We start from the raw sequence: 72089 nt of genomic DNA on the forward strand, positions 1-72089 counted from the left end.
TCTCTATTTCCTTATCACACACCACCTTTTACTATCTTCACAATCCTCATGGGATAAGGTTTTCCATGTATTTACCTTTGTTTTCTATCTTGCAATGCCCATAAGCATTCCTCTCACCCTTCCGGGATAAGGCCTTGCCATCTTTTCTTTATCGACACACCTTCATCCTTATCCCGCAACACATTTGTCAATGTTCTCCCTTCTCGTGGGATAAGGCCTTTTTAAAATTTTTTTTGAGTATCCTCTTATCCTGCATTTCTCATAACTCCTTGTTATCTCCTGCTTAAAGGTGCATTCCTTGTATCTTTTTCTTCATGTGCGATAAGCCTCTTAATATTTTCCTCTTATCCTTCGATCCATCTCTTATCCCCATGGGAATGGATGAGATAAGAGATCCTATTGATCTCACCTTGTAATCCTTATCTTGTGACCATCAATGAGTAGAAAAAATCCCTCGTAGGATAAGGTTTGTTTCATTTACCTTGTTACCTATTATCCCACACCACCTTTGCATCAACCCATGAACATTGTAGGATAACTTTACCTTATAACTCTGAGTTGTTTCTTGTCCCGTCTGCCCATCAAGGTATTTTAAAACCATCATGAGATAAGACTTTGCTCTCTTCTTCCTTATCTTTACTTATCCCACATGGTCACATTACATAGTGAGAACTACTACCATATTTGTCAACATTCCTTATCCCACGTGAGCCTTTTGATATTATGAAATGACTGCAGGGTAAGGATCCTTTTGTTACCTCTGTCTCCTTCTTATCCCATGGGGCTTAATCACGGCCTCAAAATCATCGTGGGACAAGTATTTTATCTTTAAGCTTTGTCAATCCCTTACTCTGCACAGTCGAGACCTCTCACTAAAAAATCCCTTGGGATAACATTTCTTTGTGTTTCCTTTGGTACGCTTATCTCACATAACTATGAAACCAAAGCAGGCACTTAGGTGGATTATTTTTAGTATGTGGAGAGTAACAAAGGGTAAAGTGATCATGCACGGGGGCTTTCCTAGGGAATTTTTAAACTAGAAAACTATGGAGATGTCCCAATACTTAGGCATATAATAAAAAATTAAAGTGACAATCTCAAGAGGTAACTCCTAGCATGGGGCCGATGAACGAACGATAAATGACCTTTCTGATGAAAACTAAAAACCAGGTCACTGATAGATATAAGTCAACTACAGAATGTATTATTTCCTAAGGGAACAAAGGGAAAACCTTAACAACTCTAAAACACTTTATAAAAACCCTAAACAGTAAGCTACAACACATAAGCAGGGTACAAATAAAGATCAATTTTAAAATATTCTAACAGTGGCTCTAGCTAGGGGATGTTTGATCACCTGGGTCAAAATGAGAATCCAAATCTCTGGGAGATGAGATGAATCAAAAAACACAAGAATATTTACAAAACCCTAATCGAACCTATATACAAATCCTAAACCTATTGTGCATGGAAAAAATCAAGAAAACAAATGCTTAAGGAACTGTCCATGCATTCATAGTTCCTACATTTCACCGTTCATATCAGTGAGGAAGTATGAATCCTCACCATTATTCTCTACAACAACAAATATCTCCAACAACAAGGATTCAAATTTTTCATTCTTGCATTTATCTTGGGCTCTAGTATTGCAAAGCAGTACTAGATCATTAATCTCAAATTTTCTTTCTGATGCCTTTTTGTCAAATAGGTACTTACTTTTTTGTTAGACCCTTAGGTTCTTCCATTCTTGATTCCAGTGGATCTAATATTTCCTAGTTATTTTCATGTATAAACTTGCACAAAGGAAACAAATTTTTTATGGGAATTCTTTCTTTAGATCCATACACTAGCTCAAAAAGACATGTTCCTATAGTCTTCTTCACAGTGATCCTATCTACCCATAGTTCCATTTTCAAGTTAGAATCCCAATATCCCTTGTTTTTCCCAAGTGTTCTCTTGATGATCTTCATGATATTCTTGTTCTTGGACTCAACTTCCCCATTTCCTTGTGGATGGTATGGAGATGCCTATGAGATGCTTATCCCATATGATTTACAAAATTCTATGAACTCCTCAGATTTGAAGCACATGACATTGTCCATGATGAGTCTTACTAGTACTCCAAATTTGGTCACAACATTGTTTAGCAAGAAGTCAATAACCACTTTACTGGTTGCTTGTCTTGTGGGGATAGATTCCAACAACTTAGTACAATAGTTTGTAGCAACCAATATCCATTTCTATCCACCACTGGACTTCTCAATGATTTCTCCAATAAAATAAATACCCCATTGATGAAAAGGGGTTTCTACTTGCATAGGTGTGAGAGGTAGTGCTCTAGCATATTTTAGCTTACACAAGAACTTCTGGCAAGGCTCACACCTTCTTACAAAGGTCTATGCATCCTTAAATAAAGATGGCCAAAAATAGCCCGCCCTTAGTACCTTGTGAGTTGTGGTATTTGTTGTAAATTTTCCTCCACATATCCTATCATGCATTTCTCTTAACACAAGTTGAGCCTATTATTCATCTAGACAAAATAATGAAAAACCATATTTGTCTCTGTAATATAGGTCTCCGACAGTAAACACATACTTTTGTGATCTTAGTTTTAAGGTTCTTTTTTGGCTTTCTGTGAAACCTTCTAGATATATGGAGTCTGTAAGAAAAGGAATAATATCAGTATACCACAGGGTTCTTTGTAGGCTGGAAATGATACCTTTTGAATCAGATAGAAGATTTATTTGGGAAGGCTCTAAGTTCTCCTCAGCCATAAGCTTTGCTAACCCCATTCCTAAGACCAACTTAGTGATTTGAATGTCAACATGAAATTCTTGGATCTTGTTAATCCATCTGTACTTTCTTCTTGTTGTCTCTAATTAGACAAAGATGTCCTTTACTGCAACATTATGCACATAAGCTATGATTTGGGCACCTACTAGGTAAGGCCTAAAAATTTTTACAACCTTGACTAAAGCATATGATTTCTTTTCCACAATGCCATAATTGAGTCTAGTTGCCTAAAGGGATTTTGTATGGAAAGCAATAGATTTCATATACCCTTCATTCTGCTTTTGTAACATAACAACAACCATAGTGTCAAATGAAGAAAATAAAAAAACATGGAAAGGTTTGCTAAAATATAGTTCCTTTAAAATAGGAGCTTGCTTAATGGCTCTCTTGATGGCTACAAAGGCTTCTAGAGCTTCATTTTTCCAATTAATCATAACCCCTTTCTTTAGAGTCCTTAAATTTTTTTTTGCAATCTCAGCAAAATTAGATATAAACTTAAGGACAAAGTTTATCTGGCCTAAGAAAGATTGAATGGGTTTCATAGTTTTGGAAATAGGTATTCTATCAATAAAAATCACTCTCTAAGGATCTATCCTTACCCCATCTTTGGAGACAATATGTCCTAGTAGTTTGCCTTCAGCTATAGCAAAGTGGTATTTTTTAGGATGAAGAGAAATCCCATATTTTAGTGCCCTGACAAATACCTTTTCTAAGTGAAAACAATGCTCTTCTGCCCTATTAGAGAATGTTGTCAAATCATCTTGATAGACAACCATAATGGTTTCTATAATGTCTAAAAAATTTGCATCCATAGCTCTCTGAAATGTTTCTCCAACATTAGTCAATCTGAAAGGAATTCTGACATAGAAATAAGTTCCCCATGAAGTAGTGAAGGTAGTCTTGTATTGTTCTGATTCTTTGACCTTCAATTGGTTGTAACCAAAGAATCCATCCATCATGGATAAAAACTCACAACATGTGACCTTTTGTAGCATTTCTTCCATGTTAGGCAAGGGGTAGTTATCCTTCAATGATGACACATTTGAATTCTAGAAATCCACACATAGTCTAATGTCACCATTCTTTTTCCTGAGATGAACAAGGTTAGAAAACCATTAAGAATGTCTGATGGGTTTGATAATACCACCATCTTTGAGCTTCATCAATTCCTCTTACATTTTGGGTCTAAGAATTGAGTTAATTGGCCTTTTCTTTTGTCTAAAGGGCCTAGAAGCTAGGTCCAAAAGAATTTCATGTTGGAACAGGTCTTGTCTATAGGCTTTCAAGTCATCATATAACCATGCAAAAAAAAAATTATATTTTTGGAGAAAAGTGATCAACATAAACATGATTGTCAAACTAATTCTTTTACCAATGTATACATTTCTATGAGATGAATAAGTTCTTAAGTTAATTTCTCCAAGATTCTCTTTATTTACAAGGGATTGCTTAATTGTTTGGCTATCTTGACTGTCAAACACTCTTTCTAGATCTACCAATCCTTTTGGGATCTTATTTGTCTTTAGCTAAACTATCTCATTCCCAAAAACAATGTCTTTTCCATCTAAAGTTTCTAAAAAAGCATTAAAGTCAATTTTTTGACTCTCATACTCATCTATGCAATGCAAGAACTTCAGTAGGTCATCATCATTACTAAAATCTTTTCAATTGCATATATTATCAGGAATGGTTGGCTTGGTATTTACTTCCACCTTCAAAACTCCAACTAAGGTGATATCATCACTCTTCAAAAAACACTTGCTTAAAAGTATGCTATAATGTTCTTCTATCTTTCTATCCATTTTATATTGAAGAGATAAAAAAATTCCAATGAATCCTAGACAACTGATCTGTACTGCTTCAATCTATCATTCTTGGAAGAGTAAATTGATCTAACCTGAAATATGATCAATTATGAATCTCCTTATACTGACAGTTTCTTTATCCCATGCTTAGTTGCAAGATTTAAACCTAGTAGCAATGTCTCATACTCTACGACATTGTTAGTGCACTCAAAAAGTAGTTGGAAAGAATACTTAAAAGTCTTCACACAAGGTGCAATAAAAACCACTCCAACAACCAACCCCTCCTTGTTGTGAGCTCCATCAAAGCACATGTGCCATAGATCCTCTACTATTCTGAATTTCAGCTATGACAGGGTCTGCAAGAGATGACCAAATATGTTCAATTTTGAAGCTCCCCATATCGAATTCACAGAACATCACCATCTTATTTAGGCCAGCTTTCTCAATAGTAGTATCAAACCTAGGTTCCCTATCTAACTTGACAAATTTCCTATTAATAAGGATTGTAGCATAGGATAAATCTATTTTAACATTTATTCCAACCATTGTTATCCATTGTCTTGACAAAAGCATACCATAATTTGGGGGGATATCTACAACTGTCACATCCACTTTGTAAGAATCTTTTGGGAAGTTTTCTATCTTGACTTCTAATTTTTTAAGGATGCCTATCATAGGGATGAATCTATTATCCATGGCATAATACTTCTCATAATTGCAGTCAACATTCAGACCGAGTTCCCTCATGACCACCACATGCAGGATATTAATGGAAGCCCCATAATCAATCATACAATTTCTTACATGCCTACCATTTATTATTAAAGTCATATAAAAGGGATCTAGTTTTGAACGGACTTTAGTGATAGTACTTCCTAGAATGACCTTAGGAGCTTGCATTGTCTCAGAGTGTTCCCGTTGTGTATAATTAATATCATCTTCTAAAACAACATTATTTTGTAAAACATCTTGGGGCACACTAGGAACTCCATTTATTAAAGCTAAAGCATTATTTTTATGCTCAGGGATATTCATCATTTCTAACAAAGGAACAAATTTTTTTATTTGAGGCAATGTTTGCATCATATCAAAAAAAGGTGTTGTAAAAGGGTATGTGCAAGCTAATGAGTCACAAATTTGCGGAAGTCTGCGCATTGGAAAACGTGCTCCACAAAACGGGCCCCCGTTTTTAAAAAACGGGGGCCCGTTATAAAAAACGGCTTCCCGAGCTGAAAGGTCACGGGGTGCCAAAGCCAAATAAAACGGGCCCCCGTTTATTCACAAAACGGGCCCCCGTTTGTAAACAAAACGGGGGCCCGTTTTTAAAAAACGGGGGCCCATTTTGAAAAGCTATTTTTACCCTTTTTTTTGGATAATTTTTCATTTTTATTGTTACACAAGAGGAGATCGAAAACAGACCCCCGTGCTGTGGTTTCCACTTCAAGCCTCCACCACTATCCTAGGTACACATTCTGTCATCTATTTTTACATTTCATAATTTTCTTGTATATTTTTCTTTTTTTTTTGTGTATTATTTAGTTTTTTTTTTATTATTTTAGTTTTTTTTAATAGTAGCATATAAATAAATTATTTTTTATATTTGTAAATTCTTGATTTTGATGTAAAATATTTTTGAACAGTTAACCCTAAACCGTAATCAACAAATTTAGAAACCAAAACCAAACCTAGATAATTAACAAAACGAAATCGACACAAACAAAAAACCGAAAATGAAATGGGAACAAAAATGAAAACGTTCGAAAATGAAATCGACACAAACAAAAAACCGAAAATGAAATGGAAACAAAAACAAAAACGTTCGAAAATGAAATTGACACAAACAAAAAACCAAAAATGAAATGGAAACAAAAACAAAAATGTTCGAAAATGAAATTGAAATAAAACCGAACATATGTACCTAAATTGTTCTTAATCCTCATTAGGCAATACAAAAGTTACCACTAAATTAGTATAACCTTAAAAGTAATTAACATTAAGTTTTTCAAATTTTAGATATGAAAGTTTAGGCTTAGGTTTATGCCATGTCATGGCATAAAGGTCCTATTATGTCATGTGATGGTATAAAAGGATCAATTATGGACACAATTTTAGAGCAAAACTAGATAAGTTACTAAAATTGGAGTTTGGTTTACATAGGTTCATAAAGGAAGCTAATATGCCAAATATATAATTCATTAATACAAAATAAAAAATATTCTTGATTTATAATGTTGATTGATAATGAGTTTTCTAAATGGGGTGCTAATTATATATACATCCGAAAGATTTGAAAAATATAATTCCCAAGAAGTATTTTGAATATACAATTGAGGATATATATAATCTCATGGTTAAAGATGCTTAATTTCGATGAAAGTTATTTTTTGTATTACTATGTAAGAAATCCATAAATGGGATGAAAGTAAGACATGGCCATCTAGCATAGATCATCTTATATGTTGAAGGAGTATTTTGAGTTATATTAGAATTATTTGATGTGATTAAGTCCTAATTTTAGGATATGTAGAGTTCTTTTACTTTTAAGGTTGAAATAAAACATGGTGATTATGTTTTATTATCACTTTTATGCTTAACCTAGGTAAAAATTTTAATGGAATTATTTTCATATTTAGATATATAGATCACAACTTATTATTATTTGTATGTTTCTTGTTTCTTTGAAAGAAATGTATATTGATTTATTTATAAGTAATAATTTATCTAATTATGCATTTATGAAATATATAGAAATTGAGATTTTTTTATTGAGGCTAATTAATTTTAAAACTCAATGGTTATATCCATATTATAATAATTTATTTAGAAAATATGTGACAACATGCTTAGTGTTAGACCATTTTGTCTTATATTGGCCTAGACATTCACTAGCGTTTAAAATATAATCTTTTTCTTGGTTTATTGGTTAAAAATTACATTTTATTAGTTAATTATATTAAAATTATTTTAGAGGAACCCTTTGAAACCTTCAATATAAAATTTGGAGTTAAAAATAAGATGATCTTGGCATTTTTTTTACTTCTCACCTACTTAGTTAAACTATCATGCTAGAAAAGGGTGAATATCATAAACCATGCGGAAAATAACATTTTGGACCATTGGGTAATTTTGGTAAGGTGTGAAATATTTTAAAAGGGGAAAGTGCCAATAGTAAATAGTAGATGCATTTTTAAGAAAAAAATTCTAAAGCAAGGTTGACTATTAGAATGTACCTTGATGTATTATTTTCCTATTTTATTAGATTATAATTTTATCTTCTTTGTTACTTATTTTTCCATTTGTTTCATAATTCATGTCTCAAGAGTAAATAAATAATTTTTTGTAGGACTAGATTGAGAAATTGATTATCTCCATTGTTCATTCTTCTATTATACATTCCTTGAGGTTTGAATATTGTTTCCACGTCATTTTGGATGTATAAGTTTTTTTTGGGCTATGTATATAGTGATAATGTCTGAGTTCTTTTGTATTAGAAAATGATGATAACCTATTCTCATTCATTCCTTATTTTCTTACAAGGATTATGTAACCTTTCAAATTGTTAAGTTAAAATCTATCATCTTATATGGTCATCATGGTGACTCATTACATGAACATGTTGATCCTTGTAATTGTCCTCTTTTTCTTAATGCATTGATGTTGTATGTATTATGTGAAAAATTATAATTACAACGACTACACCATTATTATAGATGAATATCTTAATTTAAATTATGAAAACTAAGATATTTAAATTTAATCTAGATCACAACTTGATTTGAACATTACATCATGTCCTTATTTTTGGACATGAACCAACTAACCTATGGGAATGCAACTTCCCAATCAATAACTAATTTACTAATTAATAAATATTAACTAACCTATAATTCAACATCTAAATATTAATTTATTTTATATTTTATTATAATCTAAAACTATCTAATGATGTAATATATCCAATGTTCTCCCCTTCTTACATATATTTTAACAAGAGATGGAATATTTCAAGACTTGAATGCAACCCTTATGTAAACTTTAATGATGTACATCTACTGATCCTCCTCACTAACCAAGAAACACTAGACTAACTCCATTAATGAATATTTCGAATTTAAAACCTATCAAATGTCTATAAAACATGAGAGAACCTAAAGGGTCTATATCCTCCTTGCCTAATGAGAGAGCAACATTTCTTTGAAAGTCCCAATGAGCCTCAAATGATCCTAATGAATGTAGGGCAGTCTTAATGAACCTAAGAAAGTCCTAATGAGCCTAAGAAAGCAATAATGAACTTGGGACAATCCTAATGAACCTAGGATAGTCCTAATGAACCTATGATAGTGTAAACAAGCCTAGTATAGTGTAAGAAAAAAACACTACAAAAAAGACCTCAAATGCATTAAATGAATTTCCCAATAACGCACTTGTGTTTATCTTTTTTTGGTCATTTGGCTACCTTTTTTTACAACATCTTGGTGTATACGCCCCTAAGAAGACCTTTTCCTCAAAACTTTCTTGGATCATGAACTCCTCATGTGCACCAAACATTTAAGTTGCCACTTGGAAGCTTCTAATGCACACAATCCTTTCAATCAATCTACTCCATTGATCTCTCAAAACAATCTTAGTATTTAATCCTCTATCCTTCATTTCTTATTCAACTTTGTAAGAGAATTTGTGTATGGATTGATATCTTAAATTTTATAGAAAGATTATATATGAAAACAAATGATTGCGGAGTTTTATAATAAATGATTTATAGGAAATAATATTTTTTGAAGACCTTTTGTAAATTATAATCTTGTGTAGATTTGATTATGGGAGAAATTTAATGGTGAAATATGCTTAACTCTTCAAAAGTTTTGATGTTTTGTCTTTACATGACAACCACTTAGAATATAATATGTTTTAAGTATGTCATTTATAGTCATGGGAGATTAGTTTTTTTTTAAGATTGTTTGAAGACTAATCAATGTAATATGAATTGATGACAATTATCTCAAAACTATGTAATTGAATTCTAATAAATTATCATGCGTACACTAAAACACTAGAAATATGGACCATCCAAACACACACGTGCATTTTTCAAAATAACTTTAAGTTAAAGTTAACAAAATATTATGTTGTCTTAGTAATATTGTTTCCATGCTATATATTCTTACACTAGAAGGAGGATCATCTTATTTCTCACTTCTTTATTGATCTTATGTATGAAATATTTTATATTGATTTTAATAGTTGATGCATTTTACAAGAAATGAATTTATTAAATTGAATATATAATAGATTTATGATGTTTCATTGAAAGTTTTTATTAAGTTTTGTGCGCAAATTTTATATTTCAAGATTCAATAGTATGTACATGTATATTTTTTTAAGTTCAATATTATATTATATATTTCATGTGTATCTCATTCAACAACATAGAAATGTTACTATTTATAAATGTTTTTTTTTAATTTAGTAAAATAGATTCTTCTTTGACATAGAGTTGTATATAATTCATGTATATCTTTATATATGCAGGAGTTCTTTGCTATCATGGATGTTTTTGACATAGATGAACTATTAGGTGAAAATCCCCCACCACAACCCCCTCCTCCTCCTCCTCCACCACCACCACCACCACCACAACCCCCTAGATTGGATGAAATTCATTTAAGAGAACGAATTAATGAAAACCTACAAGTGATTGAACAAAACATTGCTGCTATCCAAAATGAGCAAGTCATGCCACCCCATCTTGTAGAGTTTGCAAAATCAATGCAAACTGTTGTCGAGTCAGTTAGATCTGTTGATTCTCAATTAGATCAATTTCATAGATGACGACAAGAGTTGCGTGATTTTTATGCCGATGGTTTAACTTATAGACAAATCACAGATTTGAAAATAACCAAAGCTCATTTATGTCCATATTTTACCAACCCAAAAACAAGAGAACCAATGCAACCTAACCAGAAAAGAATTTCAATTAGGTGGTGTGTGTATCCAGAAATGGCTAGATACTTTTGGGATAGATGGTGGATGGTTTTTGATTATCCACCACATCGTAATTATGAGGTCCCTTTTTATTTTTTGAAGAAATTATACTGTGAGTTTGTAATGAACCAAAAACCAAATTATTTTGATATTAAGTCATTCCAGGGTGTTGGTCGTGGAATGCCACAGCATAGATTAGGGGCACGGAGTAATAATCCCCTACCGGATCCACCCATAGTTCCACTTGTTGCTCCATCGATTCCTGCAGATGTCCAAAATACATCATTCATTTCGACATTAGATGTTTTGACTTCCCTCACAGGTAACCTGAGTGAGCAAGCTGCTCACATGGCATTTTCTCCTCGATGGATGCCACATATGTGTTCGAGTTGTCATGAGACGTGTGTAGGTCCTACTACTGCTGCAAGATCTACTTCAGTTCCAGATGAGCATGATGCAGCAGATGATAGTATGATGACATCTTATATGGATTTTCTTTGCTCAGATGTTCATCTTGACCAGGTATAGATATATATACATGTACATGTCAATCTTTTTATGTACTTCATTAAATATAGGTATAAACTAAGTGCATCTCTTTTTTTGTACAATCTAATACTTCATTAAATAAATTTTGTTTATGTAGATAAGGACTACGCCTAATATTAGAGTCAATATTGCATCTACTGGAAGACAACTCGGCACACCTTATGGGGTATAGTATAAATTTCTATCTAGACATTGTACTAGATCTTTTTAAGTTAATATGCTATCGTCGTATATTATATAAATTTTCATGTTGATACATTGAATGCTTCTTTCTCCAGGATTCAGGTCATGAGGGACCCTCTACATCACATTGAGAAGAGGGTCTGATTATTGTGACACCATCTATGGTATGTATCTTATAATTCTTAACTTAAATATGAACTCTTACAATATTGTAACTTTACTTGAAATTATTTAGTACACATATATATGTTCACTAAATATGATTTCATTAAATGCATGTATGCAGGTGGACACTACCATTAGGATAGGTTATCCTCATAATTTTGATCAGAGCCAATTTGAACACACATCGACATCCTTTGAGGTATTAATATGTAATACTTAATTTGATCTTATTTTGACTCTTAATTTAAGATTTATTTGGACACTTTGAATTTGACCTTGTACAGGAGTTAGCTAGCATTGCATTTGGTGTTGATACTGCACAAGATACTGCTAGAGGAGATACTGCTAGAGGGTTTGATGAGCATATGGTAAGTTTGTAACTTAATTTATGAATTCTACTATATTTTGATAAATGATTCTTTTAATAGTTAATTTCAAGTAATATTTTAATATTATTTTTTTATTGTATAGCATGAGACAGGTGGATCTGGACCACATCCCAGGGACAAGAGAGATACTGCTACAGGATCTGATGAGCATATGGTAAGTTTGTAACTTAATTTACGAATTCTACTATATTTGATAAATGATTCTTGTAATAGTTAATTTCAAGTAATATTTTAATATTATTTTTTTATTGTACAGCATGAGACAGGTGGATCTGGACCACGTCCTGGGGATAAGAGAGATACTGCTAAAGGATCTGATGAGCATATGGTAAGTTTGTAACTTAATTTACGAATTCTACTATATTTGATAAATGATTCTTTTAATAGTTAATTTCAAGTAATATTTTAATATTATTTTTTTATTGTACAGCATGAGACAGGTGGATCTGGACCACGTCCTGGGGACAAGAGACCACGAGATGTTATTGATGATAGCACTTAGATTTTACTATTTATTTGGCTTTGATATGTACTTTTTTATGGACTTTACACATTTGTTTACACGTGCACATACTTTATATATATGGATAGTTGCATAATAGGATTAGATCATATATATTTTGTGCATACTTTATATATTTTGTGCACATTAGATATTATGTGGAGTGAACATCATGTTACCATCTAGACATATATATGGATTAGATATTATATGGATTATGTGGACTTGAAATTTTACTGTTTATTTGGCTCTGATATGTACTATTTTACGGGCTTTACATATTTGTTTACATGTGCACACACAGACTTTATATATATGGATAGTTTCATAATAGGATTAGATCATATATATTATGTGCATACTTTATGTGTATTGTGCGCATTAGATATTATGTGTACTTGAAATTATGTGCACATTAGATCATATATATTGACTTGAAATTATGTGGACTTGAAATTTTGCGTATACTTTATATATTATGTGGACTTGAAATTTTATTTATGGAAGTTGTGCTTAAACAACTTTATAGGCATTATGTGGACTTGTAATTTTATTTTTGGAATTTTATTTAAATAGTTCTTGTGATTAGATAAACTACATGTGCATACATCATGAACTAAGTATCGAAACATATCTTATAATTATAACATATTCTAAATCAAAAAGTATCATTTAACAAATATAATGAATAGAACTTGATTAAAACATAATTATCTCATTCATAAATTTGACCAGTAGTCTCTCATTTATGTATATTGTACCCAAAATGTAATCAAGAAGACATATCTAAAATAAAATAAACAGTCTATTTAAATTATAATAATAAGGATTTATATCTCTCAAAATACAACATAAAGTATGCACAAACAATAGTAGTCATTGAGGGCAAGTCTACTCTGAGAGACCTAGAAAAAAAAATACATATGATTAGTTTTTATAATCAGGATGCATTGAATTTAAAATACAACATAAAGTATGCACAAACAATATAGTAGTCATTGAGGCCAAGTCTACTCTGAGAGACCTAGAAAAAGTAAATACATATGATTAGTTTTTATAATCAGAATACATTGAATTTAAAATAGAAATGGATTTGCCTTAAGGGTACAAAAATTTAACTTACTTGTAATTATTCAAAATGAAACATAAAGTATGCACAAATAAATTTGTTTTCATTGATGCCTTCTACTTGTGGTAGACCTGAAACAAAATTTTAGTAGATTAGATTTTGTAATTATGATTCATGATTTAAAATACTATATATAATATGCATCGCGACTTTTAAAAGGGAGGTGGATTAAGGGTTCAAATTATAACTTACTTGATATTCATTCTATTATACCATCTGCATCCTCTCTCTTTTGCAAAGCATCTATAATTCTCTCGTGCTCTTCCATAGAGAGAGTCCATAATTGTTTATTAGCAGGCCTGCCACGATATCTATCCAATTTTATATTAGTTGCCACTACCAAATGTGAGTAATGTATAATCTTTTTCTCTAATTCATAATCTTCAAATGCAGGCAATCCATTCTTTCTTGTTAGATATTTGCGTAGCCAAGTGCCAACAACAACCACAGATCCTGTTGGATAGTCATAACCATCATCATCTACTCGAGGAGTAGTTAGCTTATGTTTTGGCTCTACACATCGAGCCAACCAATACTCTGTCCCCTCTTCATTGTCCTCTGGTGCAACAACAGCATAGACATGTCCTGTGCACAAAACAATTTTATTTTAATATTTAATGAGAAATAAAAAAAAAAATATACACTGTAAGATTTCATAAATTTATGTACTATTTAATAAATCAAAACAAATTTCAAAAATAATTTTACCTTGTTGTATAAGATCTGAAATGTGATCATAGTCATTTGATGCAAACATTTGATCCATATCTTCATCAATTCTTTCATGTGGATCATTTGCATCTATGGGTGTCAATGATCTTTGTTGCCATTCTTCAACCCATTCTTTATTCTCACAAAATTCCCAATCTCTGGAAACACAAAACTGACAAAAGCAAGCAAGTTGCCTTGTGAATATAGTCCATGTGTTTGAACTAGAACTCTTAAACGAATGCCATTTAGCTGATCCAATGATGGTATTACAATCATGCCGAATAGGAATACTATCTTCCTCTATCAACCAGAAGAAACGTCGAATTGCAGAGTTTTCAGTTGATCCTTTTGACAACTTTGAATTGCACCAATCTACAACTGCACGAGCATCTCTGAATTTCATTGCATCCTCGAATTTCAATTGTTCTCTAGCAAGAGCTCTTTTTATACAGGCACCGACTCCATCGTGTTCCCCCTTACCATGTCCCGCTTCAAAAAAACTCCATAAATGTTGGACATTGGTTATCTTGTGAACTTTGCATAGCCAATAAAACATTCTTGCATTTTTGAATTGTCCAGTGCAGTTATCTGACCATATCATATGTTGTTTCATGTCAATTTCTCTTTCCTTAAGATTATCATAAAATACCTCGAAACAATGTTGGACAAACTCTGAAGAGTGTAATCGATTATCACTAACATAGAAATGATACTCCCTCAAAAATTTTCTATTATCTTCTGTACTGTCATGGTCATGTCTATATATAATGTGCACAAATATGGCCACTTGCACTGAGTTGTAGTATTGTGATTGAGTTTCCTCTTGTGGTTTTAGAGTATAATTTTTTGCAAAATCCACAACTGATACTATTGTTCCAATTGGAAATGTGTTCTTGCATATGCGAAACTGTCCATCAAGCCATTGGGCATGTTGGGAATGTTTCACATATTTTGGAACAATATGAGTTTTAAACTCACTAATAAATGCATTCACACTATTCTGTTCTGTAATCAATTCTAAACGTTTCCCCATCTTTCCATCCTTTAGAGGGTATTCTATATTTTTAAATCTCCTAACATCAACCATTTTTTGTCCAAACTCAGATGAAACATGTTCATGCAAACATTCACCTATCGAAGAATAGTTCCCACATAAATTGCAAAGACCATAAATGCATGAACTAGAAAGAAATAATTGTTCATTAGGTGGTTTACAAAATAAACTTCCAATAAAATCTTTTATAGTTTCAGGTGGAACATAAACACCACAATCCTGCACAAGATCATTACCATGCAACATACAACGAATATATCGAAAAACATCATAATAGTAACGAAACTAGACATGAGTTTTACAACAACAAGATATTCTTTGTTTATTGATTTTAACATACCAGGGTTTGCATTTTTCAAATGATCTTTGACTAATTCGTAAATTCATTAACATAGATTCATCACTAAATTTTTTAAAGAATTCAGTTTGAGTCATGTCAAGAAGATGTTTTGGATGAGGATCACGAATTTTTGATCCCACCCTTAACTTTAAAACATCTCTAACATTTGATGAAACTCTAGTGTTATCATGCCAAAATTTTGTAATTAATTGTTTAGTTTCATCATTTAATTTCATGTCCGACCTTTGAAGTCTACCACTAAAACTCCAACAATGGTTTAGTGGATCAATTTCAATTATGTCTCTTCTTTTGGCCGCTCTTGACAAGGTTCTACGATGTAAGTTCAAATAGCCACTTATATCACTTAACATTCTTTTATTAACAATCATTTTGTCAACTATAGCAGTCGTTATAACTCTACGTGCTGCATTCTTATCTTTAGATCAACTTGTTTTTCCTATAGAATCGATGGCACTGGCAATAGTAGATACAACTTGCTTATATGATTCATCTTTTCTTTTTGGTGTTGCATAAATACCTATTTTTTTCATGACTTTACGCATTTTTAACATTTTTATTAATTGTAGCATTAATTGACATTGGAATCCTAACTTTTTATTATAGAAAAATTGTTTATATAATCTGTTTGCATGTGTTCTGATTTGTCTCCAAGAAACTAACCCATTAAGATTATCTAGCACATTGCTATCAATAGTAAACAAATTACATTCATTTTCTTTTAGAGATGGTGGTGTAATATTTTCAATTTTTATTTCTTTTCGTATTGGTGTATGAAATTTATATCCAGCTTCATTTAAATCAGCAATTTGATTGGCATCATAGTCATCAGGATTTAAAAACATACCAGGATTCGCATCCACATCAACATTTGCATCAACAGTCATACCCGTGTGTGGTTCTATATTTCTTGCATCCATCATGATGTCTTCAATGGTCTCATCTACAATGGGCACTGAACTAGATGCTTCAAAAGTGTTATTCAGTTGCCGTTGTTGTGATCTTCGATCTCTTTGGCGTTTTGCCTCCTCTCTTTGTGCTTGAATTTCGTCCACTGTCATTGTCCTCTTTTTTTTCTTTTGACGTTGCTTAGAACCCATTTTTACAAACTTGTCTTCAAAAAATCGCGTAAAAAATATTAAAAAGTACTGCCAAATGATGTAAAAAATCTTTGTCAGTACGGATTTCAATGATAGTGTAGTAAATCAATGCAATCTGTTTTTTTTTTACAGCAACGGTTATTTTAATAACGGGCCCCCGTTATTTTAACAACGTGCCCCCGTTTTTAAAACGGGGGCCCGTTATTTATATAACGAGGGCCCGTTATTAAAACGGGGGCCCGTTGTTAAATCCAACGAGCAAAAAATGAAACGGGCCCCCGTTAATAAAACGGGGGCCCGTTATGTAAAATTTGAATTCACAACCCGCCACTTGCCTCGGGATTAGGCCCGGGATAGGCCTGGGATGGCCACACCTGAGACATGAACCTGCAAATTCAAAGCTCCATGAATGAAAGCACAAATATGATGAAATGAAATAGTTTACGTGCCTCTAATCAAAGAATTTTTATACAGAATTGAAACCCATTTCAGATTATACTGTCTAGATTCTAAATATGTAAATTAATTTTAAAATTGATTATTTTAACTATTTTTCATTTAATTTATACTAAATCAGGGTCATAAATTTGAAATATTAACTAATTTTCTTAATTTAATAACTTATTTATTTTAATGAATTTTGAAAAAAAAATTATATGTCATCAATCTACACAAAATTATTTTCAATTTAAAAAAAAAAAAAATCAAAAATTACTAAGTTTACGTCAAATTATGTGGGTCGTACACGTCAAATTTTTAAAAAGATAATTACGGTCATTAAAAAATTAATTAAAAAAAAAATATTTGAAAAAAAAATACAGAAAAATATGCTCATCAATCTTCAGTGTGTTACAAACCATTTCCCAAAACGGTTTGAGAAAATAATTTTAATTGTGTCAAAAAGTGTGGGTCGTACACATGCATGGTATGGTCCTGAAACAGGCATTTTTAAAACATAGTTTTTAGAACTTCATTCAAAAAGTTATTTTTTATTATGTGGGTATTAAAATAAATTACATATTTGAAAAGTACACTCAGAGAGCTATCTTTTATATTACTGACTTTTTTCAAGATTCAATCTCTAAGTGTTTCAAAATTTAAGCTCAAGTGAGACAAAATCTGAAAAACAGGGAAAACACTTCCACTTTTTGGCCAAAAAGTGGACTCATCTTCTTGCACTGACCCAAAAGTACCTAGATTGACATTCTTTTGAATTTTCACCTTTGGTTTCTTTTCCTTCTCAACCACAACTTCTTTCGAGGGAACTTCAGCTATGACCTCCTTTTCAGTATTTTTTAATTTTGTTCTTCCTTTTGGAACATATTGTTGGGCAGGGGTGGTCTTTACCACCTTATTCTTCTCTTTTGTAGATGGTGGAGGAGTTTTTTTCTTAAGTTCCAATTGCTTATCATTTATGAACATTCCACCAGGTTTTCCTTAGTTGGGAAAATAACCCCTTGGTCTTAAATTGTACCCTCTTAATTTGAGTGATGACAACTACAACAATTCTTTTAATTTCTTCCTCAGAGGGTCTCCTCAGACTGATATTTTTCAGACTAGTCATTAGAATAATTGACCCTATGTTCTACCCTTTTCTCTTCATTAGAAAAAACTTCCTAATGATGGCTGCTATTCCACACTCTCTAAAAGTCTACTATTTATAATTCATTTTCTTTAGAGGATAAGCACTCAGACTCATTATCAGCTTGAAAATACAACATATTCACTATGTGATCAGTGAATTTGTCTTCCTTGTAGCTAGCATAGACATCTTCATCTTCTTCCATGGCCTTTGATACTGTACATTGGGCTTGTGTATGTGGTAGATTACATGTCATACACCATGGGTTGTCCTCCACAAGATGATAACTTTGTCTTTTCAATGCATTAGGTATTTCTTTATTTGCAAGCCTTTGGTTACCATCTACAGACCCCTCATCCTTCCATTTTGTGTTATAAAGCATATCGTGTAGCTTGGGTTTGTTATGCCTTTGAAAATTAGGCCTGTCATGTGACATGCCTTTCTCATTTCTAGCAACTTTGTAACTTAAATCCTTTAAAGAACTCATAACCTTATCCAACTTATCCTCCTCTTTAGGGACTTTGCACAGGAAGGCTTTCTAGATTTTTAAATGGAATCAACAAATTTGCTAGGGATTTTAAGAAGGCTTAAAGCATACACTGGAAGACTCTAGAGGGAAGATTTTAGTAGCTGGAATTTTCCAGCTTGGCTAAGAAGGATCCCTTTCCAACCAACCATATTTCTATTGAATCTATCAACAAGACTATTCTAGAACAACTCCAACGGTTTCAATCCCAAGGGGAGGCCAAGGTAGATAGAAGGAGGCTTACCAATTTGGCATCCAAGGATCCGGGCCATTCTGATTTGTCTATCCTCTAATGTGTTGAATAAGAAAACTGAACTTTTATCCTAGTTGATAGTTTGACTCGAAGCCATACTAGAAGTATTGAGAAGGTTCTTCAAATTGGATGCTTCTTTGGTAGTGGATGATCCCATTAAAATGGTATAATCAAAAAATTATCAATGATTACATGCTCTAAAACTAGAAGTGGGTGATAAACCATGGAGGAGTCCCAAAGAAATAGAGTTGCTAATAAATCTACCCAGACATTTAGCCAAAATGATGAAGAGTATAGGGGATATGGGATTGCCGTACTTGATACCCCTAGAAGATTTGAAAAATGGGCTAGGCACCCCATTGACAATGAAAAAAAAAGAAGGGGTCGAGATGAGCTGATCAATCAGCTTCATAATCCTTAGTCCAAACCCAAAAGATCCAAGCACCATACCCAAGAAACTCTAGTCGACACGGTCATAGGATTTAGAAAAATCTAGCTTCATAAGAAATCCTTTCTTTTTCAAATCCACCAGTGAATGAATGTTTTCATGGATAGCAATGATAGAGTTAACAATTTTTCTACTAGGAAAAAATCTGCTTTGTTGAGGCGAAATGATCAGAGGAAGAATCCTTAGGAGCCTTCTAGTAACCACCTTAGAGATAATTTTATAGAAAGAGTTGCATAAGCTTATTGGTTGGAACTTATGCATAGATTTTTCCCCAAGGCATTTGGATATCAGAACAAAGAAGGTTGCATTAAGTTCCTTTAAGATCATTCTAGCCACAAAAAACCCCTGTACGCCTTTAACAACATCATCTTTGATGATATCCCAGAAGGTTTGAAAGAAGAATAACGGAAATCCATCTAGGCTTGGAGCTTTGTTCCCAGGGGTTTGGAAATTGTTGAATTCACCCCTATGTGGGGTTATGCTGGAGAAATTTTTCCGAGTTTTAGTTTTCTGGGTCTGGTAGTTTTAAAGATTGACAACTACATTCTTTTCCTTTTTCTCAGAAAATTTTTCTGAATACACTTGGTATTGGGAGGGATTGATTTATTAAAAATATATAGAAAGAAATTAAATTTGTTAGTTGTTGATCTTTGTTTTAGAACTCAAAAAAAAATATGGAGTTTGTTGTATTCATTTGTCTTTGTAAATGCATTGTTTAAAAACAAATGTATTTTTTGTTTTAAAAAAAATAAATTATATTTTAATGTGGTAGTGGGAAGCTCAAAGGCTGGACCCCACCACCACAATTATATTTTAATGTGGTAGTGGGAAGCCCGAAGGCTAGACCCCACCACCACATTGGGATCCCCATGATTTGGGGAGTGTTGTCCCACGTATGGGTAGCATAGTCTCTCATGCTTGGGAGCCGCTCAACCCATTTGGGTGGGCCCCCCAACATGGGCAACAATTTGGAAAATAATATATTATTGGTAAAATTTGTAAATTAAATCATATATGTATTTGGGAAATTTTGAAATTAGAAATTTATAGAAAGATATAGTTGGATATTTAATGATTTTGTCATTTTAGTGAAATATTGGTTTTGGATGAATAAATACCTATATTATTATATGTATAGTTCATATGCATAAATGTATATCTCGATGTTTGATTTATGGTGATTTTTCAAATGTAGTATTTTGAAAATTTAGATTTATTAAAAAACTGTGGTTAAATTGTATATATATATTTTTTTTAAAAGGGGTAAAGATTTATTCAAAAATCACATAAATACAAAGAATAGGCCTTAGGCCCACCAAGACAACAACAAAAACTAAAAGGATCCTAAAAGAACCACTAGCACCACCACTAAAAAGTATAGTGACCATAGCATTAGATCCGACCATCAGATTTCTAACGATAATACCTTTTCAGAAATCCCTCAGAAAGATGATGTGGCACAAAGTAGGGCCAAAGGACAACTACTATGGAATTCTACTCAAGTCCTAGGACTGGTTTAATAGGAGCTTTTGATTTTGAAATTGATGGAACTTGTACCTCAAGTGGAAACCAAATTCCTTATCCTTTGGGACCTAGGCCACCACCTTCAAAATCCATTTTTTCCACAATGTTTTCTCCTTTGCTGTATTTTTATTTCATGGACTGATTGAGTCCACCAAATTTTGCAAGGACTATAGTAGTTGTTGGAGCGGCCTCAACCTCATACTCATTTTCATCATCACTCCTATCATATGTTGTTCTAGGATATTCGACAATTTAATAAACTCTTCATCATCATCGATGGAATCAAATTCTGCATTGGTCTTTGGTTCACTGAGATTCTTCCTCATAGTCCAAAAATCATTTATTTTGGTTTGAGTCCAACTATTTTTACATTCTTGCAGAATTATTTTGGGAATAGGTTTGTTAGATGGATTAGTAGATTTTTTGGTACAAATTATAGGACCTCCTATTTTTGGTAGCCTACTCTATTGTCTTCTGTGTGTGCCAAGCCATAATTTATAATGACAATTCTTCTATTGAAATTTTATTGTCAGTGACAGTTTTCTCCATCTCTTTTTTTACCTCAGCCTAGGAGTCCATGTTTCTAAGCTTTTCTAGCAATGGTTTACTTTCATGTTGACATAATGCTGAAGAGTTACCATTTTTCTTAAGCCTTTCTTGAACTACACCAATTGGATCATATGGTCAGAGATCCTCATCACCAAAGCTAAAAAGTGTCAAAAAATCATGTGACACATTGCATGCTTTTCTATCAAATGTGAACCCTCCACATGAGAAATGCAAGGAAGGAAATATTCTCTTCTTTTGTTGATGATGAAAGTTCCTATCTATGCTCTCGAACTCTTGTGTATATTCCAATGCAAATACCCTCTTTGTCACATTTATTGGAAGTATGTAGGGTCTTACTACTGATCCATGGAACCTTAACATAGTGTATTCTTCCATGAAGAAAAAATCAACCAATTTTATTTGACTTTTGATTTGAATGCAATCTCTACAAGACATAGGCAATCTAGGCATTGGAGTGCTTGTAATTTCATTATACATTCATGCCAAAAATAAGTCTACAAAATGGTTGTAGTTCTTTTTGTTATCATGCATCCTTATCTTAGGTGTCCATTCATATATTGGACACTCTATTTTATTCTGATTCTTCTAATCAATCTTATAGTTCACAATGTGAAGATTGTTGGTCTCAAATACTACACGATACATGGATAGAAGAAGATAGCGCAAGTAGGATGAGAGCCTAAATGTCTTGTAGGAACCCTTTTTTATCATTAGTAATTGTTTTTGCATGGATTGAACAATGTGCTCAACAAAATTATCTCTTACTGGTTGACTTACACAATGGATATTAAAAAACAATTCAAGAAGGCTAGCACCCACTTCCCTATCATTTTCCAATCTCAGACAAAATGTCAGCAAGGAAATAGTATCCTGAACCCATGAAACAAAAATTTTATAATCATAAGGAGGCTTATGATTCTGATCCAATTGAGTACCATGCATTATTAGGGCTTTGATAAATGAATATGTATGACTTGGATCGAGACTCTCATATTTCTTTGCCAACTTTCCTAGGTCAATGTGGGTGTTTGAGTTGTGTGTTTAACACCCTAGGTTAAACAAACAAGCAAGTTCTCCCTTGATTATGGATAGAATTTCCTCTTTTGTATTTTTATTGACAATTGCTTTTTTATCTTCATCATAATTTTTGGCACAGATGATGGAAATTTCAGGGCAAGGGAATAATTTAGGTACAACCATGCTTCCCAATCTAGCATCCCACAATGCAATTTTATTTGTTCTTTATTTTAATATTGTGTTGAAAATAGTAAATTTTCCTCTGTTTGGATCTCCTGCCTTATTAGACAATGCATATCTAATTTCTATGATATAGTTTTTACTATGAATAGTAGGGTCATAAATATCATGGTATTCATCAGTGAAACTTGGTATTTTAACCAGTTTAGTTAGGTATATTTTTTTATTCACTTGGATTTTTATTGAACTACTGCTTTCTAGTTTCCCCATTGTTGTTACTATTAATCATTCAAAATAATGCTAGATACAAGCCTACAAATGCTAACCCTCAAATTGAACCATGAGATTCAAAATAATTAAAAATACGGGATGCATGTGTTTTAGATTTTACTTGAAATTTCTATTTCACTAGATTGGTGCAGACAGACTCTGTTGCATTCCTCAATCTAGTAGTCATTTTTTGATCTCCCTGTATTTACTGGTTTGTCCATGAAATGAAATACGATTATGAGTCACTTATTTTGAAAACACTGAAAAAGTTGAAAAGTAATACTTAAAGGGCAAAGTATCTCGAGTCATGTTGTAATTTTATAAATTTTTATTAAGATCTATTCACTGCCGTAGGACAAAACATTCATTTCTTCAGTCTAAATTCTGAGGATAGTGGACATGTCACCAGATTTGAGTCAATTTTTTTGGACTATTTTTGAAGTGTTTTTAGCCCTTTTCAACTTCTGCCCGAAATAGAGCTTTTTTAGAATTAATTATAGTTAATTAAATGTAAAACATTCAATTTCGGGCAAAGTTCTCACAAATGTATTCACTTCCCACATTTGGCCCAAAATTCACCCTAAGTCATTGATTTGTGCTCATCCAACGGACGATCGTATCCATTGTCAATTGTAATGGGTCCCAGGACTTTTACCATTTTTCAGCCATGTCAGCAGAATCAAGTCACTTTTCTGGACTATTTTGGAAGTCTTTTTAATCATTTTCAACTTCCACCCAAAATAGAGATTTTTAGACCTAATTATAGTTAACTAAATGTAAAATGTTCAATTTCGAGTGAAGTTATCACAAATGTGTTTACTTTCAACATTCAAGCCAAAATCCACCCTAAGTCATTGATTTGTGCTCATCCAACAAATGACGGTATCTATTGTCAGTTGTCATGGGTATCAGGACTTTTGCCATTTTCCGACCACATTAAGAGAAACAAGTCACTTTTTGGGAATGATTTTGAAGGCTTTTTAATCCTTTACAACTTCTACCTGAAAAAGAGCTTATTACAGTTTATTAAGTATATAATTACAAATTCAAACTTTAACTATACTTAGTTAAATGTTTATCATTTATGGGAGTCTTCTGTTAGAAGTTTACAAAACAAAATTACCGTTGCCACATTCAGCCCAAAATACACTTTACGCCGCTGATTTGTGCTCATCCAATAGATGATAGTATCCTTTGTCAGTTGTCGTGGGTCTCATTATACATAAGATTTCTTACACCCAAATGTCATGTCACATAACACTTCATCATCCCATGGGCCATAACCTTTATTTTATGTCAGTGTTCAATGACATGTGTTTTCAATGAAAGTTTGCAAAAAAATTTAGAGATCCCACATTCCGCCCAAAATACACCTTAAGTCATTGATCCATGCTCATCCAATAGATGATAGTATCCGATGTTAGTTGTCAACTATCCCATTATCAATAGGATTTGAATATGAATTAAATGAATGAATTATATAATTTAAATATGTAATTTCAAAAATTGCATGATATTTCATTTTTTCATCGCAAATTTTTGTATTGTAATATATGAAAATAAAATATTATAAATATGCAAATATAGGTGGTACAGTGAAACCACCAAAGTTCTTCCACTGTGAAAAAAACCCCCAAGGGCCAAAACCACCATTCCCAACAAAAAATAAAATCGTACTACATGCAAAAACCCTAGAATTCCAATTTGGTTTACCAAAATTTAGAGAAGATATCCCCTCATACATACAAAGTTGGGCAGAAAATGGACATGGAATAAAAAGATACAAATGGACAATACCAAACACCACTAGCCATAGTAGGATTAACCCAAAAATGACCTATACTATGGGTTATCATACAATTCTGAGAGTCACTTCACTACTTGGGTAGTCTTGGGTCTCAACTGCAACTTCCGACCCACCTCTGCATATATCACTTCATGAAGGACCGTTAAAACCTCATCACACTGCATCAACCTTGCAAATATTTTGAAGGCCTTCCACCCATGCCAAGAAATAGCTCTACATCTTGCCTTCAAATCATCATCAACCCATCAATTAAGTGGTAGAGGCACCACCGGACCAGCCACCCCTACCTCAAGAAAAATGCCCACCTTCGATACCACATGTGTACACACACTATCTAGATTTAATAGGTAGTTTGAATCAATTACAACTCTCAGGGTATTTTTTACCTTGTCCACCTCATCCTCAACCCGGAAACCCCAAGTGGCAATCAATAAATAAGCCTCCAGGTTTGTCCTGCAGTGATGACCTATATGGACAATTTCCTCTCCTCACAATATTTTTGCACGCTCATACAGTTGCTCATCCTTAAATAAGAACAAACCTTTTAGCCTCTTGTTTGTAAATCGTCTAAGAAATGGGACTAATTTCTTATCAGTATGGAAGGAGAAATTGACTTCCATGTTGCTTAACAAACCTAAGACAATGTTGCAAGTGCAGATAGTATGATACCAAGACTTCCAATCCACCCAAGTTGTAAACACCTCTCACTCAAATCTAATATCTGACATCCAACGATGATGATCCTCGATATTAATCACAAACTCTACCATCGTTCCTCTACATGTACTAGTTCAACCACATAATTCCTTTGCACAATCCGACATTAAAGCCGCCTAAAGGATAAATGTTAATAATTCAATTTCAGTGATGTGCATACCATAAGGCAATATCACTGCATATCCGTTGTCAGTCCTCATGGGTCCCATTATGCATAGTATTTCTAGCCCCCAAATGCCATGTCATCTGACACTTCATCATCCCTAGGCCATAGCCATTAATTCATGTTAGTGTTCAATGTACATGTACCTAGTTAGTTACACTTTTTTTTTATATTGAAATTATGCAAAAAAATTACAAGTAAGCTAAACTTTTAAATTACTTGTTTTTCGCAAGATAAACATCTTTTTTTATATATTTATAATCAATGGTAATCAATTTATAAATAATTAATGAAATGAACTATTTTTTTTATATATATTAAATATAGAGGAAGAAACATTACATAAAAAGATTACAATATTAAATTTATTTCATTGTTTAACAAAATATTAAAATAACATAGCTCATAAACAAAAAAAAAATGTATCACATAAACATTGCGATCCTTATCAGATGCTATGACTTTCAACCAATGGCTGATATTATGTTTTTTCAAATACTTCTTTGTCAAGCACTTCAAATATCTTTTAGAAAAGGTCTTAGAAGTGACACTAAGTTTGTTCTTTAACTTTAGAGAAGAAATCAAAATAGACCTACTATTATTTTTTGCTGAAAAATTAAATAATATATCCACATAAATTAATAACTATTTAAGCTATTTTGAAAAAAAATGATTATGCTAAGTATCCTTTCATGGCATGATGGCAGCAACATATAATAAAATGAAATAGAAAGCATTTTTATATCCATAAGAGGAAAACTGAAATGAACTGGAATTTGCAAAATTATCATTAATATACATGTTTCGCAAATTTATAATTTTTGCATGTCGGAGTCCCTCAAAAAATTTAAAGCCAAAATGAGTTATTTTACGAGGAAATAGAAAAAAACAAAACTAATAGGGGGTCGGGTCTAGGCCATAGGAAGTGCCCACATTCATGGTTTACCCTAAGAATCTTTCCCTCCCTCTATGTAGAATTATTCAAGCCAATTGTAGTCTAGAATGTCATCTAGGAGAAACCATTTCTAGAAAAATTCCCTACCAATCTGCACCCATTTCCTATGATGCGTCAACTTCTCCGCATTCAAGTTCAAAAGAAATAGTTGCCCAACCATTGTTTGGTCAAGGAGGAGAAGCTTGGTGAATTCATTTTCCCAAGGGATCCCCGCCCCTACTTCTACAAAGATGACAATAGTAACATCATCTCAATAGAAGTCTTCTTTAAAAACCTTCATTAATAACAAAAACATATCTACCTTGTCTCCTATGAGGTCCAGAAGAGACACCAAGAACCAGGACATAATGTCCATGTTAACAAGGTATCTATTTTCATTTCGTAGAAACTCTATGCCCAACACCATCCTCACAACCTCATTAGGGAACATCCCAACCTCTTTATAAACTGATTGGAGGGTTGGGTCTCTAATGGAGCCCATAAAGGCTCTCTGGTCCTCTGCATAAATACTTCTCAAGCAAAGAGGAGTGTCCATCTTGAGAAATCAAACTACCAAATTATATAGCTTGAGCCTATAGACCTAAACTAGAGGAAGAATTTAACTACCATGAGCTCCAATAATTTATCTACGAAAGGCTAATTGAAGAGGAAAGAACCAGAGCTCATCTATAAATAGCTGAAGCACTTGATTGTAATAATTCCTTCTCCAACCATATTAATTCCTTTAAATATTTTGTATATCTTTGCAAATCTTTCCAACAATTGCACTAGCGTGAGAAATTGGAAACATCTATAAACAAATACCAAATACCATATTGGAAGTCATGGGGCCAGAGTGGATTGTAGTTAGTAATAAGACATATATTAAATGACCAACATTATCGACTATGACATTTGATATGTGTCTATTGAGTCCAATTCCATTCTGGGCACTCTCTGGAGAACTACGTTCTCTTCAAAAATTTGGGCCGAAATAAAACTTCAACTATTGATCTATGATCATTGAATGGTTTAAAATCATTGATGGATTTTAGGTATATGTGACGTGTCAATGAGGTCACACTTATCGATAAATTATACAAACTCCAGACTCAATGTCATGTGATGTGATGTGCCTTGTCTATTAATGGCAATGAATTCACAAAATAACCAATACAATATATATATTTTCATAAATAATGAAACATTAGCCAAATAAATTAAATAATTTTAAAATGGTGGATAAAAATCGCCAATACAATTAAATAATTTTTCCTTAAGAGTAAAATTTTTTGCACCTACACTTATATATTTGTTCCTTTAAATGAAAAACATTTGCCTCCTACAATATATATATTTACCCACAAAACAAGGTATTATTTGCTAGAATTTTATGGAATTTTCATACACTAGAAAAAACTCGCCAATACAAATTAATTTTTTTTCCTACTTTGAAACAAAATTTTGCAATCAATATGACAATCCCCCCCCCCCCCGCAACATAACACCTAATTTGCCAGGGTTTTACACTTTTGCCCAAGAGGTGTTTTGTTAAAGTTATCCCTATTGTATATCCTGTAATATCTTGTGACAAGCTTCTGAGCCTACAATTACTCTATATGAAAAGGCATGTGATGTAATAAATGATATTTATGGTGAATGTAAGAATCTTCTTGTTGCTAGGAGTTTTCTTGTGTTATTTATGGACTATGTTGAACTCTATATTGCATGGTTGAATAGTCCTATCTAGACCCTCTGATCGTGATTATACCAGATATGATTATTGTTAATAATAGATGAGTTTTTAAATAAGGTTAATAGTAGGGTCCAATTAGTGTTAGATTTAATGTTTTTGATTAAAGGGTCAAACATGTTTTAAAGTAACCTAGAACCCTATATGCAAAACACTTCCATCAGCAGAATATTAGTTAAACAAAACATGCACAAAAACAATACAAAAGATATGAAACATACCAAACACAACAAGGCCCCAAGATAATATAGGCGAAAAAAATTAGAAAATAATTAATTGAGATTTTTTATTGCTTCGGTATCCTCAACAAATATGCCTCCTAAGCAATGATGGATATAATGCCTCCTTATATAGAGTCTTGATTTCTAGCAAATCCTTTAGTTAGTGGTTAGAAACTTTTTTGAGATGGCCTGTGGTCTGCATACATGAATCTTTGCCCTCTTTAGTGCCAATATGATTACCTTTGTCTTCTAGATCTATAATTTGTGGGTTGCCACACTACGTTCTTTTGAATTTGTCAACCAAAACCCTCATTTTTCTTGAAGACCCTTTAATCACTTTATGACTAAAGTTAACCAAGTTAACTAGACTATCATTACATCCTCGATTTTTGTTTCCAAGGCCACAATATGCCCTTCATAATGTAATTTAGAACTTGCCACATATTTTACAATTTTTTGAAAAGAAGCTACCATGTTTCTACCTTTTTTATCCACCAATGAATCAACATGCTATATGCCCTCATCTAACCTAGCTTGAGTAGACCTTATCTTAAGGCTCATTTGTTTGGTTTCATGGAAATACCACTTATGCAGTTTAAAAGAATCCACGCCACTACATCCCTAGAGAGAACTAGGACATCATCATGATTCTCCTAGTCCAAGTTTGAATAGGGAGAATCAACATTTAGCTAGTGAGAGAATTTAGCTAGTGAGAGAATGGTGATCTCATTTCCCTATCTTTAGAGCTCTTTTTATAGTTATCTAAAAGGGAATATTTGTGATGACTTTATTCCTTAGAGTTTGAAGAAATAGAGAGGGTTTTTTCCTTTTCACCCTCTTGAGGGTCCTTCTCCAACACATATTTCCCCTTTTAATTTTATCCCTAATCTTAGAATCTTCCTTAGTATCCCACCCCTCATTTTATGACACAATAAAATTTGTCACCTCATCCTCCGAGGGGGTAAAATATTTAGAAATTTAAAGCTTACTTTTAGAAGGGTGAAACCAAAATTTAATGCACTCCGTAATAAGCATAATTAGCTAGCATAAACTGATCAATTTTTATTTAGATTTATATTTATAATATTCTAAAGGGCAGTGTTGGATTTAATTTTTGAACACATGGTTGTTTCTCTCCTTCCATATCTCCCAAGCCACATGGGGAAGACAAAGAGACCACAAAAAAGAGAGGACTGAAGTAGCAATGGGAGGGATTAATTGAGTCCACAAACCAGAATAGGAAGAAGGTAAGACGCAAGAGATATTTTAGAGAGAAAAAAATGAGACCACCCATCTAGAGCATAAGGGCAGTGTTAGATTTAATGTTATATTAGGGTTAAAAGTTATGACTACAATTATAATTATAGAGATATGATTAGGATTAGGGTTTAATTAGGAATAAAAATGACAATAGATTAGTGTTAAGAATAACCATATGCCTTACACTAATTCTAACCATGTTAATATTGCTAGCCTAAAGTCTATTAATAATGTTAGCCACAATCATAATTATTGTCAGCAATCTGGTTTCATTACTTTTAAGGTTACACTTATAGTTAGGATTAGAATTAAATATTCATTATTGTCATAGTTAAATTTACAATTATAATTATAATTAGAGGGAGAGATGTGTTTAAATTAGGATTAAGATTAACATTAGATTATAGATTAAATCTAGGGTTAACATTAGATTTCAATTAGGGTATATTAAATATAGACTAGACTAGGGCATAATTATAAGTATAGATGGGATTGGGATTAACTAAAGCCCTAGCTCTAATACTAATCCCACCCATAATCACAAACATACTAATAATGTTAATCATGATCAAAATTATTGTTAGCATTAGGGTTTAATTATTTTATTTTATTTTAATTTAAAAAGCCAAGGTCTGAAATTATATTAATATAAAAAAGAGGATTACAATATCAAGAAAACATAAAGCCATTAGGTTGATACATTAGGGTTTCATTATTGTTAGGGATAGGTTAAGATTTCAATTAGGGTATATTAAATATAGACTAGGGCATAATTATAAGTATAGATGGGATTGGGATTAACTAAAGCCCTAGCTCTAATACTAATCCCACCCATAATCACAAACATGCTAATAATGTTAATCATGATTAAAATTATTGTTAGCATTAGGGTTTCATTATTTTATTTTATTTTAATTTAAAAGGCCAAGGTCTGAAATTATATTAATATAAAAAAGAGGATTACAATATCAAGAAAACATAAAGCCATTAGGTTGATACATTAGGGTTTCATTATTGTTAGGGATAGGTTAAGGTAACTATCAATGTCATGTTAGAGTTAATACTATACTATTTTTAAATATAAAGTAATACAATTATTGTAATGTAACATGAAATAATAGTAATATAGCCTTTTATTAGTATAACATAGGTTTGAAATTAAATTATGGTTAGGGTTAAAGTGCAAAATTATAACTAGAGATCATAATGATAATATAATAATATTATTGTGTATTAATATAATTATATAAGACTACAATAATATGTAAGATTACAATAATATATAATTATAAATTAATTAATTTAATATTTTTAATTTACATCTAAGTGCTACTAGCTCATATTTATTTAACAATATATAGAATGAGCTAATAAGCTTAGAGATATCCTTCTCCCAATACCTATCTATCATATTTTAATTTGATCAATTGATTAAAATAGATGTTTAAGAATATCTCTCGATTTATTTTATATATAATATTAAAAATACATTAGTTATGAAATGTTGCCTCATTCTATCAACATTCCTGCCTATTCATTCTCAACTCTTAATTTGCTGGAGCGATATATATAAAAGGAGGTGAGATTATTATTACTCAACTATTCCAAGTTAAAACTCCACAACTCATTTAAGAAAATGGCAGAGCAAGGAGAAGCAGATTTTTTTGATATGATGAGAGGTAAAATAACCGACCTAAAGAATCGTGCGTGTGCATTGAAAAGTGATGTGATTAGAGAGAAAACATCGTACGAAGCAGAGCCGCAAAAGCAAGCTGATAAGTTTGCATTTCATGTTAACCTGTTTCACTATGTTCTTCATAGGTTAGAGGAGGAGCTTTACGCTTACGAACTCACACTGGGCTGGTGTACGTGCGACATTATTCCACGGCATGAATGTATGAGAAGACACTGTGACCCAATGAGAAATATCGATGTTATTTTGACCGAAGCAAAAGATTTGATTTGGGAACATTGGTCAACCGATCTGGAACGAAAAGTAGAGAGACATAAGGAGAGGGAGATAAGACAAGTGGTGGCAGATTTTCCTAGCATCAAAATTTCAGAGGATGAGGTGAATGAAAATGTTATGTGTGCGATTTGTTTATCTGATTTTGAAGCGGCAGAAGAGGCACGCCAGTTGCGTTGCCGCCACATATTTCACAGTAAATGTATTGAAGAATGGTTGAAGAGGAAAAATCAGTGTCCCCTCTGCAGGTGGCCATTATATTGGAAAACATATTGGATGGAAGCGGTGGGAGATGGAGAGATGGGCACAATTAAGGTTGCTTTTGAAGTCTAGTTTTCGTGGATAATTTGTGCAAGAGTTTAAATATTGCTTGTTTTAATTAAGTAAGAATAGTTTTTCTTTAAAAATATTTTTGAGAAATGTAATAATGAATGTTTAAGAATGATTTTATTTCATAACAGAATAAATCTATTTTTTGTTTTATTTTAAAATTAGACTTTAAATTCATAAAATTTTAAAAAGTTGTCATTATTATCATGACAACTTTTTAAAAGTTGGTTAGGTTGGTTTTTGGGGGTTTGAAATTGTAACCCACTTGGATGGGCATAAATAGGCCTTTGTCACACCACCCAAGTTTTTCTTGTTGAATTTTGAAAGTTTTACTAAATGAAGTTGGAGATTTTTGTTCATACAAAAACATTTCAGTCTGATTCTCATTATTTTTAATTCTGAAATTCATCATATTTTCATTAGAAGTAGATTGGATATGGTAGAGAAGTGAATTACCTTCATTCCATCTTTTGTAGCATTGAGATCCATTGAAATTTGAAGAAGATATCACTATTTTTCCAAAAACTGTCAAAACACTCGCTAGGGTTTCCAATGAGTGGGGAAAAAATGTATTTTTGGCCTTTTCACCGTTAAAAACTCACACCACTGGTTGGAAAGGCTCTTGTAAATATGCATTTTAATTTCTCTTTCTTGCAGGTCTCCAAAACCTCTAAGACAAACGCTATATTTGATTGATTGGTCTAATACTCATCATGTATTGGACCTCTGGGATAGCAACATAGAGAAAGTGGAATATAAGATAGGTGAGAGTGAAGTGCCTTGGATGGAATGTTGGAAGAGATGTGTGGGACCCTTGCACACCCTACAGAAGAATTTAGAAGCCATTAAAAAGTGCCATAGACCAAATATTAATGACTTTCCTAAGGGTACCAATTGTGACAATCACAATTTTACCTATGACTGCCTACTCAAACAAGTTGTGTTTGGAAACTCTGGGTGTGGATATGTAATGGTAATGAAATGTCCTAAGAGTAGCCCTTACACCAGTATGCACAAACCTTGGTGTCACAACGGTGTTGGTGTGGCCTTGGGCCAATGGTGATTGACTGTTACAATTAGGACAATGATCTCAAACATAATTTACGGTGTTTTATAACTCTAATGTCCCAATCTACTTGTATATATTTTCACAAAACAATGAACAATCCAACCATAGCTATTAATAAGATTTCCCCATAAAATGCATGCAAAATGTATCATCATTGATAGGATAAGTGACTTGCATTTAGTAAGAGACCTCAATGAGTGGAGTTTCATGCTGAAAAGAGTCCTTGCAATAAAGATATTGAAATCAACAAGACATTATGCATTCAAAAATCCACTGGGAAGATCTAATATTTATGAATGACATTGCAAATCAATCTAAGTTACATGTTTGATATCTTACTAATATCATGGCAACATAAAATGTATATATGCACTCAACATACCTCTTTGCTTGTTTATTTGAGAATGTTGCTAGGAATTAATAGGTGAATGCAAGGTAGAAAGAATAGAACAAGGCACAATAGTCTAGGGATAGGAAATATTGACTTGCTCCTCTTCAATTTCATATTGTAGTTTAATACATATTGTGGACTTTTTAAGATTGTACGTCTTAATATATGTTGTATTAAATGTCTCTTCGTGGGACTACGTGCCCTCCATCCATCCTCTCTTTAATACATGATAATTCATTTCTTTTCATTGACCAAAGGGGGACAAAAATATTTCACCGAAAAGATATCCTAACCGATTCTCATTGAATCGGAAGCGAGAGAAAAAAAGAAAAAGAAAAATTGTTGAAATATAATCTTCACATTTCTATCATCACGAGTGCAAACAATTCAGTGAGGAGGACAAAGCTATATATTGTGATGAGGATCAGAGCCATCCAATCTAGGAGGCATAATATGAGACTCTTTTTGAACCAATGCTAAGGGCTATTATGATTTGAAGCTTCTCTTAAATCCTCACATTTTGTTGTCACATAAGAGAAATGTGAAGCAGAACTGGGCATAGCAAATTCAAAGTCTTAGAATGAGGTTGATATATATATGCATGGTAATATTTGAAAGGATATATGAAGGATATATGAAGGCCATGGTAGAAGAGAATATTTACTTCACACTAAGTGAAGTTATGGAGGTAGTTGCCATCGATGTAAATTGGGGAGTGTAAAGGAGTCTTTGGATTCATGAAGAATATTAAGGAGAAACGGTTAGTTATATCAAGGAAAAATAAAGAAAAAGGGAAGTGATAAATAAGGGAGAAATAAAATAGTGAAGAAACTGAGGAAATAAAGAGGGAGATCTAATTTATTTTGGTATGTAGCCTCTACTACTCTTTTTCTTGTTGAATGATTTTGTGATATTTTGAGAAGACTGCAAGGCATGAAGTAATGGTCATAAGGCATGAAGGAGCTATGTAAAGCACAAACCATAGAAATGAATACATACAAGGCATAAATAATACATGTAAACCATGAAGTAATACATAAATACACATAAGGTACAAGCATATATGAGAAAGGTTCTCATCGAGTGGACATGCTAAAAGACACATCGATCATGAAGCATACAAGAGAGAGGTATTCATGGAATAGACATTTGAAAACATCTCATTCATGAAGTAACAAAATGCTAAAGAAAATGTCAAGTAAAAAAGAACTTACAAGGATGAGGCATATTCATAACTTTTGCAATCCCACCATGTATATCAATACTAGAAGCAACTCATACTGTTGGTGTACATACAAGACAATATGGGAGTTCATTATACCCAAGAACTTGTGTTGTTGTTGTTCATGTTGGCTCTGTTGGGCCCTACAATTAAGATTCAATATACATTATTCAATAAGATTAATTGTGCAACACAATAAAATATCGAAAAGTGTGTTATATTATTGAGCTTCACTTGGTTTCGAGAATAGTTTAATATTCTCTACTTAACAGGGCCAACCACATGAAGGTGGAAGCTCATTTTCTCCCCCTCGCCCTAGCATCACTCTAAATTCCCCATTCACATCTAACATTCATTCATTAATTCTTTCTATCATAAATAAAATATAACATTCATTCATTAATATCACATAATGTTCATTAACACATAACATTGATTAACATTAATTAAAACACAACATTCATCAATATTAATTAACACATTTCATTCATAACCATTCATTAGCACATAATTACATTCATTAACACATTAAAATCAGTCATTATCAAATAAAGTAGATGACAATTATTTATTTTTTGATTTTTGTTTGAAGCAATGAAAAGACTAAGTGGAACATCATTTTCTTCATCATTTCTCCCCTCTTCAGTTGTTTCACCCTTTGCCCGTGATCTCTATGTATGCCTAGTCCTATACTAAGGATGAGGACATTGAAGTGAAGGGGGTTCCTCTGCAATAACAAAGAAATGGGTTAAATTCAAAACATTTTTTATTATTGTTACAAGTATTTCATTAATTTAGATAACATAACTGTGGTGCTCTTTACTTGATGGGGCCACATCATTTTGTCTAGTCTCAACGTCAACATGTTGAACACCCTCTAGATCATCTGGAATTGAAATATTAAAGGTTACATTAATGTTGAACACCAATTGCAATTTTATTTGTTTAAAGGAATAATATTGGTCCTCTTTACCTGATTGGGGAACATCACGTTCTTGATGTTGTGTACCTGGATCATGCTCCACTTGGTCACCACCGACTACATGCTCTAAAATATTAACAAAAAAGGTTACATTAATTACTACTTTAATTACAAAATAAGATGTTTAATTTTATTAATAATAACATAAATAAATTTGAATAGCAAATGAATACCTCCACTACTGGGATGGACATCTGGACCTTCATGTGTAGGTGGTGTTTCACGATTACTAGGGTCCATTCCAATGTCATGCACATTGTTATTTACCTAATTTACCTATTTGATGGATGCACTAGAATATTGTGTTTGCCCACTCATTTCTCGTAGCTGATCATCCACAGTTGTATAGCCTTGCTAGTAGGAAATTCTCTTTTCATCATCTATGGGCGCTCTATTGAATTCAGAGCCCTGCATTTTTGCTTGGTATCGTGAATTTTTCTTGCATTGTTTGATAAAACAAAATCGTTTGCAATTTATAAATATTTTGCTGTGATATTTTATTTATAGATACTTACAATTCATATGACAAGTTTCATATAACCACTAGAGCCAAGTTTGTGTTGCCCATTCTTTTCTTGTCTTGCCATGGTTACCTTTGACGTGTCACTCAGTCTATGAAAAGTTTGAAATATGTTAGATTATATAAATATAAAGAGTAATTAATTAGTACATAATTACATTCTTAATAGTATCCTATACCTTCTTTTGGCATCTGGTGGTTTTCTCTCCTTGGCATCAGAAAATAGGTCCTTCCACTCCCTCTCTGGAATCATGGGGGCACGCTTGTACTTTAGGTTCTTCTCTAAATGGGTCCTATATTGGTCCCTCACATACTTTAGATATGTGCCAACTTTTTCAAGGAGCTTGGTTTTATCAAAGGTGTCATTTACAAACAACTCAACCATATGGTTTTTTAATTCATCTTTTAACCTTTTTCTTGGTCATTCCACCTTTTAAAGAAAAAACAAACCTGTTAGATTCAGAAATGAACTAATGCTATATTTATTATAGTTCAAGAAATGGATCAAAGGAAAACTATTCTAGCAATGATATGAAATCAAAATAGTGGATTAGGGTTGGTTCACATATGATGTACCACCTTTTAGGTATGGTAGGCCCAAATATTTGTGAAGAAATGTCACTAAGATTTTTATAAAAAATATCATTTCTTGCAGAAATTCATGGTATCATTAGTCCAAAATGAGTGATCAGAAAGTAAATTACAATTAGACTATATATAATAATGATTTAAAAGTACCTAGAACCTTCTGTATCTTTAAGGGAATCATTTTTTCGTCACTCACCACCAATGTGGCTTCTAATGTTCCCATACTAGAAATATGAGAAGATCCAGAAAATGATGGTATGTTATCAACAATAGTCGCCTCTAGCGCATCGTCATGTGCATATCATGGTATAGAAAATGAATCCATTATGAAATTCCCCCAAGAAAGAACGCTTAAAGGGAAATAAACACATAGCAAAAGATAGAGAAAAAGAGGGATCTACAAATAGTGGGTGGGCCAATATGACATGTAGTAGAGGATGTTTGCATGCTATGTGTTGCTGACATTGTAGTCGGCAATACAGGTGGGGCTAACCTCTGATGAGGCACTAACGACATTTTCACAATTAAATATATGAAAAGTGCAAGAATTGTAGACAAGGATGAACCTTTATTATGAACATTGACAGTATCAAGTATGATGTATTTTGGGTTACATGTTGTTTAAAGTCATAATGCTGTTTTAATTCACAATGCCCTTATTTTATAGGGTGTGTGTTGTCTATGGGTCCCATGGGCTTCTTTGGCCTCATGGACATTATTAAAATCCATCATCATCATTATTTCACGTGGCATTCAGGGTATCTTTGTGTTCATGTCAACTTTTCTTCCTATTTGGGCTCCTTCATTGTGAAAATAAGTTTAGCTACTAAAAAGAAGTTGTGTGTAAACCCTTATATGCCTACTGCACCACCAAAGAAGCCACAAAAATGGAAAAAATCTGAATCATGTGAATAATCATGCATATGAAGGGAAGTCCCAAAGATTCACTGAGAAGTCAAAGAGCGAGTTAAGAAGTGTTTTCAACCAAGATCAGAGATTGAGGTAGGATTTCAACCCAAAGCCAACACCTTACATTGCAAAGGAAAAAGTATTTGCATTAAATTTAATGTCTAATTGTTAGATATTAACTATGAATATATTATTATATTATGATATTGCAATCAATTTTATATTTTTATTAAGATATTACTATATTGTTATATTTTTATATTTTAATATCTTTGATAAATATATATAAATAATCAGGAGAGAGATCATAATGAAGACTTTATTTAATTCTCTCACTAATTGGCTAAGATATTAAATGATTAGCTGTAGGAAAATTTAGCCTATTAAAATTGTTTTAATGAAATAAAAACATAATTAGCAAGAAAATTTGGTAAAAAAACTTTTAAATTAATGCATTGATATGTATGTACATACACATACTAAATTGACTTGGGTTTGAGAGGATCTTGTTTTATGCACTATTATAATTTACATACACATTTGACATGTTGGTATGTGACTAAAGTTGTTTGTTCACTCTTGTAATACATGCAAGTTGACCTCAATCTTCAATGGAGTCTAAAGACATTTACATTGGCAAACCTGTGAGAGGCATGTATTATTCTAACATATATATTGTGTTAGCGATTTTTCTTGCTACCTTTAGTCCTAGGGAGATCACAACACCAGACTATGGGATTGGCAATCTAGGACATGAAACCAACACTATCTACAAATTGAAAAAATGAAAAAAAATATTGAACAAGGCTATGCAAGCCTTCTACTCTTCAAGCTCCAGTAGACTCAGGAGGGTGTTCCTATTGCAGGTCTAAAAATGATGCACTTATAAAAACTAACTAGCAGACCTATTTTAAACAAAGTGGATAGTTCTCAGATGTATAATAATGGGTGCTTGATATGTCACCATTACTTGAGCATAATCCCATTTTGCTCCTTAAAAGATACTGAGAACAAAGGCTAAACAAATTTTACTCCTACAACATAAAGGAAAAGCATCTAAATGAAATAATTTTGAATAGATTTGGAACCAAATGAACCAAAACTTGCAAAGCATTGACTAGTTCCAAAGAGAGGGCAACAAAGTCAAATAAAAGATCACCTATGTTGTTACATTCTAGCATATCCTGAAATTATTTTGAATGTTATTAACTTCTAATAACAAGACTACTAAAAAAATATTCAAACATTCATACTTAATGATCCACCCTAGAACATGCATAACCTTGTTGCATCCATGAAAGCATTTACTGCATTCCTTGAATAGAAGGCATTCAAAAAACAAAGCTCAGAGCAGCAAATGTGCTTCAAGAATGACCATAATACTTGATTATTTCATTCAAAGAAATATAAAGTCTCAGTTGGAGACAAAAAATTGATAATATAAAGATATTAAGCACATTTCAAGCCACAAAAACTTCACAACTAAGATAAATTTTCAGATATCTGCACCAAACTAAGAAATACCTTAAACAATATCCTTTACAATACTGTCTGCCATAGCAGAAAATCAGGGTTGGAACGCTTCAAAATGAAAAAAAAGATAACATAAATAGACAAAAGAGAAAACCTAAAGAAAACCCTAGAAGGCATCATAGAATGACACATTTCCTATCTCGATTGTCTTCAAATTTGAATATGCACTTTCTCCTCCAAAACTAGATCCTCAACCTACACACAAAATCTGGAAGTGACTTTTCAAGAAGCTAAAAAAAACTTGCAACAATCACTTGTCACATTCACCCCTGCTCATTGATCAAAATTTTCCATATCTATCATATGCACTCTTTTTGGAGACTTTGAGTTGGAAATCTAAAAAATTACCACTTTCGGGCACTTGTCAACTCACTTTTGTTTATTTGCCAATGTATTCTATTTGTAGCACTACTGGAAAATTTGTCAAAAAACTGAAAAAACCCCTGTAGAGAGCAGTCAATTCACTCTTTATTCCTTTGCTAGAGTTTTTATTTTTAGTCTCTGTCCATTTCTAACTAAAAAATTCATCTTTTCCTTTGATTTTAAAATCCGAAAAATACCTTTGACCTTTTACTACACATCTCCTCTTGGACCCAAAAGTAGCAAAAATCTCCCTGCTGGCTAAAAATGACATATCATTGTTATTTGTTGCACTTTTCTTACCCTGACAAAAATGGAAAATTTTCACTTTGACTGAGAGGCTCTAACATATTGTTGTGTAACTTTCCAGTCAGAAAGTATGTCATTTCTGAAAAAAATGCACCCTTTGCACTACCTTGTTTTTGTTCAAACGGACGAATGGCCTTCTCAAGAAAAATTGTGAGATTTTGCCAAGATCAAGAGGTTAATGAAAAGTACAAAATAAAGAGACAAAATACTGGACAAGAATAAACTGTATTCTCATCAATAGATAAATATCAATTGTTATATAGTTGTTACATACAATGAATATGAGCCTGCTTATAAAGGAAAGGCTATATGGATATGTGAGCACACAAACATGACATGTGGCTCAATAAGAAACAATTGTAGGTAGGAAATAGGTATGGCAGGTAGGAGAAATAATAAAATATTCCACATGAGGTTGATCACCCACCAGAGGTGGAATGTAACAACAAGATAAAACCACAAAAGGTGGAAATTCTCTTACACACATCATCCCAATGTGGCACAAACACCCAAGTGTCTCATACCCAAACTACTATTAAACGCATTATGCTAAGTAAACTTAATCAAGGTGTAATAATATCCAACATGAATAATTAATTACACCAACACCCCCCTTAAGTGCAACTTAGGGGAATGCACTTAAACCTACAATGCAACTAAGAAATGCAAGATGGGTCCCGACTATGAGGCCATATTAGGTACCCATGTACAAATGCAAATGCAATCTCCCATAAAGCAGGGAAAGAGACAAAAACCGCATGGGAAAAAAATCCCCCCAAAAGAGAGATGAAAAATATACAAGAGAACTCTCATAGAAGTGTGTGAGGAACAAAACCCCATGTGAGGAAAAAGTTCCCCACATATGAGAGAAGAAGAGAAGCTAGGTAGCCCCCCCTCAATATAGAATCTTCACCAATGGTAGAAGCTTGAGAATGAATGAAGAAACTGCTCCATGAATGTCGAACAACATTCCTCCCCTTAAGAAGAAACAAAACCAAATGTGTATCCATGAAATCTCCCCAATAATGAAGGGAAGATGTAGGAAAAAGATCATGATGAATGAAGTCTCTGAAAACTACTCAAGTGTCCCCATATCGAGGATGAAAGATGCCCCCTCCAAAGGTGGTGAACTGCTCCACACTGCTGAAAAAGGCATTCCACGATCTAGTGGAGATGAATTTCAAACAAGTCCTATAGACTCACATGTCTCCTCTAAGAATAAAGAGACCTCCTCCAAATGTTGTACATAACAATCCACAATCATGTACACCTCAAAAGTTTGATCATGTAGAGAATGAACAAGAGTGTTAGAGTGTTCCCTCACAATAATCGCAGAAGGATAATCTTCATCAAAGAGAAGATGAATATCATCAATGATGTCTCCCAAACCTGCAATGTAGCACTCCATCAACAACCTTGCCATGTCTATCAAGTACTCATCCCATGAAACTGAAGCTGGAAGACAAGATATATCCTGCTGCACTGAATCACAAGAATGAAAAACTGTTGCACATTCTGCATCGTTGGGTACAATAAGTGATGGGATATGAATAGGAGGAGATGAAAAATAAAGGCACAAGAATGGGGTCACATGTGAGAATTCCCAAGTTCAAGTACCCAAAGTTCTCCTCAAAATCTAAATCATCATATGTAAAATCATCCTCATAAACAAAATCTAAAAAGGAGTATAACTGAGATGCATGATCAACCACCCTAGTCGCAATGATAGCTATATTCTCCAGGTCTCTAATGAAAACTGACTCAAGTGTGAACTCCACAATTCTCTTTGTTGCCCCATGTTTGATTTGATATATTCAAAGGAGATTATTTGTCAAACGGGGTACACACAACATATCATTGAAGGAGTTATCCCCAATGGAAATAGTTCCTTTCCCAATCACATTCATATATGTATGGTTGCCCATCAAAATTTGTGGCATGGTGCAAGGCTCAAATGAAGAGAACATAGACTATAAATATGCCATATGATGAGAAGCCCCTGAATCTAGAACCCAACTCCCTGAATCATAACTTGTAATAGCATAAAGACCTTGTCCTTTTCTTTTCCAAAAAGAGTGAGTCTTTCAACTTGTTGAAAGCATGAATGCTTTCCCTTTCCCTTTTGAATGTGAGGAAGTGGAAGTTGATGAATCCTCCTTCTTGTAGGCATTAGTCAAATAAATGTTGTGTGTTTTGAGGATATGTGTGAGCTCATCAATATTCTTAGAATGACATTAATTCTCCTCATGACCAACCCTTTTACAATAGGCACAAGTAGGTCTCTCCTTCTTTGGTGAATTGTCCTACTTGGAAGAGGATGAATCTCCTTGTTGTGGAGAAGGTGGTGCTTTGTCCTTAGGCTTTTATTTCCATTTATTATTGTTTGAGTTGTCCTTTCCTTGATTTCCTTTGTTCCCTTGATTTCACACTAGTGCTTGAGACTTAGAAGTCTTAAGAATGCCCATGCTTATCAACTTATTTTTTTCCATCATCAACATTTTAGAGAAAGCATCAAATGCAGGCATTGTGTAGCTTGAACCTATTGTCATCCTATGGGTTTGGAAACTAGAAACAAATGCTGCATATTATTGTGAAAGTTTGCCCATCAAATTAAAGATCAATTGAGTATCCTTCTTATCAATGCCACAATATTTTAGGTGTGCCCCCAACTCTTTTGCCTTAGTAACATAATCTTGTATAGTATCAAAGTTCTTGGGATCTAACATGCTAAGATCACTATCAATCAGATATCACCTAATCTCTTCAACTTGACCATACAAGTCTTGAAACTTTTGCCAAGCATCCTTAATTAAGGTACATTTCTGAGTATGAAAGATGAGATCCTTTGATACATACTTTCTTAAGGTACCAATCGCAATGATATTTTTAGTGATCCAATCCAAGTGAGCAACATGACTAGCCTTAGGATTAGCAGGAGAAACAATAGTTCCATCAATGTAATGAGTTAGTCATTTACTGTAAGTTTACTCCATGCATCAATTTTGCAAGTAGAATAATTTTGAGGAGTTAAGATAGGAAACTTAGGAGAACCCATAGAAGAAAAATGGAAAGAACACAAGAGCACAAAATCACAAGAGACACCCCCAAAATTCAATCAATCAAAGTACCCCCCAAATGATGATTTTGGCACTTTATATGTAGTGCATGTACAATAGGCCACTTATAAACAATGGAAAGGTGGACCTCTAATTTTGCTTTACAACTACTCCAATAGGCTAAGAACTACAATCCAAAAGAGCTAAAAGATAGATCTATACGATACAAATGCAAAATAGGCCAAAAAATACCATATGTTGAAAGTAAAATTTCTACTCAAAATCACTACAAGCTGATAGAATATTATCAAATTACCTCCAAATTCATGGAAACAACCACTTGGATGCGATGGTGAGGTCTCATTTGGTCTAGAATGCCTCCAAAAGATGGTGCTCATTAGATATACCTCTTGAAATTGTAGTAAAATCTCTCCAAGACAATTCAATGATGCTCTAATACCTTTGATACCATGTGAGATTTGGCGAAGATCAAGAGCTCAATGAAAAATACAAAATAGAGAGACAAAATATAGGACAAGAATAAACTATATTCTCATCAATAGATAAATGATCAATTATATAATAGTTCTTACATACAATGAATATGAGCCTAGTTATATAGGAAAGGCTATATGGATTTGTGAGCACACAAACATGACATGTGTCTTAATAAGAAACAAGGGTAGGTGGTGCAGCAGCACATAGGACTTAAGCAATTTAGTTTTATAATTTTGGCTTGTACTGACCCTAGAAAAGTTAGTGATGAATAAGGACTCTAGGAGGGTCCAAGAGTTAGCATTTTGTGTCAATGTAGGCCTAGGTTGTGTTCAGTCTACTTAGGTTTGTATTTTTGTGTAAATAGTGAGCTTGGGTAGTGAATTGACCTTTTTGATGGTCAAAAGTGTCAAAACCTGGCATGAGAATTAGGGAGGGTTAAATAGGTCTTGGACATGTTTGAAAAGTCATTTTTGATGATTTGGAATAGGTCTTATAAGTTAGAGAGACCAAAAATACAAAAGTTACAAAGTTGCGAAAAGTTGTCATGTCAACTTTTGATAGTTGTCATGTCAACTTTTGAAAGTTGTCATGACAACTTTTGTCTAGAATTGGTTAGTGTTGGAGTTAGGGATTATTTAATGCCCTAGGAGGACTCAACACATTGGAAACCTATATATACCCTCTCTTGCATGTTTACCAAGGTTAAAGAAGTGTGTAATGTAAGTTCAACAACTAAAACTACTCATTTTCAGTCTTGTTGGCAGCATTTTGGCTTGGTTTTACTCATTTGGAAATTGAATATGGATTGAATCCATTGATCCAATAATGGATTGAAATATTCTTGTGTGTTATTGAGTTTTTGGTTCATTTTAGAGTCTTGTAAATACTGTTCTTTGGTGTTTTCTTGTTCAAATTTGCAAACAGCCAGTTTTGTCTTGTAAATAGAAATTTTCTTGTAAATATGGTTGCTCCATGAGTTCCACATGTGTTGATATCATGGATTGTCAGAACATGATGGGAAAACCCCTGTATAGTGTACATATGAAGTTTCAAGTGCTGGAGAAGAGCTTTGATGGGAATGTCACCTTATTCTAAGTGAGGCCAGGAGCAACCCGGTTATAGGAAACAAGGTGAAAATGAAGTGTTAAGTGCAGGGGTCTGTGCCAAATCACCGTTTCAGAGTTTGGAGGGATTCATGGAGTTGGGGAAGACTTTTCCATGCATGGATAATCTTTGAAAAATCTATTTAATACCAAAACCCTAATTTGTTCATTCACTGTCGGTTAAAGGCCTTGTAAACTCTTCAAAACCATCATTTTGGGGTTCATACATTGTAGGGTGAAAGTAGGGGCCAAAACCAGAAAAATCCTCAAGGGATAGGTGTATCTTTGAAGAAAATGCAAACTTATTTGGGGGTCCTTTAAATCATTTTCACCCGAGCCCTAGAAAACCAGATTCGGAGGCCTAATTAGGCCTAATTCCTTGTAGCCCTTTTCTAGGCAAGATTTTGAAATCGGTAAGAAACATAATGATTGCTAGCCACTAATGGACCTCAAATTCATAAAAAAAAATTTAGTAGACACCTCCACACCTCTGCAACATATCACAATGATAGGAGGTCATTTTGACAACTTGAAGCCAAGAAGCCATAATTGAGTACTTGAGAAGCACAGTGAATTGGTAGGGTTCCTAGTCAAAACACTTGAAGAAAACAACTTATAAAGAACAAGAATCAAGCCCTAGAAGAGATTTAGAAGGACTTGAAGGTATAGAAATGAACTAGGCCTGATGAGTTTGTGCAATTAAGCTACACCAGCTAGGTGAAGTGTTGAGCAAACTAGGTAAACCCCATCAAATTGGTATCATAGCCTATAAGATTTGGGCTAGAAGAGTTGATGTCCTCAGTGGAATCTGTAGGAGACAACAACATGGTGACCAATGCAGAGTTGGTCGGGAAATTGGATGATTAGGAGGAAGAGAATAGACTCCTGAAAGAGAAATTGATTTAATTGGAGAGTAAGATTGGTGCAATTGAAACCAAGGCTAATGAAGTATTGGTAAAGGTGAAAGGAGTAGAAGGGAAGGGTAAAGAAGTGTCAGAGATAGACAAGATACCTGAACCTGATCCTACCCTAGAGCAAGAACCTTTCTTGAAGGCGTTGAAGGCCTTGAGTGGCAAATCACTAGAAGGATTGTCATTGTTCACTGGTAAGATGGAGGCAGAAGTGGTCCTAGAGTGGATAGAAGGCATGGAGAATCATTTTGAATGTGAAGGAATAACAGAATCCTAGAGAGTCAAGGTAGCCAAGTCAAGGATGAGAGGAGCTGCCCTCACATGGTGGTAATTTGTACAAGATGAGAGGAAAAAAATGCACAAGGCACCCATCTCTTCTTGGAAAGGGATGCTAGTCAAAATAAAAGAAGTCTATCTCCTTGATGACTATGAAGTGAAAATTCATAGGAAGAGGCAAAACTTAAGACAAAAGGATCTTGATGTTAGTTTCTATACGGAGGAATTTTCCAAACTTATCCTTAGATCTCATATGGTGGAAAAAGAGAGTCTCAAGGTTGCTAGATACCTAAATGGCCTACGGTGGAACATCTAAGAAGAAATCAATCTAATGAGTCAAAAAATAGTCCATCAAACCTTTCAAATTGCCCTTAAGGTGGAGAAAAAATTGAAAAAGAAGACATGACTCAAGCAACAATAGGCACAGAGGTAGAGGAAAAGACAATAGAGGCCATAGAGGAGGCTTTGGTGGAAGAAGTTTTGAACAAAGAACACAAGGAGAGTCTAAAATCACTGAGCAACAAGATAGTGGGAGTAGTAAAGGAGGATTCAATAGAGGAAGGGGATCAAACAGTGGTTCTAGAGGAAGATCAAGTGGACAAGGTGGAGGTTCCTCATACTTTGCAACAATGAAGTATTACCATTGTAACCAACTTGGTCATCTAGCATATAGGTGTCCAGAGAAGGGATCATCATCACATGGTGGTGAAAGAAGAGTGAGTTATCTCCAAGAAGAGTCTTCAAGAAGCAAGACTTCAGAGGTTGCCTTAGAGTTAGAAGTAGGTGACAACTTGATGATAAGGAGAACTTTGATCAAAGAACTGGTCAGAGAAGAGCCTAGCCAAAGAAGGTCCTTATTTAGGATCAAATGCAAGATTTTGGATAAAGTGTTCAAATTGATCATTGATTCAGGTCTACAGAGAGCATTTTGTCAAAAGAGGCAGTGAGCAAGCTCAAATTGCAAAGGATACCTCACAACAATCCTTATAGAGTCACTTGGTTGAACAAAGGTCAACATGTTCTTGTTAATGAGCAAGAATGGGTGGATTTTACCATTCGAAGGTATAAGGACAAGGTGTTATGTGATGTCTTACCATGGATGCATGCCATAATCTATTACGAAGACCATGGAAATTTTATAGACAAGCTATCCATGATGGAGCAAAGAATGCATATTCATTCAAGAAAGATGGACTCACATTCAAGATTCAGTCTATCCTTGAGGAAGGTGAAAAAAGGGTAGTAAGTCCTAATGTTCTTTTGGTGAGTGAAAAATAGTTCTTAAAGACACTTGAGGAAGGTGAAGGTATATGATTTGCACTTGTGATGAAGCCCAAAGAAGAAGACAAGAAAGAGAAACAAGATTTGCCATTAGAGGTGCAAGATTTGTTGAAAAAAATCAAAGGCATAGTAAGTGAAAGACAGCCAGCCACCTTACCTCCTAAAAGAACCATAAGCCATCAAATAGACTTCATTCTTAGAGCATCCTTGCCTAATAAGGCAGCCTATAAAATGACTCCTCAACCAAACATTGAAATTGCCAAGAAAATCCAAGAACTCTTAGATCAAGGCCTAATTAGGAAGAGTAATAGCCCTTGTGTTGTCCCTACCATGTTGGCACCAAAAAAAGGTGGTATGTGGAGATTGTGTAGTGATTCTAGAGCCATAAATAGGATCACTATCATATATAGGTTCCCTATTCCTATAATAGAAGACCTAATGGAATGTTTAGGGGAAGCCAAGTACTTTACCAAGATTGACCTTAAGAGTGGCTATCATCAAATTAAGATTAAGGAGGGTGATGAATGGAAAACTACATTCAAGGCTACTGAGGGTCTTTATGAGTGGCTTGTAATGCCATTTGTCTTATCCAATGCTCCAAGCACCTTCATGAGACTCATGAATGAAGTGATGAGGGACTTCATAGGTAAATTTGTAGTAGTATATCTTGATGATATTCTCAATTTTAGTAAAGATAGGGAAGAGCACATTAATCATTTGTAAGATGTGTTAAAAAGATTGTATGATGCAAAGCTAACCATGAATTTGGATAAGTGTGAGTTTGTCAAGAAGGAGTTGGTTTACCTTCTGTTTCTATTGTCTCAAGGAAACCTCAAGATGGATCCAAGAAAGGTTGAAGCCATTGTAAATTGGCCTACTCCTAAGACAACAATAGAAGTGAGAAGCTTCCATGGACTAGCTCAGCACTACAAGAAGTTCATTAGGCAGTTCAGTGCTATATGTGCACCCATGTTAGACACCATTAGAGGTGGAGTAAAGGAAAATTTTCAGTGGGGTGAAGCAGCAAACAAAGGTTTTGAAACCTTGAAAGAGAAGATACCTACCCAACCGGTACAAGTGTTGCCTAGTTTTGAGAAAGTTTTCATTGTATAATGTGATGCAAGAAATGTTGTAGTAGGTGTTATCCTAAATCAAGATGAAAGACTAGTAGCTTTCCATAGTGAAAAGCTAAGTTATGACAAGAGGAAGTACTCCTCTTATGATCTTGAGTTGTATGCTTTAGTGTAGGCATTGACGAAGTAGAGACACTATCTCCTCCCTAAAGAATTTGTGGTCTATATGGATAAGCAAGCATTAAGTTTCCTAAACTCACAAGATAAAATCAGTCATAAACACATGAAATGGGTGGAGTATATGTAGGCCTATACATTCACCATTAAGCACAAGAAAGGGTAGTTAAACTGGGTAGTTAATGCATTAAGTAGAAGACTTTTGACAGTCCAAGAAATCCAATTGAGAAGCATAGGTGTGGACAGGTTTAGAGACTTGTACCCGGAGGTTAAAGAATTCTCAAATGCCTAAAATGTGTTTAAGGAATATCAAAATCACTTCCATAGTGAGTATTCTGATTTGACTTTGCAAAATGGACTATTATTCAAGGGTGGGAAGCTTTGTGTGCCTAAAGGCTCAATGAGAGAAAACCTTATTCAAGAGAAGCATAATGGAAGCCTTAGTGGACATTTTGGAGTCAACAAGACTCAAGAGTTGGTTCAAAGATACTATTATTGGCCAAGGATGAATCAAGATGTGAATAAATATGTGGACACTTGCATAGTTTGCCAAAAAGCCAAGGGTACTTCAACTAATGTCAATTTATACCAACCTCTCCCCATACCAAATAGACCTTGGGAATGCATTAGCATGGACTTTGTAGTAGGTTTACCAAGGACAAAGCAGGGTATGACAACGTTTATGCCATTGTGGATAGGTTTAGTAAAATGGTTCACTTTATTCCTTACAAGACTACTCATGATGCATGCCAAATTGCTCAATTATTCTTCAAAGAGGTAGTGAGGATACATGGTTTACCCATGAGCATTGTTCCAGATAGGGACTCAAAGTTTATGATTCAATTTTGGAAGATACTATGGCAGAAACTTGGCACCAATCTCTCTTTTCGATCAGCCTACCATCCTCAAACAGATGGGCAAACCGAAGTGGTGAATAGGAGCTTAGGAAACTTGTTAAGGTGCCTTACTAAGGAATATGGTCAAACATGGGATCAAGTACTCTCACAAGGTGAATATGCATACAATGACACCATAAATAGAACTATCGACAAGAGCCCTTTTGAAGTGATCTATGGTGTGCACCCAAGAGGCATTTTGGAGTTGAGAGACTTAGGAATGGCAGTAGAAAGAAGTGGATATGTAGAGGAATTTTCTCAACCAATGAAGGAAGTCCATGACTCAGCTAGACATGCATTGATGGAGAACACAAGCAAGGTCAAGCAAAAAGTTGATGAAAAGAGGAAGAACCTCCAATTTCAATTAGATATTTTCATGGTACACTTGAACAAAGAAAGGCTACTACAAGGAGTGCCAAACAAGTTGCAAATGAGGAGGATAGGTCAATGTGCCATACTATCCAAGTATGGAGAAAATGACTGCAAGGTGGATCTTCGTAGTGACATAGGCTTGTCACCAGTTTTCAATATAGAAGACTTAGTTGCATACAAGGGACTAGTTCAAAGTTCAGATTGTAGTCACTCAGAGGTTTTAGTTGATGTAAACAACCTTCAGTTACCAACCAAACCAAATCCAAAGGCCGAGAAGGTTTTGAGTTCAAGGATCACCAAGAAGACAAGGCATAAAGTCTATTGGGAGGACCTTATCAAATGGTAGGGTATGGATGATGCTAAAGATACATGGGTGATGGAGATAGAGTCTCATAAGCTTCAAATTGATTATAATCTGATTCTCAAAGAGGTGACATAATCTTCTTTTGTTTGGGAGAATAGTGTAGGAGCACCTAGGACTTAGGCAATTTAGTTTTACAATTTTGGCTTGTACTAACCCTAGCCAAGTCAGCAATGAATAAGGAATCTAGAAGGGTCCAAGAGTTATCATTTTGTGTCAATGTAGTCCTAGGTTGTGTTCATTCTACTTAGGTTCACATTTTATTGTAAATAGTGAGTTTGAGTAGCCAACTGACCTTTTGGTGGTCAAAAGTGTCAAAACTTGGCATGAGAATTAGGGAGGGTTAAATAGGTCCTAGACATGTTTTAAAAGTCATTTATGATGATTTAGAATAGGTCTTATAAGTTGGAGAGACCAAAAATGCAAAATTTGCAAAGTTGCAAAAAGTTATCATGACAACTTTTGTCTTGAATTGGTTAGTGTTGGATTTAGGGATTGTTTAACACCCTAGGAGGACTCCACACATGGGAAACCTATATATAACCTCTCTTTCACATTTACCAAGGTTGGAGAAGTGTGTAATGTAAATTCAACAATTGAAACTACTCATTTTTCAGTATTGTTGGTAGCATTTTGGCTTGGTTTTACTCATTTGGCAATTGAATATGGATTGAATCCATTGATACAGAAATGTATTGAGTTACTCTTGTTTGTTATTGAGTTTTTGGTTCATTTTAGAGTCTTGTAAATATTGTTCTTTGGTGTTTTCTTGTTCATATTTGCAAACAACCAGTTTTGGCTTGTAAATAGCAATTTTCTTGTAAATATGGTTGCCCCATGAGTTCCACATGTGCTTCCATCATGGCTTGTCGGAACATGATAGGAAACCCCTAGTATAGTGTACATATGTAGGTTCAAGTGTTGGAGAAAAGGTTTAATGTGACTGTCACCTTATTCTAGGCAAGTCCAGGAGCAACCCAGTTAGAGGAAATAAGGTGAAAATGGAGTGTTAAGTGCAGGGGTGTGTGCCAAATCACCATTTCAGAGTTTTGAGGGATTCATGGAGTTTGGGCAGACTTTTTCATGTAGGGATAAGCTTTGACAATGCCATTTAATACCAAAACCCCAATTTGTTCATTCATTGTCGGTTAAAGGCCTTGTAAACCCTTCAAACCCCTCATTTTGGGGTTTATACATTGTACGGTGAAACCAGGGGCTAAAACCACAAAAATACTTGAGGGATAGGTGTATCTTTGAAGAAAATGAAAACTTATTTGGGGGTCCTTTTAATCGTTTTCACCCAAGCCCTAGAAAACCGGATTTGGAGGACTAATTAGGCCTAATTCCTTGTAGCCCTTTTGTAGGCAAGATTTTGAAATCAGTAAGAAACCTAATGATTGATAGCCACTAATGGACCTCAAATGAATACAAAACATGTTAGTAGACACCTCCACACCTTTGCAACATCGCACAATGATAGGAGGTCATTTTGACAACTTGAAGCCAAGAAGCCATAATTGAGTACTAGAGAAGTAGAGTGAAATGGTAGGGTTCCTAGTCAAAACACTTGAAGAAAACACCTTAGAAAGAACAAGAATCAAGCCCTAGAAGAGATTGAGAAGGACTTGAAGGTGTAGAGAGTAACTAGGCCTGGTGAGTTGGTGCAATTGAGCAACAACATCTAGGTGAAGTGTTGAGCAAACTAGGTAAACCCCATCAGTAGGTAGGAAATAGGTGTGGTAGGTAAGAGAAACAACAAAATATTCCACATGAGGTGGATCATCCACCGAAGGTGGAATGTAACAAGAAGATAAGACCACAAAAAGTCGAAATTATCCTACACACACTATCCCAATGTCGCACAAACACCCAAGTGTCTCATATGCAAACTACTATGAAATGCATTATGCTAAGTAAAATTAAGTAAGGTGTAATAATGCCCAACATGAATAATTAATTATGAAATGCATTATGCTAAGTAAAATTAAGTAAGGTGTAATAATGTCCAACATGAATAATTAATTACACCAGCAAAAACACTTTCATAATTACGTGAAAGATTCATTTCACAAATTCACCTTTTATGCCTCAAGTGTTTCTTTCCACCAAACATTTTTACTGAGAAGAAAAAGTATTTCCTTGTGTACATATCTTCTTTACCCAGATATACTCCCCTTTGCATAAGTAGATCATCTTACTAGACAATCCTACTTGGAGATTTAATTTGTGCTTTAAAATAAATAATATTTCCCTTTGATAAAATATTTCCTTCATCTTTCCCCGGAATCATTCACCTGAGTAAAAATCATTCCCCTTGTACAAAAATTATCCCCTTTCGTGAAAAATTAGCCCCTTGTGCAATGGGTAAAATCACGACCATCCTTGGTGTTAAGACAGTCCATCTACCTTTGAATATCTATCGTGACCTTCCTGCAAAAGAACAAACCCAAAACCAAAGACATCGTATTCTGTGGTAGCCTTGCCAGTGTAGCTGCATTCCTCTCATGCCATAATCTATCAGGCCCAACAAATAAAACATATCAACTTCTTCATGCTTTGAGAAATTTCACCTTGTCATGGCACCAAAACAGTTCTCATCGCACCTTGAACATACAACGATCACTATTTAAATCTCCCTACTTTGACATCGGACAAAGGACGTTTATGAGAGCAATCATTACAACGAAACCTAACTCCTCATTCCTGCATTTGCCATGCTCACTGCTGAATGAGATCAAAGTCGTTTGATGTGTTAAAATAGTTCAAATGTCGCGCCTGTGCCTTCACGCTTTGGTTTAATGCCTACAAAAAACAACCACTTTGTGCGAGTCTCGCCTCCGTTGCCTTCAAGTGACCATGTTTCCATGAGGTATTTCCAGACAATTCACGCGCCCAGTCATCGCTAGCATCTTTGAGATGCATCCTCATCAAGTTTAAAACCCATACATTTCTTTGCTTCCATATTGGAACAGACAGGAAGAACAATGATTGTGGCAAATGGCGGAACACCTGCAAAACACTAGCCCTTATGCCCTAATTCCTTCTTTAGTCTTGCCGAGCATTGTCTTTGATTTCACTTTGACTACGTTTTATGCTTATCCCGCGGGCATTCGTTGGGCTCAGCTGCAGCACCTGGGATAACTCAAAAACCAAACTTCGCCCTTCATCATTAGTTATCCCGCGGGCTTTCTAGTCTCCTGTCAGGAGAGTGGGGGATAAGCGAGGGGCTTCTCGTCCCCGCTCAAAGCTTATCCCGTGGTGTTACATGGCTACTCTAGTACCGCGGGCTAACAAAAACCCTTCTCATCTTGCGAAATGTTTATCCTGGGTGCCTCCGTGAGGACCCACAATATCCTGCGGGATAAAAGAAAACTTTCCTTCACGCACCAAATTTTATACCGCGCTGGGTTTTCTGTCTTCAACTTACTCACATGGGGTGAAAAGAAATAAAATCTTTAGTAGGATCAACTTGGGCATTCACAATATGATGCGGGATAAACTTTCACTGGAATTTTTTAAGTATTTGCTCTTCCCGCCTATGTGCCAATGAGGATATATAGAGGTTCCACCAGATTTTACCCTTTTCATTATCATTGCAAAACATTATTATTTAACGTCACTCCTTATTTTTTATCAAATCTCGGTGGGCCCATTTGAATACTTAATACCAAAAGGATAGTTTTAGTTTTTTCATATAACCCCTTTATCATATCTAAATCTAATATTATTTTGATCAAAATGATGAAAATAATAAATATTTAATGATTTAAGCCTCTCTCACTCACATTGTGTATCAGCCCTAGTCGGGCCCAAAGTGGGTCGGGCTAAAATAAATTTCATTTCTAAACAACAGACCGGGACAAAATGCATTGAGTCATTGATTGAATATGCTAATGTTGAAACCCTGAAATATGAATTTTCAAGGTGACCTTCAAAGTCCTGCTTGACAATGTTCACTTGTAGAACTGAACTTTTTGCAAATGGATTTATCTTTGAAAACTTGTCAAGTGGATTGATAGGGCTTAGCCACTTGGAACGAGGCTTCAAAAAATTTCAAGGAAACACAAGAAACTCTTCCTTTGGATTGATGATCAATTGACACAAAATAATAACTGCTCAAAGAGGGCTACTCAATAAAGGTGCAAAACTGTGAATCAACAACCGAACGTTTGCACCTCCAAAGGAGACTTCACAAAAACATCATATCTAATCATAAGAGGCTACAAGAAGGTATCTGGAATCTCCATAAGGTGTTAAACACTCCCCTAAGAGGATTTTGCATGAAACTTAACTCAGGCAAAAATGCAAGCTTTCAAACATAGCAACTTAGGCTTGTCACATAAGGTCAAAACTGAGTGCAACTTGACAAAAATTTACATGGGACCTCAAAAACTAGGCATGAATTTTTGAGTCCCAACATATTCCTCCTTGATTTATTATCTATAAAAAAATTTCTAATAACTTTTAAAAGACTAAAGACCAATAAATATGTGGGTTCTTCGATAAAAAAATAATTGATTCAAAATGGAAAGTTGTTGAATCTCAAGTGTTTGTCGATAAATTAAAATCTTTCTCTCGTTGTCCAATAATGTTCTCTTCAATGTAACGGGTTATGCAACAACAAAAGAAGTATGGGATAGACTCTCAACCATGTATGAAATGGCTTCGACTGCAAATAAAGTTTTTATTATGAAGTGCTTGTACAAACTGAAAAAGAAGGAAGGTTGTGCTATGGCAAACCACATCAATGAATTTAATACATTGATTAGTTAAGCAACTTCAGTGGGGATGACACAAGATGATGAAAGCAAGGCTGTTTTGTTATTGTGTTCTTTACCAAGCAGCTGGGATGGTGTTGTAACAACAGTTAGCACATCTATATCTGGTAAAAATCAATTAGTTTTTAATGATGTAGCAAGTACTCTTCTCAGCGAGGATTTGAGAAGAAAGAATGATGAACCTTAATCTGATGAAGCCTTAATGGTGGTTAGCACCGATAATAGAGGTAGAAGTCATAACAGAGGCAGAAATAATTACCATAGATGTTCGAAATCAACAAAGAGATTGAAGTCTAGAAACAGAAAGGGTGAATGTTGGTTTTGTGGCAAAGCGGGTCTTGTGAAAAAGGATTGCAGAAATTTCAAAAGAGCACAAGAGAGAGTGCGGGATAGCAAAACAAATACAGTTTATGATAAAGATGATAGCATCTTAATCCTTTCAACAACCGACACTACTCCGGATTCATGGGTGCTTGATTCTGGTGCCTCTTGCCATGCTACCTCATGTCTTGAAGCATTCATCAACTACCATGAAGGGTACTTTGGCAATGTTCTTTTAGGAGATAATAAAGCTTGTGAAATTACAAGCAAAGGGGATGTATTGTTGCCATTATAAGGTGGTAAAACATGGCTTCTCAAAGATGTTCACCATGTCCCAAAATTGAAGTGGAATTTGATATCCGTTGGATAGCTCTTTGGTCAAGGTCTTAATGTTAATTTTATTCTGGATACATGGAAAGTAACACATGGTACCATGCTAATTGCAAATGGTAATAAAGTGGGAAGTCTTTACATTTTTAAGACTCATGGTGAAGTGGGAGCTGCAATGGTAATTGAGGACAACAGAGCAGATCTTTGGCATCAAAGACTTGGGCACATTAGCAAGGAAGGTCTCCATGTTATGCATACAAGAAATCAGCTACCGGGCCTCAAGCTTGTGGACTTAGCCTTTTGTGAACATTGCCTCTATGGCAAACAAAAGAGAGTCAATTTTTTGAAAGGTGGGCGTGACACAAAGACAACATCATTGGAGCTTGTATACTCGGATGTTTTTGGACCAACCAAGGTAACCTCCATTGGAGGAGCTAACTATTTTGTAACATTTCTTGATGAATGCACAAGAAAAGTATGGATTTATATGCTTTCTAGGAAATCAGAAGTGTTTTCAGAATATAAAATTTTTAAGGCATTAGTTGAAAATCAGATTGGGCATAGGATTAAATGCTTACAAATAGATAACAGTGGGGAATTTTGTTCACATGAATTTGATAATTTTTTTGCTGATAATGGGATTAGAAGAATCAAGGTTGTTCCATTCACTCCTTCAGAAAACAGTGTAGCCGAGAGGATGAATAGAACAATCCTTGAGAAGGCATGGTGTATGTTGTCTAATGCAGGTTTAGGCAAAGATTTTTGGGCAGAAGCGTGTAACACAACAGTGTATTTAATTAACCGAAGTCCATCATCTAAATTAGATTTTGGTATTCCGGAAGAGGAATGGAAAGGGAAGAGGATTTCATATTCACATCTTCATGTGTTTGGATGTGAAGCCTTCTCGCATATACCCAAGGAAAATCGAACGAAATTGGATCCAAAGTCACTGAAATGTATCTTTGTGGGGTATGGAGAAGAGCAGTTTGGTTTTAGATTGTGGGATCTAGTTCATAAAAAGATTGTTTGCAGTAGGGATGTAGTCTTTCATGAAACCTCCTTTCCCGCACTACAAGATGCAAGTAAATCAGAGATAGAATATGTCCCTATCTCTCTATTTCAGAATTTGACTACCACCACTCTGCCTATTGTCTCTCATTCAGTGGGAGCTCCTATGACATCTACATCTGTTCAATATAATTCTCAGACTGAGAATGATGGAGTGATGAAAATATTTGGTCTTCGTGTAATTTTGAAATTGGGGGTCTCTAGAACAGAGCGAATTCTCCCCAAAATACCACTGATGTTGGAGGAAATTTGGAAAATCATTATCATGGTGATGTTGGCTCACGTTATTCCACATTGTTTTGGCATCCTTCACGGTGCTCTGCACCTCCAATGCATTTTGCAAGTGCATTCTCCCCAAGGCATGATGCACTGCCTTCATGTGCAACACACCCACTGCAGTCCCCACACTCTACAGATTGTAGCTCTCCTCACGAGCTTCCTATAGCTTGCGCACCCTCCACGTGAGCTCCTTGCTGCCTCCCCCATGCTCCTCCCGCAGTCTCCTCTCCATGCGAGATCCCTTTTGGCCTCCTTGCCTCCCCACCCCGTGGGCCCTCCCTTCAGACTCCTCGTGACACCCCTGCAACTCCAACTCCTTCACAGGCCCACTCCTGTCTGTTCCCTGCCTGCAGACCACTGCATGGGGCTGCCCCTATAGAACTATCCTCTACAGTCCCACCATGGTGTCATCCTCCAACGCAAACCATGTAGGATGCCACCACGGCTCCCCACTTTCTGCAAATTCAACAACCCCCTGCAATGGGATGTGGTGTCAATGCACCTAGCTCTCCTCACATGCTCAGAATGCAGGTAGAGCAAGGTCTTCATTCTTGCAATTTGATAGCATCAAATGTGGACAAAAATCCATAGGTCAGTAAAACTGCCAGGGAAATTAAAAATGGGAGAGATGTTCGCTTGCCTAAACAGGGATCACAAAAATTAAATGATTCTACTACTCCAACCGAGAGTCAATTGAGGAAATCAACAAGATAGAGGCAACCTCTTGCAAAATTTTCTGATTATGACTTATTGTTCTGTGAAGAGGCTGAACCTTTTTCGCTCATCTCTAATCAAACAGAGCCTACAACATACAAAGAGGCTTGTAAAAATGCAGACCATGATAATTGGCATGCTGGAATGTGCGAAGAAATGGACACACTGGTGAGGAATCAGACATGGGATTTGGTGCCACTTCTACCTGACAGAAAGGGATTGAGAAATAAATGGGTGTACAAACTAATGAAGCCGATGGTCACAAAAGATTTTGAGCAAGACTGGTTGTAAAGGGATATGCTCACCAGCAAGAACTCGACTTCAAAAAAAATTTCTCGCCAGTAGTTAAAATGACTACCATCCGAGCAGCATTGGGATTAGTTCCAGCGTGGGATCTTGAATTTGAATAGCTGGATGTGAAGACGACATTTCTCCATGGCGACCTTGATGAGGAGTTATTTATGCATCAGCTGGAAGGGTTCATTAAAAAGTGACAAGAACACCTTTATTGCAGATTGAAATGCAGTTTGTATGGGCTTAAGTAAGCCCCCCAGTAGTGGTATCTTAAATATGACAAATTCATGATTGATCACAAGTTTACTCGCAGTGAGTCTAATCCTTGTATCTATTACAAGAAGCTTCCTAATGGCGAATTTGTCATTCTTCTCCTTTATGTGGATGATATGCTTGTAGACGACACAAGCATGAAGATTGTGAGTGAACTTAAGACTCATTTAGCAAAGGAATTTGCCATGAAAGATTTTAGGGGTAGCAAAGAAGATCTTAGGAATGACTATTTTTTAGGATAGAAAAAAGAGAGAACTCAAACTATCTCAGCAAGATTACATTAAAAAAGTCTTGGACAGATTTGGTATGGCAGATGCTAAATCTGTTTGTGTACCTTTAGCCTCTCATTTTCAGTTGTCTTCTCATTTGTGTCCTAAAACACAAGAAGATAAGGATTTTATGGATAAAATTCCATACAAATCTGTAGTTGGAAGCCTCATGTATGCTATGGTGTCTACTCAACTAGACATTGCTCATGCCATGGGATTGGTGACCAGATTTATGGCTAATCTGGGAAAATCACATTGGGAGGCAGTTAAGTATATCTTGAGGTATCTCAAAGGTATTTTCTATTTTTGTTTATGGTTTGGAAAGGACAAGGCAGTTTTGCAAGGGTTTACCAATTCAGATTTTGCAGGTGACTTAGATGAAAGAAAGTCTACTTCTAGTTATGCTTTCACATTTGTCGGGGTAGTGATTAGTTGGGCTTCAAAATTGCAACATACAGTTGCTCAATCAACCGTGGAAGCAGAATACATACCTCTTTCCAAGGGAGCAAAAGAGATGGTATAGCTACAACTCTTGTTCAGCGAGTTGGGTTTGAAGCAATCAAATTTTGCTTTGTTTTATGATAACAGCAGTGCAATTTTTATGACTAAACATCAAACATCTCAGCCAAGGTCAAAACATGTTGATGTTCGCAGTCATTATGTTCACCATATGGTTGAAGAAGGCAAGTTTCATGTAGACAAGATTCATACCGATCTAAATCCAGTAGATGTACTCACTAAAGTAGTTAAGTGGGAGAAGTTTGATTTCTGCCGAGCTTCTCTCAGCCTTTCCAATAACTGATATCAGAACTAAGTGGGGGAATTTACTTGTTGCAGCGGTTCATTGGCTTTTAGTGGGAGATTTTTGGAAGTTGAAGTCCAATGGACTCCTTCCCTGTTTGCCACCAAAACTCTTGGCTATTCATATTCTTCCTGGAAGCTCTTTAAGAGCTGATTGTAATTCATTTTCTAAAGTTGATTGCTAGAGTTGATTACAGTTGTGTAGATGTAAACCAGATTGGTGAACAATATAGTGATTCCCCTACTTCAAGTGTGGATATAGGCAATTGCCGAACCACGATAAATATGTGTGTTCTTGTTGTTTGTGTTGTGTATATTTAATTGTGTTAATCTGCTATTTTCAATTCAATTTCTTCATCCTAACAGAAATATGATCAAGCGATATGGAGAAAGAGTAAACAGATAGAGGGAGAGGCGTAAGGCCTACCTACCATTAAAATTTTAGAGAATCGTCTTAATGAAATTGTTAGTTGTGCAATTGTTTTTCAGATTTTGAAGCGCTAGAGGAGGTGTGCCATTTGTTTTGCGATGAACGACACATATTTCACAGGGAATGCATTCAACAATGGCTGAAGAGAAAAAACAACTATCCCATTTGCAAGTGAACAGCGTATGGGTGGTCATATTGGATGGAACCAGTTGAAGATGGAGATATTAGTACACTTCGATTTTCTTTTGACATCCAGTTTTTTGGGACATAGTGTGCAATTATTAAAGAAAAATTGTCTTGCATAAAGAAACTAGTTTCTAGTGCCTCTTGTAATTGGGACACAGTTTGGAATTATTAAAGAAAATTTGTCTTGCATAAAGAAAGTAGTTTCTATTGCATCTCGTAATAGAGAATGATTTTAAAAATTTGTGGAGTTGTTATTTTACCATTTGACATTAAAAGTGTTGATGGTTAAATATTATATGAAATAATCTATTATTATTATTTTTATAAATATTTAGTTTTTATATTTGAATTATGAATTTCTAAGAATTATTTTATTTTAAAAATTTAAACAATGTATTTTAATAAATTATGTTCATGTATATCAATATAAATAGTTTTTTTTTTTCTTACAAAATCTAAATGAATCACATTTTAAAAGATAAATTAGTTAAATCTAAAAATGAAACAAATTTAACAGATCAAAAAGTAAGCACACCCAAACTATTGAAAAAGATTAGAATAAAAGTAATCTAGGTTGGTTCCTCATCAATACTAGTGGGCAAGAAAGAAGTACATTTGGAACTCAACTTTTTTGAAGTATAATGGGTTTTACCTATATAGCTATTAAACCTTAGATAGGTTGATGATTGTTTTGTTTGGGACTCCCAATTCCTATTAGGACTATAGATAAGGTTTACAACTCAAATTAGATCCTTAAGGAACACCATAGGTCATTTTTATGAATACTGTATTTTCTTTATTTACAATCATTAACTTTCTCTTTTATACTTAAGATTAATGAATAAACCCTTATTAAGAACATAGGCTGGTTTTAGAACCACTACAACCTTTCAAACATGTTAAATTTATCTATTTTATTTTTTAAGATGTTAAATAGATTTTAGAGACCCCGTTACTTATTGCTTGCAACTATATAACTATGTAGGAACTTTGATGCACAAGAACGAGAGCCATACTATTTGTATTCCACATATTTTATAAAGAAACATTGAGCTCCAACAAGGTCAATAAAACTTTGTCAAATTATGATGGATGCTTATAACGTGTTAGGTACACCTTTATATTTTTTAAGCAATTATAAATATAACTCTTATCAACAAAGAATTATTTGGTATTGAGCTTCCTATATCTAAACAAAATGTATTAAGGAAACCACTTTTTAGTTATTATTTAATCTCTGGGTTCTAGAATATCAATTGGCCCAGCCAAAAAACATCTATGTATGTATATGTATATTTACACACAGACACGCACACGCACACACACACACACACACACACACACACACACATTCTTGGTTTTTAAGAGTTGGCATCTAGCTTAAAGATTATATAAAATTTATCTATAGTGGCACTTTTGACTTGCATGAGAATGTACGTAACCCACTTTTAGGTGGAATGGTTTAGCCATGTGTAGGTATGTTATGGTGTGTGTAAGGTCATTATAAAGGAATTTATATATGAGAGATTATATGCTATATAATAGAATCTAAGAGGGAGGTTACTTTATAATTTTTATTGACATAATGATATATATGGATACTTGTCATGAAGCATCCTTAATAACATTGAATGGGTACAAATTAGGGTACCCATGTTTGGATGGTCAAATATGATATTTTATGAAATTGATATGCTATAAGGAATATTGTATTAGGACCCTAAGCCAAAATATTCCTACCCTTAAGGGAGTTACACAGCCTACCATGCAAGATCCTACCAAGTTCTTAACAGTCCTCCTTTGAACCACCCCACAACCACTCTAAAGTATCTTTCTAGCTAGTCACCTCCAACTAACCCATTATCTTCATAGTTATAAATTATCAACCTTATTCCAATGAGCTTCGGAAAGGATTTTACACAAAGACTACAGATGAGGAACTTTAAAAAGAATAGGGAGATGGCCATCATGAGAATCAAACAAGGAAAGAGCATCAATGCCATTATTAAAAATCTAAAATAGGCCCTCTTTGATAAGCTTAGCTCCTGTTTTGAGAGATTCCTAAATTATAGAACCTTTACCCACAAGTCCATGCCATAGTACATCAGAGCTTTCTACATCCCAAGATATTTATGATTATGAATCCTAGTCCAATCATAATCTTGATAAGTACACCTCCGCTAGTATAACTTAGTATTTAACAACTAGCCAATTAATCATGTAGAAATGATTCAAATTCCTCCTTGCTTTGTCCTGCAAAATGAGTCCCATTCGACCAAGCCCCACTTTGAGGAGAGAAAATTGTTAACTGAAAGAAATTGATGAGAAAGAGCATAAAACACTTTAATAAATCTAGTAGGGGAAACCTAAACAAAACACCTATAGATAGGAAATTCCTACACCACTAACTTCAAAAGAATCCCTCTCTTATGAAACTTATCCAACATCACTAGCCAAAAATATTTATGTTGAGCTCTCACCATGAGGAGAATCTGAAGAGAAAAGAAAGGAACAGTACCAATTTGAAATTTGAGAATTTGAGCAATCCTAATTTGAGTAAGATGAGGTGTATTAAATAAAAATATAGAATATTTATCTTCATTAATCCTTTTAACAGATGTAGCCATGTAGGTATCCAAAGATCTCCTAAAATTCATTGCTTCATTTATTCTTTCCAAACCCATTGAGATAGTACCATCCACATACTAAATATGATAATTAGGAGGCAAAGTGTTACTCCTGCTCCTACCCTAAATCAAACCTTGTCTAACATGAGATTAGATAAATCTACCTAGACCTCAGCCATGATAATAAATAGATAGGAAGACCAATGATCCCCCATTGAATAAAATGACAAGAACAAAATAAATCAAATGAATCTCCACTTATAAGGACTAAAAGGAAGAAGAGGTAACACAACTCAAGATCTAATCAGCCCAGTTGCCCCCAAACCTAAATGTTAGAAGGAACCTCTATGAGAAAGAAAACTTAACTTGGTCATAAGCTTTTGCCATTTCAAGCTTGATGAGCATTTCCTTTTCCTTTGAAGATTTCATAGAAGGAATTGTCTCTGTAGCAATAAAAACCCCATCTAGAATCTATTTTATAGCAACAAAACCTCTCTGCTCCTTAAATATCAATTGTTTGAGATAATGCTTGAGTATTTATGCTACCAACTTAGTAATAATTTATCAGGACACATGTCAAAGAACACTTGGTCTAAAATGATCTAGATTGCTCGAATCATCTTTCCTAGGAATTAGGGCTATAAAAGTATAATTCAAATTTTTCAACATTTGCTTATTCCTATTAGAATTCTTAACCATCTCCAAAAGATACAATTTGATAATATCCCAAAATTCTTGATAAAATTAAATAGGAAATCCATCAAGGCTAGTGGCTTTACCTTTCTTGATATGGAACACAAAATCCTCCAATTCCAATAGAGAGATGGGATGAATAAGAACCTCATTCATCTTATTAGCAGCTAATATAGGGATGCAATCAAGGATAGAGGTTTCCCCATGAATTATTGGGGGGGGGGGTTCTTTAGTAAATAAAATATATAAGTAATGATAAGCCTCCCTAGAAATCTCTCCCATTGAAGACACTTGGGTTCCTTTAGAGGACATGAGAGAGGTAATCAAATTACCATTCCATAACTTGGCCATAACAAAATTATGGAAAAAGTAGCATATCTACCCCCCTCCAAAAATAAATCAATATAAAACTATTTCTTCCAAACGATCTCCCCATGAAGCTTCAATTCTTCCAAATCTTTAACAGTAACTAACTGGCTTGTGATTTGACTATATCCAATCTGATATCACATATGTAGTAGTCCACCCATCACCCATCCAGTAAAAAGAAACAATAGTTTTTTTATGAATCTCTAAAATAGCCTCTTCTCCACTTCTTTTATTATTCCAAGGAAAGATGTCATTGTTTGGTACATAAACTAAATTTAAAACATCCATATTATCTCTAAGGAGACTATTACAAGGGTCCAACCTAGCTAAACCTTCCCTTTTTTCTTTAAAACTAACAACCACATTAAAGTCTCCAGCAATAATCCAAGGAATAAGGGGAACTTGAGATTTGACGAGTCATAGGTGAGACCATAGTTGACATTTTCCCAAGAGATCAAGAGGAGCATAAATATTAGTGAAAATATAGGTTACACTAGAGTCCAAACAAGATGCAACCAAAGAAATAGAGGATGATTCCAAATCCACCACAAATGAATAATATTTTTTGTGTCTCAAAAACAAGAAATACCTCTAGAGTTACCAAATTCCTTGATGCAATGATAAGAGCAATGAGACCAGATTTTGATAGATCGATTTAGAAATCTATCCATAGTCAAATTGGTTTCCTAAATGAAAACAATATCTAGAGAATGAGAGTCAATTAACCCCTGAATAGTTTTTGTCTAGGGATGTTGTTCATACCCCTCACATTCCAAGAAATAAAAATCATTTACGAGACTGAGAGAAGTGGGAGTGAATAGTCTTTACCTTAACCTAGTCTATCCTTCATCCTGCCCTTAATCTTTTTTTAAGGAGCCTTCTTAAGGGGATTTCTATACACCCAAGGTTTGAGGATCCCCTCTATTTTTACCTATTATTTCAACTTTCCTTTATAACATGAGAAAATGGATCTATTGTAATGTTAACATCCCTTCAAACAAGAGTTCCACTTTATACTATATCATCAAGCTTTTAAGAGGTTAACTCTGTATTCATGTCCCCAACATATAGGTCCACCAAAGAAAATGTTTGTTTCCCTTCCTACCATCCCCTAACAAAACTACTTCAACACTATAAGGAAGAACAACTGGAAATCATCTCCTACATTAAATCATCCAATGCATCAAACCCATTAAATGTCTCATCATTCTACTTATCTTTCAAAGTCCTCCTCTCTCCTCTCCCCTTATTTTGAGGCTTAACTGGAACAAAAACTTCCTTATCTCCAATACCTTTACTGATAGGAGTCTCTTCCTTATCAACCTTCGGTGTCGAACTAGAAACATTAGACATAATAGCTATAAAAAAACTAGGGTACTTCCTTTGTAAATACCCATACTCATGATAGATTTGACACCTAAACAAAAGCATTTCATAATCTAGCAACTAAATCTAAGAAGAGGATACAAGGAATATTTCCACAAAATTTGGCAATGAATTATTTAAATTAACTTCAACACAAATTTGGGCATGGGAGATCACCTTCCTCATTTGAGTTTGAGTTGTCAATCCAACATGTTTTCCAAGTAGGAGAGCAATCGAGTGAAATATATCATTTTGCTAGAGCTCAAGAGTGAGCCTAGGAAGATAACCCTATACTTGTACTCTTGAGGGAAGCTCCTCGGCCAAATTGAACCCTATATATTAGGGATTAACAAAAAGCCCAACCTAATTATAAAAATAAGGGCCTCCTTTAAATGCCTAATTTAAATTTCCCATGGATGCAAAAATAATGTTACGTTCTATAATAATGAGGGAAAGAAAATAATAAAGAAATTGAAAAAACAAAAAGATGAAAAGATTAGGGTTATGGTTGGTTGTGATTTTTCAAACATATCTATTGAACCCTATTTAGTAAGGGACTTGTCTAATTATCTTGGTTTTAATTGATCCTATATACACATTAAATAGATTGTAAGTAGTTGTGAGATTTTTCCAAGATCTAGAGGCAATGGAAAGCACAAATAAGAGAGACAAAGTAGATGATAGTAATAAATTTTATTCTATCAAGATGCAAAATATGATCAACTGGATCATTATAAGATGTTGATTGATTTCCCGTACAAACAATGTAGATGAGTCTGCTTATATAGGCAAGGCTATATGGATATGTGAGTACACAAACATGACATGTGGCTCAATAAGGAAAAAGGGTAGGTAGGAGAAACAATATAATATTCCACATGAGGTGGATCACCCACCAAAGGTGGAATTGTCACTCCATAATAAGTGGATATGATAAATTATTAACAAGATCAACACCATAAAAGGTGGAAATTCTCCTACACACACTATCCCAATATGGCACAAACACCCAAGTGTCTCATACCCAAACTACTATTAAATGCATGTACCTAAGTAAACTTAAGTAAGGTATAATAAAATCCATGATGAATAATTATTTACACCAACAATAGTATTACATTATCATTACATAAATATTATAATTGTATAATAGTATATTATAATTGTAACTATAATTGTAATCCTAATACATTATTAATATATAACAATATTGAATCCTAACCTTAGATTTAAGCTTAGGGATTTTTTTAAATTAGGGCTTAATAACTATTTTTTCTATATGATATTTAGTAAAATCTACATTTCAATTAGTTTTAATGATAAATTATTGTTTAGGGTTAACACTTAGTTAGGGTAAGGGTTCAATTATTTTTTTTTGTGTAATTAAGATTATTGTTAGTTTTTGATTAGGGTTTAAGTTTAATTAGACTAAGATTTCAATAAGAGGTAGGATTTAATAAAAGTTTGTACTTAATTAAGTTTAATATAAAAATTTGATTTTCATCCTTACAAATTTTGATTTATTTGAGTACAACATACTTTTAGATTAAATATAAGATAAATTTTAATTACCGAGATACTTTGCATATGCTAATTTTTTGTTTAGCTCGAAAGGTGGAATGGAGTTGCTTTAGAGCAACTGGAGTTGGATATTTAGCAACAAATTTATTTTTATTCTTTAAATGAATATTTATAAGTTTGTGACTCTGAGTAAAACCAAGAGTGATTTTATATATGATTTAAAACTAAAGAAAGCAAGGAAAAACTATTTTCGTGCAAGCTAAGTAAGGTAGCTGGGCTCTATATATGTATGATTGCTTTAGCAAGCTTGCATTGTATTTTTGAAGAGAAAGTTTGTTTGTTGTTAGGCTAAATATAAGATCAAACATTTGCATGTTTTTATCCACACTAAGGTTTCCTGGGTATATATTTGTTATTGTCCTTTTTGTGATTGGCTTCTATTATTTGTTGCTTCCACTATTATTTTTTATTAATTAATCCAAAGTATTGATTGCTATAAATTAGATAGAGTTTCAATTTTGTGAGCTTATTGTGTAGTTAATCTATAGTTGGGTTATACTAAATTAACATGGTATTAGAGCTCTAAACTCTAAATATAAAGATAAGATTTTTGTCTCTAGTTTATTTTGTGGCTATAGCATTTAATGTTTGATGTGAGGATAGGCTTGAGGGTGCATCTAACTTCTTACAATGGAAGGTTCAAATTACATATGTTTTGAAGGAGAACATGTTGTTGATCTATGCTAGTAGAGAAGTGATGCCACCAACAAATAATCCTGTTACTTTGGATTCGGATGAAGTCAAGGAGGCCAAGGATCATTCTTGATGGAGTAAGAGATCATTTAATTCCTCCTTTATCAGGGAAAGACACTACCAAGGAGATGTGGGATACACTCACAAGACATTATCAAAGCAATTACCAGAGTCATAAGATGATGCTCAAGGATAAATTGCATAATAACAAGATGTCTGAAGGTGAGAGTGTGACCTCTTACTTGTCCAAGCTGACACAAGTCAGATAGGAGCTAGGTGTTGTTAGAGAGACGATTTCTGAAAATGAGTTAGTCCGTATAACCTTGAATGGTTTTCCGAAGCACTAGGAAATGTTTGTCAAGTGCGTTGTCAGTAGAGATCAATTGCCTGATTGAGCAAGGCTTTGGGATGATTCTTTTTAAGAGAAAATCCATGAATGTGCTCATTGAGTAGATCAAAGGAGGAAGGGTCAAGACGAAGAAAATCTTGCTCTTGCAAGCGAAGGTAAACAAAAGTCTAATAAATGCAAAATAGAAGGTTCTTCTTCCAAGAATGGGAAGAAGAAATATTTGAGGAAGATAAAATATTTTGGTCACCATTAGATGGGTCATTGTGCTAGTCAATGTCTGAACAAGAAAAATAAGGACAAGAAGAAGAAGCAAGTTCTTGCTACAACCGAGGTGGATGAGTTTGCATCACAATTTGAGAATAAATTTTCACTCATTTCCTCTCTCTCAAGTTCACCTGCAAAATAGGGTATGGTATATTGACAGTTGGGCTTATTGCTACATGACTGGAGTCAAAGAATGTTTCACCAAGTTATAGGAGAAGAAGAATCATTTCTATATTGATCTCAGAGATAATTCCAACTACCATGCAATTGGTGTTGGCACTGTCAAGTTTTAGAGGGAGTCTGGAAAACCCTTGTTGGTGGAGGATGTGATGTATGTCCCTAGCATGACAAATAATTTAATCTTGGTTTTTACTTTGGAAGACATGGGTTACATCGTAACCTTTGAAAGGGGAAAATTCTATATTCATTTTGAGGATTCCAAAGTTGCAAAATGATAAGAGTTAGGGATGATAACTTGTTTCGGTTATAGTTTGAGCTAGCACATGCATTAGTAAGTAGTTGTATAGGGCAAGAAGAATTGTGGCACAAGAGGATGGCACATATTCACCATGGAGAACTTAATGTGCTCAAGGAAATAGTGATGGGGCTTCCTCAGATGGAGACAAAAAATAATGAGGTGTGCAAGGGTTGTGATCTTTGGAAGTATGCCAAGACCAATTTTCCAAGTAGAAACAATAGATCTAAAGGGATTTTGGATCATATACAATCCTATGTATGTGGGCCTATGTACACAAGATTAGTGAATGGGTATGAGTATTATGTTACTTTCAGTGTTGATTTCTCTACGAAGACGTGGATATATTTTATAAAGAGAAAAGTTAAGGTCTTTAGTAGGTTCAAAGAGTTTAAAGCTCTTATGGAGAACTAGACAGGGAGGAAAATGAAGATACTGATGTCTCATGATAGAGGTGGGTATATCTTGAATACCTTCAAATATTTTTATTCTCAGGAAGGTATCAAGAAATAGTTGATAATTACGTACATCCCTCAATAGAATGGGGTTGTTTAGCGAAAGAAAAGGGCTATAGTTGGAGTAGCCAAGGCCATGCTTCATGATCGGGACTTGCCTTGTTTGTTATGGGAAGAAGCTTGCAATACAACAATGTATTAGCAGAATAGGAGCCCTCACAAAGTGTTGGGTAAATTTAATCTAGAAGAGGTGTTTAGTGGTAAGAAACTATATTTGGGGCACATTCACATCTTTGGATGCCTTGTTTATTGTCACATTCTTGTGGAGAAAAGAACCAAGTTAGAACCAACTATAGAGAAGGGTATCCTTGTTGGGTACAATGAAACTTCTAAGGCTTATTGGGTTTACATTCCTTCCCTCAAGAAAAAACTTGTTCACGGAGATGTGAAGTTCAAGGAGGACAGGGATCTTCAGAAGTCTAGCAACTTGATGAATGAGGAGGAGAAACCATCCACGATTGAGGCAACATAAATTCCTCAAACTCGAGTCACATAAGCTAGAGAGAAAAGAAAGCAAGACAAATAGGATTATCAGGAGGAACAAAGAATTCCCCAGCCTCATATTCCTATTACAAAAAAGAGGTGAAATAGGGCAGTTGAGCAGACTTTAAGAGAGGCCCAAGAATATATTGGTGATCCGCAAGATTAAGTCAGACAAAGAAAGGTTCATAGACATTATTCTGAGTATCTAGCACTTATGAGTGAATTAATTAAAGTAGAGCCTTCCAACTTTCAAGAGGCATCCAAGCACCAAGTATGGAAGGATGCTATGGTTGAAGAGTATTCTTCCATCATGAAGAATAGCACCTGGGAGATGGTAGCATGACCAGAATGTAAGTCTATGGAGGGTTCAAGGTGGCTGCATAAGATTAAGCATGTTGCAAATGGTATTGTGGAAAAGTTCAAATCTCATTTTGTGGTGAAGGGGTTTTCTCAAAAGGAAGGGATCGACTATGACAAGAGTTTTACTCTAGAAGATAGGTACTTGTCCATAAGAGATATAATTTTTGTAGTTGCATAGATGGGTTGGAAGATTCACCAAATGGATGTTAAAACAACATTTCTTAATGGATTAATTGAGGAAGAGATACATATAGAAGCCATAAGGATTTGAAGCACACGGGAGGGATTCTCATGTTTGCAGGTTGAAAAGAGCACTATATGGACTCAAGAAGGCTCCTAAGGTGTCGTATTCACGTATTGACAGTTACTTTCAAAGTGTGGGCTTCATCAAGAGTGTGGTTGATTCAAACTTATACCATGTTCTGCTGAAGGGAGAACTTCTCATACTATGGTTGTATGTTGATGACTTATTTCTCATAGGGTTCGAGGAGCTCATAACACACTACAAGAAGGATATTACAAGGGAATTTAAGATAAAGGACTTGGGGTTGATGCACTACTTTCTGGGATTATAGTTGTGGCAAAAAGAGGGAGAGATCTTCCTTTGACAAGGAAAATACTTAATTGATATCTTAAAGCAAATCAGGATGGAGAAATATAAGCCCATGTCCACACCACTTGTGACCAACTAGAAGAAGATTGATTATTCCAAATCAAAGGTAGTGGACCTAACTTTATATAGACAGTTGATAGGCTGTCTTATGTATCTAGTCAACACTAGGCCAGGCATTTGTTTTGCAGTGAACTCTCTCTTAGTTAATTTATGGTGGAACCTAAACATGTTTACTTGATAGTTGCAAAGTATTTTTTGAGATATCTCTGAGGCATAGGTGATTATGGATTGATTTGTGTTCAATGGGAGGGAGCAATGATTGAGGGGTTTACTCATGGAGATTTGATAGGTAGTACAATTGATAGGAAGAGCACTTCAAGGTGCATTTTCAGTTTAGGATCGGGAACAGTCTGTTGGGACAACAGGAAATAGAAGTCAATTGCACTGAGATCTATAGAGACTGAGTATATGGTAGCTACTATAGCTACTTGTGAGGCTATATAGCTTTCAAAACTACTAGCTAGGATCTTTGATCAGAAGATAGATCCTATAGTCATTTATTGTGATAATCATAGTTGTATCAAACTCTCTAAAAATACAGTGTCTCATGATAAGTCAAAGCACATGGAGATCAAGTACCACTTCATCATAGATTGTGTGGAGAAGGGCATAGTGAAATTCCAATACATTCCTATGGATGAACAAGTAGAAAACATCTTGACAAAGGCTTTGATAAAGAATAAGTTTGCATTCTATAGGGATAAGTTGGGTGTTGTGCAAAACACCTTCCTTCCTAAGAGGGATTGTTGCCTTTTTGTGTATCTTGAAAGGTGGAGTGTATTTTCTTTAAAGTAACTTGAGTTGGATATTTAGCAACAACTTTATTTTTATTCTTTAAAAGAATATTTCTAATTTTGTGAGGTTGAGTAAAACCAAGAGTGATTTTATGTATGATTTAAAGCCAAAGAAAGAAAGGAAAGATTCTTTTCTTGCAAGCTAAGTAAAGAAACTGGGATCTATATATGTAAGATTGCTATAGAAAACTTGCATTGTATTTTTGAAGAGAAAGTTTATTGTTAGACTAAATAGAAGATCCAACATTTACAGGTTTTTCCCCTCACTGGGGTTTCTTGGATATATCTATGTTATTGTCTTCTTTGTGATTGGATTATGTTATTTTTTCCTCTGGCTATTATTTTTTGTTAATTAACCCAGAGTATTGATTGGTATAAATCAAATAGAGTTTATATTCTAGGAATTTATTGTACAATTAATTAATAGCTGGGTTAGAAAAAGTTAACAACATATACTTTTTTAAAGTACGTATGTTGGTTATTAAATTTTTTAAAACCTAAGATATTGCCTCATTAATCAAATATGTAATTAAGTTAAGAAAATGGCTCATAAAGGAGATGTAAATCAAACCATTTAAGTTAACATAGTTGAGATGGATGGTAGCAGAGAATTTTTTAGGTGGCATCTTCAAATATTACCCAATTTTCATAGGAGAGATATTTATAGGAAATGTTTAATTGACTTTAATGCTTGTGTTTGTGCATTATAAATGGAGTTTATTAGAGAGGAAGCCATGAACAAAGTAGTCCCATAAAATGAAGTTGATAACTTTTCATTTGATCTTAACTAGTTTAAGATTGCTCTTCATTCATTATAGAAGGAGTTTCATGCTTACAAACTCCAAGTGGATAGATGTATATGTGATAGTCCCATGCCTTAATGTGACATACTATGATCCAAAGAGAGGTCAATCTTATTTTGCACGATGTAGAAGATATGATTGGGCAAATATGGTCAAGAGATCTGGAAGAAAGAG

Source organism: Cryptomeria japonica, chromosome 9 (genome assembly GCF_030272615.1).
Source record: "Cryptomeria japonica chromosome 9, Sugi_1.0, whole genome shotgun sequence".
NCBI classification, from domain to species: domain Eukaryota; kingdom Viridiplantae; phylum Streptophyta; class Pinopsida; order Cupressales; family Cupressaceae; genus Cryptomeria; species Cryptomeria japonica.